A 72,089-nucleotide genomic window follows, 5' to 3' on the forward strand; every position below is an offset into this window, starting at 1 on the left:
TTTGCATTATATGGAGATAAATTATTTGTTGAATTTTATCAAACTTGTTGGTTTTCTCTCTTTTCTGTTACCTAGTTTAAACCAGAGTGGAAACAATGCAACAGAGCTTTGTGCAACAGCAGCACAAATATCAGGACTCCTTTGTGGGCCAAGCAGGCGGAAATTGCCCATATAACAGAGGAAGACAAAACCACTGATGCATCATAACAGTTACTATTGCCACTGAAGTTGCTGCATAAGTTCACCAACAAAAAGATCCAGAATTTACGTTGCTCTCAAAATTACTGGGCAATTATCTGAAGCACGTATAAGCCAAACAGAGATGCTGTAAAACGTCTATGAAATATGCATCTGGAAATTGTATCAACTTTACAGCATGTGTTTGAGATAGCACTGCTGTCAGGCCTCAAGGTTGACATTGTTCTTGTGGAATTTACCATGCCTAGCCATGTAACCACAGACAGCTTTGTGCCTTCTATAACTTCTCAGCCATGAAGTGTTGCCTATGTAATACTGAACATCTTGAAGTATAAAGACACCCAGACAATCAATAATGAAATTGATATAAGTTACACAAAGATCCTCAAGAAGTTTGAAAGATAGTCCAGAGGAGGTTCAGGATGTTTACTTTTCACATGTTTGGGGGTTCAGATTAATATTTCCCAGTACAAACATTGATTCAGATCAAGTTACATTCCAGATTCCTATTTCCCAGTACAAACCTTGACACAGATCGAGTTACATTCCAACACTTGTGTGTATTCCACCACAGTCAGTAATCAGTGAGAAAAATTCTAACAACCTTGAATGGGATCTATTTCTGCACTACACCCAAGTGATAATAAAAATCAACCTAAAATATATAAACAATACCTGAACTAACATATGTTTGATAACATTGAATTCCCCATATAAGTTATTGACATCAGTAAATTTTTTACTAATCAACCCTAGAATGTCTGTCGATATGTTTGTTGGAATAAAGACCTGCAGTCAATATGACTATCCATCATGAAATGCATGCTGTACAATACTGATTTGCAACTATCATGTGACATGGATGATTCTGTGATGAGATGTCATTATGTGTAGACAAAAGATTTTCTCCAAAAGATTTTTACTGACAGAATGGTACAAAGTTTCCATGCAGATTTTGCATTCATGTTTTTAAATTTTGAAATTTATAGCTGTGCATCATCTATGTAGATTTTCAATGCTTGAATGTTTGCATCTTGATGCCACGTCCGAGGTTTAATCAAATATGAAAATCGCTGACCAAGTCCCTGAAGATACAGAGCTACCCATGTTGTACCAGTAAATTTAAGCTACTCAACACTGGAATGGCTGTTAATGTGTTTGTTTGTCAATATGACTATCCATGGTGAAATGCTTACAGTGCAATACTGATTTGCAATTGTCATGTGACATTGATGATTCTCTGATGAGATATCATTATGTGTAGACAAAAGATTTTTCCTGACACAGAATGGTACAAAGTTTCCATGCAGATGTTGCATGCACATTTAATGCACCTAACAGCTGCTCACTGACCATGAGTTTTACTACAGCGGAATCAGTGAGAGACCACATCAGACAATGCCAGGATATGGCAAAAACAATTTGAAATTTACAGCTGTGCAACAAAATATGAAGGTACAATAAGTACATCATTTATGTGGATTCTGAATGCTTGAATGTTTACATCCAATGCCACCTCCAAGGTTCAATGAAATATGAAAATCGCTGACCAAGTCCCATGTGGCTTTGTGACAATGTAGTCCTATGTGATAAAGATACAGAGCCACCCATGTTGTACCAGGACTCGGTTGAGGTATTTCTTAAATAGGTCAAGGTTACAGCAAAATGGATCCAACAGCTGCTTTTCTTGCCCACAGACATGATTATGGGTAATGACACAAGTATGTTATGAATGGCCACTCATTGCCAGATCTCTGTCACTTTGAGCTCCACTGATGAAAATGTGCATGAACACTTACATGATTGGTGAGGTGCTGCACAAAGCACAAGCAATCTACAGCAAAAAATTTATTCAAACAAAACAAATTCCTGTTGTGCTTCATAAACTGTATGGCCATTTAATAATGCAAGCAATCATCAAACTCACCAATAAGCACAATCCCGAACAACAAGGAAAATGCACAATGTTTAGGCTTGGGAAACTCCAGTTTATCAACTGTAGTTTCTCAATTTCAGCCTGGACAAAATCACAAGCAACCTTGCAGCCAATGGCAATGATCATTTTACAATCACTTGTTAATGGTAATGCTTCCCCTACTAAACTGGAGCAATTCAACCTGTTCACTCATACCAAGAGTACAAGATGGACTGGGAAAAGTTTACTGAGACTCAATAGGCATTCCATTTATTTTTTTCTCATGAAGTTATTTCTGCCAACGACTGTACACATGCAAACAATGTTTTGTCCATGTTTGGTTGTAGCAATCTTTGGTGATTTATTTGAAAAGACATCAGACTCCGCTCATTTATGTCTTCTAAATTTTTCATTTTGTATTATATGGAAATAAAATACATTCTACACTTTTCATTATACTGCAAGACCAACTTGACCCAGAACACTACTGATCTGTGATTCACAGAAACAACGGTAGAGTTGGAACTACTGACCAACATCTGTTTATCCACAGTGGGATTTCTTTGGCAAGCCACCAATGTGCTAGTGGACAGATATGACCCCCCCCCCCCCGTCCTAAACAGTTACATCATGTATCTTTACACAAACAACCTCTATGGATGGGAGAGAATGAACTGTATTAGACAAAACATAAAGTTGACGCACAAATTTTCATTTGGTAGAACTGACTCATGCCCTCATGGTCCCCTGTTCTGGGCATGACAGAACCACTGATATTTTGGAATTCAATAAGAAGACAAGAATGACAAGGATTTTATCATGTATTGTTTATTTGTCTCTCTTATTTCCATACACACATTTATTCCAAAATTAGCCAATGAAATTCAAGTACAGTAAACTGGATAAAATGAAGTCCATAGAACAACAAAAAAAATCTTATTTTAAATCCAAGTTTTGTTCCAAGGAGTTTAAGCTTTATAATATCCAATAATAAACTACATCTGTTATAAAATGAGTTTATTTAAGTGTACTTGTATCAATATTACACTTTGGTCTTTTATCTTAGCATGTTAAAAAAAGGAAAGATACAATTACATTTGTTGTGTACACGCTACTCATTTCACTTCCTGGCAGTCAATTACAATCTGTCTTTACATTACTGAATATCCTGTTTCTTTGTTTTGGTGTAGAACATACCACATCCTTCCATATAAGTTTCCCTCAATAACATGATACACTTGTATGACTCCCCATGAACATCATTATAATGAGAACAATGTATCACTTTCATGATTCCTACAAATATCATTATAATGAGGGAACTACATATAATTTGTATGATTCACACAAACAGCATTATGAGGTAACAATGTATGATCTGTATGAATTCCACAGACAGCATTATAATGAGGGAACTATGTATCTTTTGTATGACTCCCACAGACATCATGATAACCAGGGAACTAAGTATAATTTGTATGACTTCCATGAACAGCATTATAATGAGGGAAAATTTATCATTTGCATGACTCCTGTGAAGAGAATCATAATGAGGGAACAATATATCACTAACATGTTTTTAAAACCAATGAACACATCTATCACCACTTTTAACTAATCATGGAAGTTCTAGTATACCTTTACATCTGAAACGCATCTGTTAAAAAAAAGCTCTGAAATTTCTAAATGTATAATACTAATAGAAAAATTACTAATTTCACATTTGGAATATGAAGCATAATTAAAAAAATTCATCCCTAAAACATGTATACAAACCTGTCTTGAGAGACCATTACTATAAGACAACATGTCTTCATAGACAGATTTATTCACTATATAGTATCATGACTTGTTATTAGAGACCACCTGTCTTGACAGACCAATAACTTTTGGCAGAATTTCAAGACAGGCTATGCTGTACTATGAATACAGACCTCTATGAATCAATCTTTTTCTTTCATAAAACTCAAATCACATTTTCTTTAAATATTTTAGTAAAAAGGATATCTTAATAGTCATCATATTTAAATCATATATGACATTATCATATTTAAATGATACATGGTTCAACAAAATTAAACATTTTAAATATTTACACTCATGATTTGTACTTTCTTAACCTACTAAATAATACTAATAAGTGGAGTCCAACTGCAAAGCAGCACATCCTCAGATCTGCCATCACACAAGGCACCAAAGATCTGGGTCTACACAGTTTGTAAGGAGTAATGATTAGAACAAAAAACACCGACCCCGACAGGCTGGTGCATTATGCAACAAAAGCAGGTATTCAATAATCTATTAAAATCAAAAAATGCAATAGAATTATGCAAAAACAACAAAAACTGAATATGTACAGAAAATGTTCACAATAATCATCTCTTATACACAAATTAGTTTGGTAGGTAAAAAGAAAGATAAAAATTTACACTAGAACTACTTCCAAGATTCACCATGGCAATCCTTAACCCCACCATAATGCCGTTTTTTCTTGTCTCTGTATACAGGACCCTGAGAACCCTCTGGATCAAGGGGTTGTAACCCAAAATCTGGAATTAGGGGTTGTAACCCAAATTCTGGACCTAGGGTTTGTAACTCAAAATCTGAACCTATGGGTAGTAATCCAAAGTCTGAACCTAGGTGCTGTAACCCAAAATCTGGACCTAGGATTTGTAACCTAGAACCAAGATACCCTTCTGGGCCTTGTGACTGTGACCCAAAAATCAATTATATACATTATGTGTCTTCCTATACATGTATAAATTTTTTAGTCAAAATAATATCTACAAATATCACTGTATTTGTCCTCTGGCCCATTCCTAGGGACCCCACTATAGGGTCCAAAAATCATGCACTCTCACAAATGGTCAACATCTGATCAACTAATGTACAAAGATTGATGAATTTTCACCCAGCAGTTTTGGAAATGCAGTTACAGACTGATGTACAGAAAATCTCCTCACTACATGGGAATAACAATACACAGGGTAAAATTAAAGTTATGGCATGAATTATAAAGAAGAACCTGACTCTGTTTTAAGACACCAAACTCCCACTTGTGCTCAAAGACTACGATTTTTAGCTCATGTACTTGTACACAGAATGATATAAGTACTGACATTTAAGAATTTTCTTTGGTTCGTTTAGTTGCGCCATAAATTTCTGCAGTAATGATGTACTCAACATACCATATCAATGTTTTGAGATGGGGCTGAGCTTTTATGCAAGACAAATTTCAAGAATAAGGAGCCAAGTCACAAAGGGAATTTATTCAATCCACTATGGACTTAACCACACTGAAATTTTAAATAAAACCAACAAGATTATAGATTACAAAGAGTCACAACTGTATAGAATTAAAAAACCAAAAAAACCAGCAAGGTGAATTTTGTAGATAAAAATTAAGTACCAAACCTATGGTCTTCAAACTTTTGTATATTCGCAAATATATGCTGTTCATAAAAATATATGAATATTGCACAAGTTATAAAAATCACTGATTTACAAAGTAATGCAATTTGGCAGGAGACAAATAATGACAGAAAGATGGACAGATGGAATGTATTTCAAACTGAGCATTTCATGAAACAAAATAAACCTACATCATGACGTAAGATAGGTCATCAAGGAAAAGCAGACTATGTGCAGACAGAACTCGAGAAAGGGGAAAAATCAAAAATTATTTTTTTAATGAAATTATCTAAGCCATTGTAATGTCTGAAATATTTTTAAAAAAGTTGTGAGCAGTAACTGAAGGTTGCAGCTGTGGTACAATTAAAACTGCAGGCAAAAATCATTTCCAATTAACAACATCAACATTATCAAAAGTGAACACAAGGGTTCCCTAGAATGTAGTACTTCTCCCTTAAAAGAGTTAAAAAAACATGAATTGTGGCATGAAAATGTTTTAAACTTTAGCTTACACTGCAGACAAACAAGATGGATGACGTCAAGCTCACTATGTCTCACATTTTTCTCTGACAAAGGATGAGCCAATAAATGGCATGTAATCCCTTCACTGTACTAAACCAACTTTGCACTGGTATTCGCCACTGCTAATCTCTACACTTTACTTTTGTTGCAACAAGTGTTGATTGCCAGTACAAAATTATTGCACTGTTGAAAACTGATTTGACAAATATTATCACAGTTGAAGAAAATACATACCCTTTTCTTGTAAAGCTGACTGTAACCATGACACAGAAAACCCCCCATTTGTTAGCTATATTATTGTATCAGTTGAATTGCCGACTCCCAGCCATGTTTTTTTAAAAAAGTTATAAGAATTTTATATGGCAGGAGGTCTCAAAAATAGAGGCTTGGGATTTTACAGTGGGGTAAAAAAAAAAAACACAGAAATATTGACTTGCTAATATTACTAACAGAGAACAATATTTAAACTACTTAAACAAACAAATAAACCAATTTAAGAACATAATTTGAAATATCCATTTAAACATCTATCATGTATCACCAGGTACTCATCAGTACACACGAAATGAGGTAAATCCATCTTCATCAATCATTCCTTTTAATCCATTCTCTGTAAAATGACTTGCATGACAAATTGGTATCTCCCATGGAAAGAACAAGGATAGCACAAGATTTTTCTATTGATTTGTATAAAATATACAGATGGCCAGGAGGCCTATTATAGAGCTGGCCAGAAGGCCTAAGTAGTGTCTGGAGAGGGTAGTGGTAGTACTCCCAAGGTATTATGATTGGGTAGTGGCAGTACTCCTAAGGTATTATAATTGGGTAGTGGCAGTACTCCTATGGTATTATAATTGGGTAGTGGCAGTACTCCTATGGTATTATGATTGGGCAGTGGCAGTACTCCTAAGGTATTATGATTGGGTAGTGGCAGTACTCCTAAGGTATTATAATTGGGTAGTGGCAGTACTCCTATGGTATTATAATTGGGTAGTGGCAGTACTCCTATGGTATTATGATTGGGTAGTGGCAGTACTCCTAAGGTATTATGATTGGGTTCGAAGAAGAAACCCTTAAGTCGCACAATTTGTATTCTGCTTGATTGAGTTTTGCAAAGAAGAATAGTGTAACCTTTCAACAAGGCTTTCTTTGTGCAAGTCCGGACCCAAACAAAGATTCATTTAGCATGAGAATCTAATTTATTTAGCTGACCAACACATGAATACATTTATTGCACATTACTTAGAAATAAGTCATGTATTAGCAGGTTGGAGGACATTTAAGGTGATTTTCTGACATAAACTTAAGTGTCAATAGTATTACTACAGCAGAGACATTAAAAAAGGATATTTACATGGTAAAACCGTCATGACTGTGTGGCATTACCATCCTGACTGTGTGGTAAAACCATCATGACTGTGGCATTACCATCTTGACTGTGGTAAAACCATCATGACTGTGGCATTACTATCTTGACTGTGTGGTAAAACCATCATGACTGTGTGGCTTTACCATCATGACTGTGTGGTAAAACCATCACGATTGCCCTAAAAGAACTTCAAATTCTATAGTTATATTCATCCTTAAACATTGTTAAAAAAATCTGTTGCATAATTACAACTTTACCACACAGAGCTTTGTGACATCATGATGAATGTGTAAGTATATCTAAAGATTATCATGGACAATTTGCATAAAATCTGATGTTTGATCAATCAGAAAGTGTATTAGATTAAAATATAATTTAGTATCTAACATTAAAAATTGAGTCAATCTAACAATTTTTGACAGTTTTTCATCAGATGAGTAATTTCTTGGATCAATCAGAATGGAGGTGCCTCTACAAAAACTGAGCTTTGGAAATAAAATTGTCCACTATTTTATAAAAATATATATAAATATGAAGATAAATTGCACATTGCACACTTTTGGTCCATAACAGAAAATAATTCTATTGAATATATCACCAGTGCATTTAAAACAACAATTCCATGGAATGTCTCACCTGTTCTCCTTTGGTATAATCCAAAAACCATGCCAAGTTGACAGGGCAAGAAAAGAAGGCAGTGTTGTGTTCTGATTCTGCTTCAGAGGATAAAATGGCCTATGACTCTTCAAAATGTTGCCTATTGCCCATGACTCTTCAAAATGTTGCCTATTGCCCATGACTCTTCAAAATGTTGCCTATTGCCTACGACTCTTCAAAATGTTGCCTACTGCCTATGATTTTTCAAAAGGTGGACAATTTTTAGGTCAGCATAGTAGAGATGGGAAACCGTACAAGCAATGAATGCTACATGAAACAGATGTACCTGAAAATAAAATTTACCAATGTGGAGCAGAGGATTGTTATTAATACTTTTTCACTATCTCAATCCAGGGACTCATTGCCTGAGATCTCATTTAATATTTGGACAAAGCTGCATTTTTATACATTTCGAACTGTCACTCACTAACAAACTACAAGTCAGACCTACATGAACCTATGAGATCAGCACTTCCTTTACATCATTTTCATAAAGTGACCAAGGTCACAAGTCCATAGTATAACAGCAAGTTCTGAAGGAAACTGATAACAAATAAATCACACAAGTCCATAATGGTTAATTCTAAAGGAAACTGATTAATGTTTGCACCAACTAAGGATACTTTATGCCACAAATGGCCCTAAGAATTAAAGTTTGTGTCTCGCAGTCATAAACACTAGTTAATTATAGAAAAATGCACTCAAGATGCAATGCACCCTGAGTAGATTGCAGTGACCATTTTTAGTATGTGGTGATTAGTATCCTTCTTGAGGAAAAGACACTGAACTGAAGTAAAATCTATGATTGCTACCTACAACAAGAACAACAATGATGCCATCTGAGAAGAGATCCATATGTCTCAAGATGCCATCTGAGAAGAGATCCATATGTTTCAAGATGCCATCTGAGAAGAGATCCATATGTCTCAAGATGCCATCTGAGAACAGATCCATGTTTCAAGATGCCATCTGAGAAGAGATCCATATGTTTCAAGATGCCATCTGAGAAGAGATCCATATGTCTCAAGATGCCATCTGACAAGAGATCCATGTCTCACCCAATTTTTGACAAGACAAAACTGGACAACCATTTAACTAATCGAAAGTATGGGTAAAGGTAAAACCATCAAAATAAATGCAATACATTTTCAATGGCAATTTCATATTACAACTGAAATATATTCTATGACAAAGCAAATTAACTGCAAACTTACATTATCCATTAATACATTAATTATCTCAGAGAACGTTACAAACGATCAGACAAAATATAACGCATCTTTTATCTCATCTATGTATTACATAACAAGAAAATATCTCAAGAAATTTAAACTACAATGAATCTTGAACAGATGGACACTCATGGGACAACAAAACTGTTGCTTTATTGAGAGTTGTCCTTTAAATAAATGTGAATTAATGTCAACTTCAGAAAAAGGCCCAAAAAATGTTGCCCTTTACAAGTAAATTCCTTTATATTAAGGTGTCCATTAAGGCAAAGATTTTAAGGATTAATGAAATATTGTAAACACCTAAAGATCCAAGCAATTCAAAGTCACAAAAAATTTGTTGGTGTGCATTTTCTAAGTCAAATATCTATCCCTAAGCAAGAGTCATTGCACAAAACTATATATAGTAAGACATACCCAATTACTAACTGTCCATCTTTGCTAGCCAATGTTCCAATACGTTAACCCTATCTACACTTTAGCTGATCGAACAGATATTTTAGTGATTTGTCCTAGCAACATCTATTGGATTTCATGAGTTGCCTCTGTAAGTATGTAATGCAAACTAACCAATAGCGTGTAAACGCTGCATTGTACATCGTTCTAAAATAGTGGTGGTAATTGACTTCAAGAGGATAGTCTTAAAGTTTAACACTGAAAGTATGATTATGTACCAAAGAGAAGCCATTACAGGTGTATTTGAGTGAAAGATATTTGTAAAAACACAGACTGGCAGTGGAAAATTGCTTATTCAAGTCATGTGCTCCCCTTGTCTTGATCATGTAGGAACAGTGTTCAAATTTATACAACTTAATTTTGATTGGATGTGGTGGCTTGCCACTGCATCCTATGAAATTTACTGACCCAAAGCATAGAAAGCTCTTCAATCTGCCAAGGTGTAAAGAGGGTTAGCATACTGAAACCTAGACTAGTGATGATGCTAACTGCCCATTAAATAATATCTAAATGAATTTACAATTTCATCAGGTTGAAGTTCACATAATCCTTTTATACAATTCACAAAGAAATGATCATTCTGGTAAGTGAATTTTGACAAAATTGTTGACATCACATTGGTTTTCTGTGTGAACAATACAAGACATACTGTAAGCTGATAACGATTTTTTTCATATACTAGTCAACCACTTAGCATTTTCATTGACCAGTTTATTTTAATTATTAAATTGAAAAAATTTCCATTTTCAGTATTTACTAATGCATCATTTTGCATCCAATATTTCCCAGACAGGCACAGTGACTCAGTGGTTAGCATGCAGAACTCAAGACCAGAAGGGTATAGGTTCATATCCAACCATAAAATCAGTCTGGGTCAGCTACCATGGTGTGTCCTTGGGCAATGCCTTTTTCACCAATTGGCATGACCCTAAACAACCTACCTGTTCTGATGTGCCATAAAACACCAAATCAACAAAGATTTCCCATAGTTCATGGCACCACCATACACAATGGCAAGATGTGATATCATATTAAGGATATCATAATGTAACGTTCTCATTATACTGTGCTGTACAGCAAACAATTATTTTACAAAAGCAGATTTCTTTGTCTAAATCTCTTTTCAACAAGAGTACCATGAACAGTCCTAAATGAAATACCAGTTCAGAAACCATTTTTATTCTTTCAGTCAGAATGACCTTGATCTTTGACCTTATGGACCAAAACTCAACAGGGTTCTTCATTATCCTAAAAGCAAACCAACTACAAAGTCTGGGCAAATTCTGAAAAGATGAACCAATGTTACTGTGCAGAAACAATTTTCATTCTTTCAATCAGTGACCTTGAAATATAACCGTTTCACCTCCAAATCAAAAGCCTTCATCACTTACCCCAAGTGTTAGCCATTTACAAAGTTTGATTGACCTTCATCATACAGAACTAACATTATTGTGCAGAAATCATTTTTAAATTCTGAGTTTGAGTTATTATGCAGAAACCGTTTTTCTTCTATTAGTCATAGTGACCTTCCCCATTGACCTTTTAACCCTGAAATTTATAGTAGTTTTCATTATACCATGTTCAAGCTAAACATTTAGTTTGGGTATGGTACTGTAGATGGTGGACATCTCAAGTTACTGTGCATAAATCATTAAGGTATGTCTGGTAGAACTTGTGTAGAAACCATTTTTTATTCTTTCATTCATAGTGACCTTGAGTTATGACCTTTCTGACTACAAAATTGATAGGGTTCTTCATAAAGCCGAGTGCAAGCCATCCAAAAACTTTGGTAACTAGATGGTGGAGATCTAAAGTTTGTGTGGAAACCAAATTCGTAATAGATGGAAAGTCAGAAAGTCAGGAATCATGAAGTAATACACTGTGCCTTAAGACAGCCACATACAAAGCATGTTGTACTCTGAGATAATTGAATTTTCTTTGTAAAGCACTTGTCACAGATTTAGTACTTAAAAGGAAAATCTTTCCCATTTCAAATGGAGTTGGATTTTAATGAATCGGTAAGACATTACTTTATACTGCATATAAAAAGTTTTGTTCATTTTCGTCAAAAGTTTCCAACCATCTATATCCATGTCCAAAATTGTCACATATTAATGTAGCTGGCAAGCAACAGTGTATATGCTGATTACATGTAAATACAAACAACTTAAAAGAATTTGGAAAAAAACATGTAACAGCATGGAAAAGATTTCTATAAAAAATAATTATACCTATCCCACATACTGACACATATTGCAACACACAACCTATGATATGAACACATAAATATAGACTAAAGTCATATGATATAGCAAAGAATAATTATTCATGACCAGAGAAGATGAAAAGTAACTTTTGGAAAGGATATATTATCATTCTTCATTTATAGTATTAATGTGTATATCATAAACGTATGATTAATGTGTGTATCTTAACTGTACGATTAATGTGTGCATCGTAACTGTACGATTAATGTATCTGAACTGTACAATTAATGTGTGTATTGTAACTGTATGATTAATGTGTGTATCATAACTGTACGATTAATGTATGTATCGTAACTGTATGATTAATGTGTGTATCGTAACTGTACGATTAATGTGTACAATAACTTTAAAATTAATGTCTGTATCATTACCATACAATTAATCTGTTTTGTAATCGTACAATTAATGTGTGTTTCATAACTTTACAATTTTGAATGCACTGGTGAATCATTTCGTCCCTAACTTTTGGTGAAACTTTTATGTGACAAAGTTATGAAAATTATCACAATTTTACATTTCAAAACATGATTAAATTTATTTAATGCTGCAATTTCAGTATTTGTAATAAACAATAAACAATTTTTAATTATAAAACACACTAATCACAAGCAAAACTTAAGTCCATAATCAGAGTAATATTTAAAATCTGGCAATTTCACTTCAATTTAATTCTGACTTAAATATTCCAATCCAAACGCCTTAGATTGAATTTTAAACTTCAGCCTTGCTGGTGAAACTGAGGTCAAATTAAAAATCTTAAGTGACATTAAAATTTACCAGGAATAAAATGTCTTTATAGGCATTTTAAAAACAGTTGTTATCATCTAGAAGTTGACGTTCGTGTTCTAGTCGAATACTGAATCAAGAGAACTTATCAATGAGTTTGTTGACATGAGAAATCAGCCATTTGTCTTTCTTAAATCACGAAGAGCAGCCATTTAGTCTTTCTAAAATTATGAGCCACAGCACCCCCATCCTGAGCTAACGGAACGGCTATTTAATCTTATGCTCCCTGATGTTCCACCACCTGCGTCTACTTCACCGCCATACCTCTGTATCAACTCCTGTGAAAAATAGAGACACACACATCAAGTAGATAAAACAGTAAAATCTTTCACAGTGACAGTGTGTACATGAAGACTGCCTGGGTATAATGATCAGGTAAATAGATCTGATTTAGACATGTGTTAATATGAATTTACCTAAATATATGAGCCAACTTTTCATCAGATGCTTTCCTAAGTGTTTATTATGTAAAATTTTGACTGTAACAAACCTTGAACCAGAATATCTCACCATTAGTGTTACATAGTAAAGCCATGTCTTTAAAATTAGGTTTAAAAAATCTAAAACTGTAAATTTTCTGCAATCAAATAAATGCAACAATCATCTCTCTTTTACAACTAATTAACATCATCTTGTGTGTCCTATACACCAATATTAATTCCTACTTTTTTTATCAACTAGAATTTCTGGTTTGCCAATTGGCAAATACTAAAATCTGAAAAGAGAGATGGATAGCATGGGGGGGGGGAAATTGGTGGGTGCCAAACCTATTAAAGATTCATCAAATATAAAACTGAAACTGATTTATGTGTGTTCATACATGTGAGCATGGCTACAGGTATGGAGTTAGTCCAGTTCCTTGTAATTTGAATAAGAGTACATAAGACTTGTTCATGCACACATGCCCAACACTATTGGCAATGATCAGAGGTACATAACACATTTAAAATTCAAATTTATAATTATTTAAGAATAATTACATAACATTTAAAAAAATAAATTATACTATACATTTCATGATTCATACATCAGTAAATTAAGTAACAAATTTGCCTCATAAGTCACATGCACAATTAAAAACTAGAAATATGTCCATATGCCATGGATGTCCCTGCCAGTATGATGTAATTACAGGCAAAGATCTAAGCTGAACAATGGCCATAATTCTATAACGCTTTGCAAGAAAACATCAAACATTAACAAGTTACTTGACCTGTGTACTCTTAAAATAAAGCCACATATAATATTTGATTTCAATCCATTAAGTCCTTCAAAAATTATTGCATGAAAATTGAAGGGCAAAATGTGACTTATCTTTGGGTCAAACAGGGGACATAAATCTGTAAAATATTGACATAAAAAGGTATAAAAAAATTGACTTAATTTTGGTTTTCTTCATGTACAGCCTCATACTATATTTCATTTCCATCCATGAAGTCTTTTAAATAAAATTTGCGAAGAAACAAAAGAGGCCAAGCTCCAAGTCAACAAAAAGCTAAATTTCAAATAAATTATGTGTAAAACAGTGAAAGGTGAACTTGAATAAGGTATACGCAATGCAGAACCTCAAAAATGTAAACTTTTGTCTGAAAAAGATGTAAACTGGACTTTACCAATGTACAGTCTCATACTAAATCTGATTTCCAGCCATGAAGTTTTTCAAAGTTTCTGAGTGAAAACAAAAGTGATGGCAAAGTTCTGACAGGACCACAACTCCGTTATATTTTGCTGCGAAAAGGTGAAGATCAAACTTAAAATAGGATTTCTCAATGTAAAGCATCATACCAGTTTTCATGTTTTTTCTTTAAATCCTTCAAAGTTATGGAATGCAGACATAATTTTTGACTGTCTTGATGGGATGTGGTATAAGGTAAGGAGACAGAAGGACATGGGTAACACTGTAAGCCACCTCAGGTGATATTAGGGGAGGGGTATTTGAATGAATTAGATAACCTGTAGTGATCAATTTGCAGTTATCATTTACATATAAGATGATTATCTGTCAAGCTAATACAAATATTTAAGTTGCACCATTTTTAAATAGCTGTGTAGCAGTAGTAGTAACAGTAGTATAGTAAATTCACTAATTATATATGCTCAATGCTTAAGTGCACTCCAAGTTTACGATGGTACTCTTCCAGTGTTTTTAACTGAAATGAATAGGTACAAGTTAATCTGTAAAAGTAAAACTCTGCAACACTCTCAGCTTCATTTAGAAACCCAAAGTTCAGCATAGCCCCAACAGATGAACATCAAGTCAAGATGTGAGAGTCTCTAGTACCATTCATTCCTATGATGTTCAACACAGCCCCAACAGATGAACATCAAGTCAAGATGTGAGAGTCTCTAGTAACATTCATTCCTCTGTGATGTTTGAAATTTATACACATTTCTCTCATTCTTAAATATGCACTATCCCACAATGACTCATCAGTGCATATTGTGACCTGAAATTTACATCTTGCCATTAACAGAAGATGTCAATTTCAATCGCAGAATATGATTACTATTCGTTTCAAAAGGCATCATATATTTCAGGCACTGCTGCAGTTAAGAATGTATTTCTGTAAACATTCTGAAAAATGAATAAAGATCTCTCTTTTTAGAAAGCCTTTAATCATGTTATACTCTTCTTTATCCCATATTGTAGACACAAAGCATTCTATTAGGCCAAGATTTCCTAATTTAAATTTCTGCACCCCAAATTAGTGACCAAATATTTATATAACACTACTGGGGTATCTTCCCTTTTATAATCATTTGAAAGTGTTGTCTGTATCACAGTTTGTGATCATAAATGTAACTATAATAATCAGTGTTTCCCTCTGCCCTGATTTGTGCTTCAGAGACCCCCAAATTTTTTATTTGACCCCGAGTTTTCATACCAAGGTTTGCATTTTACTCAGTCTGACCCCCAGTTGTGATACCAAGGGGATTTTTTACTCTCAATCTTGCACCCTTCAGGGATACACTGATAATAAAATATCCTTCACAAGAAAAGAAACTTTTTAGTTTTATAAAACTAAAACAAATTATTGTAACAAATCGTTGACATAGTTATTGACTGGAAATAAGCTGGGTGGTTGGAACCAGCGCAACCCTGAATGGAAAAACCATTCAACAACACGTCGGCATTTTTAACATTGCATGGGCCTTGACCATTTGATGGTGAGTGTAAAAGATACTGTCTCCAATACTGGGGAAAAGAATAGTATGAAATTAATATTAAAGCTCATGTGAAAATGAACTCTTGTTATCCATAAGTGAAGCCATTTGAATTAATATACTTCAAAACACAGCATCTATCTCGCTTTAATATTATGGCCCTCAAGATAATTTCCCCTTACCAACACCAGAACACATGACAGGTTCTATTAGCCTCAATATCTGATGATATGGCCAAGACAATAATACCTTTGCTAACTTCAGGAAGACTTCATCAATGTTAATATTTTCTCTGGCACTTGTTTCTAATACGTCAATCATACCATGATGCTGAGCGTAGGACTTTGCCTCTGTAAATGGTACTTCTCTCATATCCTCCAAATCTCGCTTATTTCCTGGAAGAAAAAAAACACAAAATTCATTAAAATAATAATCAATTAAATGATTTTCATCATCTATATAAAAGATTAATTAACTAATTAATTAATTAATAAATACTAATTAAATACTGGTTGCTAAAAGGAATAGGATTAAGAAATTAATGTCTGATTTAAAATTGCAATAAATTTTACATGGGGATAAAATTCTGATTTCAGTTCAGACTCGGGTTGCATTGTTTTTTTTTCAGTGGGACAAGTAGATTTTCATCAGGTTTAATTTACATAACATTTGAAAGTCTACATTTTGGAGAAGAAAACATTGAACATCTATATTTTTTTTACAAAAATAAAAATGGCATTGACTCATCTGGATGTTAACAAAGATCAATAAAATGTCTGACAAATGAAACATTAAAGTCCATCATCATTTCTACTTATCTCATCAACTAGAGTAGATGACAAAAAATTAGGAAACAAATGTTGTGGGTTTAATGCCATTTTTCTGCTCATGATATGCTATACATAGCAGCTGGTATAACTGGTGGAGGAAGAACCCAGGAAAACCCTGGGAAGAACCACTGACCCATGGGAAGCAAATGGCCTACTTTCTCACATTGGCCTCAGACTCTAACACACACAGGGAGAGGTTCGCTGGTAGTGATCGGCAAAAGCAAACGCTTTACCGGTTGACTACTCTGCCACCCAGGGCAATTCTGCTTATATGCCACATTCTTCTTTCTTCTACATCTCCTTCTTTCCTGTCATCTTCTTTTCATATTAAGTTTTTATATCCCATAATATGACAATTTGGCAGTCTGAAATTGACAGGAAAATATGCCATACCACATGAAATATTGGTCTTTTCATCTGTATTTCAATACAAATTTTTTTGACTAAGTATAATGAAACCTCTTTTTTTTTTACCATAACACTGCCTCACCTATTAAAACCTGCACTATATTTGGACCAGCATAGCGTTTGACATCATCGAGCCACTGGCTTACATTGTCAAAGGATGCCTTCTTGGTGATATCATAAGCCATAATAACTCCATTAGCACTTCTGTAATAGCTCTGTGTGATGGTCCTGAACCTTTCTTGGCCTGCAGTATCCCATATCTGAAGCTATAACATAAACAACTCTGTCAAAGACTGGGCAAAATGAATGCATATGAAATAAGTCAAATTTTTTTTTCACAATGTCCCTTCGAGAAGAAGACATGTTCATTCTCATTAGGAAAGTAAAGAAATCATTTAAAAACAAACCTTTGTTAATGTATGGAAGAACACTGCCTCACTATATCACCCTTCATTATAACACCATTCCTGTTAGGTCAAACAAAAATAATAGTGTTTTCCAGTCAGCCAACTGTCCCTGTTTCTCAATAATGACCCCAGCATTTTTTTCTCTCATGGAAAAACAAAACAAAAACATTTCATACAAAAAAACCCATTAAATATATATAGTAGAACCTGTCTTGAAAGACCACCCCTTCTGCCATAAAATAATGGTCTTTCAAGGCAGGTTATCTCTCATAACAGATTATAACACTATATAATCATTAAACTTGTTTATTGAGAATATGGTCTCTCAAGACAGGTGGTCTCACATCTCACTCACATAACAGTGGTCTTTCAAGACAGGTTTTATTGTATGTAGTGTTTAAAAAAACACAACCTGGCCTGCTTACCCTAATTTTAAAACCAGTGCAACAGGAAAACATTTTTTCATTGTGTTGTAAGTTGAATATAATTGTGGATCCCATTTCATTAAGTGTCAATAAAATCAGACCTCATTACAACGCAGTCTCACTATAATGCAGTCTATTCTGGCTCCTATGGACACTTGCATTACGATGCAGTCTCACTATAACGCAGTCTATTCTGGCTCCTAATGACACTTGCATTACAATGCAGCCTCACTATAGCGCAGTCTATTCTGGCTCCTATGGACACTTGTATTACAATGCAGTCTCACTATAACGCAGTCTATTCTGGCTCCTATGGACACTTGCATTACAATGCAGTCTCACTATAACGCAGTCTATTCTGGCTCCTATGGACACTTGCATTACAATGCAGTCTCACTATAATGCAGTCTATTCTGGCTCCAATGGACACTTGCATTATAAGGTGGTCTCACTACAAGGCAGAATATTCTATAACTCCCAGAGATAGTTTTTAATGAGGGTATACTGTATCAAGTAGTTCATTATAAGTTAGTTTCACTATAAGGTGGTAGTGTGAGAAAGGGAAAACTCAATTACACAGGTAATAGCTGGGAAAAACCACAATACTTAAAAGCAGGCCAAGGGTCAGGTGGGCTGCTTAGCCCCCTTTGTGGGTCCAGAACAAAGCCCTAGTAAAGAGTCAGGGGGGCCTGGTAGAGGGGGAGAAAGTCCCATGAAGCTAAAAGGAGTAATTCTGATACTATATTTTTGCATGAAAATTGTAACTAAACAATCTAAAATTCTGATTCTTTATTATGATGTATACATGCATCAAATCAATAATCCATAAATTACTCACTGTAAATTTTGAAGAAAAAAAGTGCTTTATTTATCTCAACACATAATTTACAAGATGATGAGCTAGATAATTGCCGCTAATAAAATCCGATACATGCATTTCAGAAATTCTCTAACACTAACAGTAAGCATCAAAATGGAAACATGTACCCACAATGGATAACTAAAAAATATATGATCAGACATTCTTAACTTTTGACAAGCTAATTAAATATTGAAAAAATTATGGTGTTTGCTGTTTTATTTATTTAGTACCAATCTGTTAGGATTCAACTGTTATTTCTTTCTTTTCTAACTTAGTGTGCATCTGGAGTGTTCTCATCATAAAAGTAGGTCAGCATATATACATGGCATAAAGCTGCTGAAATAGACAAGACGTTTTACTCCATTCAGGACCAGCAGTCCAGAGAAGTAGTCAGCTACACTTTAAAGTTTCAATGAAATGTCATGTGCTTTTGTTTTAGACACTAATACATTCATAACCCTACTTAATTGGAGAGAAAAAAATACTAAATGCAGTTACTGTCTGTGAATTTAGCATGGGCATAATTCCAATTGTCCTGACCAATGACTACCAAGCCAAGATCATGAAACAAATTATTTATGAAAAAAAATCTTTCTATGAAGGTAGGAGGTGGGGGGGGGTAGTAGAGAATATAATGGCAGAATGATATACATGGAGGTTTATAATCGGTTGAGGTGTCTTACACAAATAATTTAGTGCCCTCTATCAACTATCACTCCTATGAGGCAAATGTAGGAATTAAATAGCAGTGGAATAAAATGACTTTGTTTGGGTTTCCATAGAGGATACATGTACTAAATTATGGAGTGAATTATGAACTTGTGATTCAGCAAAACACATCCAAGGAGCCTTGAGTGAACTGAATAACACATAAAAACTTCCGTTTTCTTGCTCAACAGTTAATCACAAGTTTAAAATTTACTATCCCAAAGCATTGCTTTTTTCCCCTACTACATGCTTTCCAACTGCTTTAACCCCCTACCCAACCCTAAAGAAAACCTCAATAGATTTGCACAATTTGGAACATCAATCTGTGGGGACATTCTTTAGGTGGAATTTTCATGACATGAGGGAGAACTTTCACCCATGCAATTGTTTAATACTTTAATTTGAAATGTTTTTGAACAATGTAATTGTAATTTAACAAGACAAAAAAAAAAAAAAAAAACTTGCTCAAGTGTTTTTGCCTAAAACATTTTTTGGTCTTTCTTTCCTTTTAATCTCACATCTGCCAAAGGAAGACCGATTTTTAATCAAATACTCAAAAGCCATCATGGACCACATTTGATCATTTTATAGCTTATAATACCTCCAAAACAAATCCTGCATTTGACCTTAACTTTCCAGATTGCAACAATAAGGTATTCAATTAACAGTCTGTTATGCACACATGTTAGCCTTAATCCCTTTATTCATCAGCCATGCATCCATGTACTGTTGCAATGACTGCTAAACAGTTTTGGTACACAGGAGACTGGTTCTGGATGGTCTCTGTAATGTATGGAAAGAACACATAAATAAACCGTTTCTTTCAATATAACTTTGTTTTAAAATCTGATGATTTTCAAAACCAGCAGATTTCAACCATAAAAAAGAATGTGCGGTAGACAGACTTCAAATGACATTTCTCCTACCGCCAGCAGAATCACATGTATGTTAAAGCCAAGTGAACACTTATAGCTAACCCATGAAATCTATTCCTCCTTCATGTGTAACATGCTTTACTTCGTACACAAAGTTCACAGCTATGACAAGTAAATGATCTTCATACGAGCAAGGTATTATTAATTTACTAGTCTTTCGACAACCTGAAAAATATAACGCTCTTCATCAGTGGTCTAACGCGCTCTCCGTTACGGATCACTGCCATCTCACCTCTGTCTGCATGGGTTCGAGTCTCGGATTCAGCCAATGTGGGTATGTGAGAAAGCTTGCCAGTAGCTTCTCATGGGTCGGTGGTTCTTTCCGGGGTTTTCCCGGGTTCTTCCTCCACCATTAATACTGGCTGCCATGTATAGCCTATCGTGTGCTGAAAAATGGCGTTAAACCCAACAACAACAACAACATCATCAGTGTGATTAAAGTTTTCTTAGGTAAATTACATTTTTTTCACAAACCCAATGGGCACTTCACTTAAAATGGAGAAAATGGAGTGCCCCAGGTGTTGGGCTGTAGTGCATTTTTTTTATTATTTACAAACCAAAAAATTCTTTAACCCAAATAAAAATACTTATTTGTTTTGATGTGTGTGTGTGTGAGTATGTGAGTTTGATTTTTAACTTAGCTTTAAAAAAAATCCAGTCATATCACTATGATGTCTGCAGTGTGGCAGTTTATAGTGATATCTAGCACTGCCGCAGACATGTATCAATACGTCCCACTCAGTCACATTATCCTGACACCAGGCCAACCAGTCCTAACACTAAGTGCATAGTGATGAAGCTGTAAGTACCATTTTTGTAAGACTTTGGTATGACCTGGCCAGGGTTCAAACCCACAACCTCCCGCATCTGAAGCAGTGTCTTGATGTATTGTTGTGAACATAATCATACATAAACAGCAAAGGCAGATAATCTGAGTTTGGTAATCTTGAATTTTGCTAACAAAGATGAGACAATGTGGGTATGTGAGAAAGCTTGCCATTAACTTCTCATGGGTTGGTGGTTCTTCCCGGGTTCTTCCTCCACCATTAATACCGACCGCCATGCATAGCCGATTGTGTGCTGAAAAATAGCGTTAAACCCCACAACAAAAACAACGAAGATGAGAATTCAAGATTGTGCAAACAATTTATAGATTTGTAAATAAAGACATACTACACTGTTTGTTATTTTCTTTTAAAACATTAAGGATTGAAATATTCACCAACTATACGGTATGCAGTGTATACCAAACCTTGACTTTGGAAATAGAATCATTCTGAATTTGGTGCTGTTATTTCAATAGTTATTTCTTCTGCATTACTTTGAAACTACTGCCCTTACAGTACTACATCAGTCAGTCACTTGTGCTCATTTTTGGTTTTTCTCACTTCATAATATGCACATTTCTGTATGTAAATTGCAACCAGGGATGACACTAGTCGCTGACTGCGATCCACATTTAGATTTTCTCTCAATATCAACCTCATTACCTCTGGTACTTTCTCCGCTTTCCTATGTGAAAAAGATAACATTATTATATCTGAATGTATTCATGGTTTAAAGATCAACTGTCTAAATTTAGCATATATGACATTGGGCCTTTTGTTAATTCTAAAGAGGCAACTGCTGTCCACTAAATTGTGATTTCAGATCTAAACATACATGTACAAAGAATATTGCAATCATTACCCGGGATGGCGCTGGCTTAAAAAAAGTTGTCACCCCAAAAAAAATTTCCAACCTCAATATGTTGTCAGCAATTTAAAAAATATGCCATCATTTTCATAATACAGCAATATCCATTTACCTCAACATCCTTGGGATCAAGGTAATATTGTTGACATAAGCAGATGTTTAGATACGTGGGGGGAGGGGCTAAAAATAAACTGAAATTTTGCATTTAAGTGAAATTTTTAAGAGATGACCTGTCATCAGTGATTTTGATACAAGGAATGAAAAAAGGAGAAATTATGATTAAATTAAGACAACTTATCTGAAATACACTTGTATATTGACAACTTACATTTGTGTAGTACACTCTACAATGTGTTAAATAATATACATGCTTATGAAAAATCCATAAATTCGAGTATTTGATCATATGTTACAAAATTCATGTATCAGTCAAATCCCATTAGAAAACACAACTAAAATGTATATATATAAAATGGCAGTCCTTGTTTGAACTATATCCCACTGTCAACAAACACATTTCCCAAAACAATCCACTCTGATATTTTTTATCCTAGTAGCACATGGCTGTATAGTTGTATATATGCTACATGTACATGTACTTAAAATGGCCTAGATTTAGGTCAGCCAGAGACAACTACAATGATGCCAAGGCTACCATGGGGATGAGGCTATTCATAAGAAAATGAAAACGTGAACAAAAAATAAAAAAGTTTCACATTCTTGCAAGATGTCCCACCTTCATTTAACTCGACAGGAAAGATTATTTATTGAATCAAAATATTGGAACTTTAATTTGGGTTTTTAAACCACCATTGGTAGTGATTGTAAGCATTAATGTTCTCGTTGCAAACAGGAAACTCATGGCACAATAAATATGTTCCAATCACTATGAAAAATGATACAATGCTTTTATGACAGTCCATGTGTTATTGAAGGAGCTGCTAAAGGTGCTCTTTGAAGAATCAAACAAATGCCCATTTGTTATTGCTGTGACAACATCAAATAATTGTAAAACACATGGAGACGGCATTTTGTTTTTTTTGCTTAGTATATCTACAGAGTGATTGATACTTCAAAGGTAATCGGTTTTCTTCAAGTTTCAGCAAATTTATTTTTCTGGTACATTTTTCAAAAATGAAAAAAAAATTCATCGTCTGGTAGATTGTATTCATTCAGTTCACGTCTTCAAAATTGGTCGATTGTAGCAAGTGAGGTAGCATGACTATTTGGGCTATATTACAGCATAGAGTACATAGGCCAGACATCAGTATAAGTGGATTATGATATAACAATGCTGTTTTATGGTGGTTTGTCAATATGAACAAAGGATTTGTTTATGTAACAATAGATTCCAGTGCAATTTTATATTGAAGTTTGCAGCCTCCTGTCATGGTGCCTTGAATTTCCAACTCCAAACCCAAGACTGTACATACAATTTTTAACAGCCAAAAAGATCACCAGATAGTATAGTTTGTCAACAAAAAGTAAAAATATCACATTGCAACAATGGTGAAGCCCAGCACAATCTTTGATTATGCACTATTTTAAGAGTATGATATAATTTCAACTTATGCATGACTTGTCATGATGGTATTTTGTGAACAATTGATTGGGTGAGGATGCTTAAACAAGGCACAAAAAGGCTTCAGAAGTGCCCAAAACAATGAAAAAGAAAATTTATTATTAAAGACGAATGTTCACAAAACATTTCTATATTACCATACATAGGAAATATGCAAATTTCAGCTTTAAATAACCATGAGGTCAAGATTTTTTAAAAAGTGACCAATGATTTAAAATGGTGGATGGTGCATGTGTTTGCATGCATTCTGTGAATGTATTTGAAACAATATCATACAGATGAGTTCAATTTTCAATTCTGCACAACAAATTATGCATCAAACATTATATTTTAAGAGCAACATGTAATTTCAACATGTGTATGACTCAAGAGTTGAGTATTTCATACAAACATGTGGGGGGGGGGGGCACTTGATAAAAAGGCATATAAAGGCTTCCAATGTACCTGGAACAAAGGAAAAGTCTATTTATTCTTATAGCTGAATATTCACCAAACATTTATATATACTCATATATAATAAATATGCTAAGCTCATCTTGAAATAACGTGAAGTCAAGATTTTGCAAAAACTGACAAAGACTAACATTAAAAATGGTGGACTGTGCATATATTTGAATGCCTCCTGTGAATTTATCTGAAAAGATATCATGAAGATGATTTCATTTTTTGATTCAGCTCTCTCGAATTATGCAGAAAACATTTCATTTTTATTTATTATAAAATTCTGAAAAATTCATCCCTGTTGCTAATGAAGACTTATTTTTTTTATTTCACAATGTGCGCATATGTAGACTTTACTTTGTTTCTTTGTGTCATATAATGCACATTTTTGTATGCAGACTTATTTCCTTATTTCACAATGTGCACATTTTTGTATGTAGACCTTTCCTTATTTCATAGCATACACATTTTTGATTGTCGACTTCTAGATGCTTACCTTTACCAACTTTCCGTCAATTTGCAATGTTTTCATTGTAAAATCGACTCCGATTGTGCTTGCATGTTTCTCAACGTAGGTCCCAGATTTAAACCTCTGAACAACACATGTTTTCCCAACATCTGCATCCCCGATTAGCACAATTTTGAAGAGATAATCAAATGATTCGTCTGCGTCCGGATTATGATGAAAAGCCATTATCACTTAAAAATATAAATGACGTTTCCAGATAACAGCAAGGAAGCACTTTACTAATTCTATCTGACTATTATAGTGTTAGTGGCGAGCCGAACACAACTAAAACAAGACTCTAAATTATATGAATCCGGAATGATGTTGTTCGGCTTCAGAGTTGGACACTTGTACCGTATACATTTGTTTTTCTTTTGGAGGGTGTTGGGGTGGGTGGGGGTGGGTGGGTTGTTTGTTTGTTTTGTGTTGTTACTGATTTTATTATTATTATTATTATTATTATTATTATTATGGGGGGGGGGGTTGGGGGATGTGCCCCCTAAGACTCGAGAACTGACGAATCCCCAAGCTCCACCTACCTAACCCTAGTCCGATAAATCAACCCCACAAATCTGTGTTGATACTGATGGACGAAAATCAATAACATCACGGGTGAATTGATGATTTATCGGTCTAACCTAACCCCAGCAGTCAGATAAGTGTTGTTCGTTCAACCTTCCAACTTACCTCTCCCTACCCCACGTCATAAGCCAGGCGTTGTGTAATGTTTTACATAATAACATTTATTTAAGTAGGTCAGGTTCATGGCTGTCTGACACTTTGACCTATATATTTTTATAACATGTTCAGATTTAGCCTGACATAGATTTTCTTACTTTCTGGTCAGCCTTAGATCTCTTAAGTATATGTAACGAATAACTGTTACATTGAATTTACAATGACTGTACTATAATTCTTCCACGACCGTGCATATTCTATATGCAAAATACTTACATCCTGAAAAGATACATTACCAGTCTTGTTGGTATATATTATCAGTCTTGTTGGTAATGTATCCAGTACATGGAAAGCAGTCACTCTATCAAGAAATCTTATACAACTTGAATATTTACTATTTTGCAGAAGAAATGTGTTAATATTGAAGATAAGGACCTAATTCCGCAATACATTTACACAGCTTTGATTACTGTTTTAAAGTTACTTTAACCGTGTTACTATAGATGTTGATTAAACCATTTTCACTACTGTATTATATCTACATTATCTGTCATATAGAAAGTTATATTTTGATACGTATATTTGATTTAATTATATCTGATTTAATATATATTTATTTCAATTTAATTGTTTGTCAGTTTTTTAAAAAAAAAAATTTTTTATTATTACATGATATTGTAATGTAAATTTATTCTCTAGAGATGATATATTTTCAGAAAATAGTTTGACCTTGACTGTTCGTTTTTATAAACACCGGGTGTTGCTATAGATCCTGACCTTGATTCAAAATTTATAGCAACCACGTTAACAAGTTCTATTAATGATTGGATGTTGTCGAGGTCATGACGGGACTATGTGTTTAAGATGAAAACAATTGTTTTATTTTTATTTATTAGAGTAAAATGATTGGTTTTCGTCTGGGCTACATCGGGTGTACGTGTATCTTAACAAGTACCTAATTTCTATAAGCTTCTAGTACACGATCGCGTGACCCCTTGTTTACGTTTTAGGAAACGATATAACCTCTGTTTTGGAGAGCTATTCTCAGTTGCAGCTGGGCGTCCTCTTATACTGGAAGTTGTATGTTGTGCTGTTTGGAGTTATTTCAAATTACTTGGATTCAAAAGGATTAATTCCGTTTTTTTTTTCTTCTGAAAAATACGTGTGCTCATGTGAAATTGTTGAACAAGGACGGTTTTTTATATAAAAATTTATTCAAATATCCGAAACCGGAGTGATAATTCTTGTTTGTACAAGGAACTGTAGACTTCAACGCTACAGATTGCAGAATACGTTATCGTCTTCCATCTTGGATTCTTCGTCAGGATTCGAACTTGAAATCGGTAGAGCATTTTGTTATGAGGACTTCAAAAAATGTATTCGTGGATTAGTTTTGGATTTGATTCTTAAAACCGTCAGTTCATATCTTTTCTTCTTCATTTTTACAGAATTCTCCAAGGAAATAAATTTGTATTTTACTTTTCAAAGCTTGTTGGTTTCACTCTTTGTTATGTTCCTTTTTTATAGGAGCATAAACACGTGACATGAGATATTTATAGAAATGGTATTTGTCATATATAAATTTATATTTATAGAAATGGTATTTAGAAATTTCACGATCGATACAAGATACTTTGTTCCACCAGCCTTGCTTTTGATGTGTTCAAAGTCTTCAATGAACTCGTTTTCAATGTACATCTTAACGGCAATGCTGTTATGTATGTCAACAGTTATACGTATTTGGGTCATATTTTGAAATCCAATCGGTCATATAATGAAGATATGATAAGACATTACCACTATTTGTGTACTCGAACAAACATGCTTCTACGTAAATTTCAGAATTTTTCATTGAATATCAAAATTAGATTATTCAAATCTTATTGCTGCACTATGTATTGTGCTCCTCTGTGGACAAACTTGAATGAATGTATGAAAGGAAAACTAGTTAATGGTTATAATAATTGTCTTCGTTTTCTATTAGTTATTCCTAGATGGAACAGTGCCTCCAACATGTTTGTAAATTGTATAATGTATTCAGTTTTGATGAGGTAATGAGAAAGTATGTATTCTCAATGATGACAAGAATATCTAGTAATAACAACTGTATATTGTAATCTCTTTGGAACTATGACGTTCATTTAAATTCTGACATTATTAGCAGATGGAATAAATTACTCTTTAAATGTGCCACTTAATTTCATTCTTAACAATGCATGGTGCAGTTAATTGTTGTTGATGTATCTGTATAATTTGTACGTATGACATGTATGTTCTTTTATGTTCACAATGTTTTTACTTAATATTTTAATTTAGATGTATGGACTATGTTCTTACTTTATATTTTAATTTAGATGTATGGACTATGTTTTTACTCTATATTTTAATTTAGATGTATGGACTGTTTTTCTTTATATTTTAATTTAGATGTATGGACTATGTTCTTACTTTATATTTTAATTTAGATGTATGGGCTATGTTTTTACTTTATATTTTAATTTAGATGTATGGACTATGTTTTTACTTTATCTTTTAATTTAGATGTATGGACTATGTTTTTACTTTATATTTTAATTTAGATGTATGGACTATGTTTTTACTCTATATTTTAATTTAGATGTATGGACTATGTTTTTCTTTATATTTTAATTTAGATGTATGGACTATGTTTTTACTTTATATTTTAATTTAGATGTATGGACTATGTTTTTACTTTATATTTTAATTTAGGTGTATGGACTATGTTGTTACTTTATATTTTAATTTAGATGTATGGACTATGTTTTTACTTTATATTTTAATTTAGATGTATGGACTATGTTTTTACTTTATATTTTAATTTAGATGTATGGACTATGTTTTTACTTTATATTTTAATTTAGATGTATGGACTATGTTTTTACTTTATATTTTAATTTAGATGCATGGACTATGTTTTTATTTTATATTTTAATTTAGATGTATGGGCTATGTTTTTACTTTATATTTTAATTTAGATGTATGGGCTATGTTGTTTGAAATAAAGAATTCTTTATTTTTATTAAATGACACGAACGAAGCTGTCATTTTGGTATCCAACACAATAATGAATATCAAAAAGAACGCTTAGAGGGACTATTAGAGCGAATAGAAGTGCTTGAATGCGCATGCCTGGTAGTTTTCCTAACTCCTAAATGTGCCAGATCACGCCTCACGCTTTCTTTTATCGGGCAGTTTAATTATTCCTTAAGTCAGAACCGAGAACACCAGTCAGTTTTGAAATACAATCGATTACCTATCAATACACACGAAGTGCCATGTTGGGTACCACAAACTGTAATAGCGATTTCCAGCAAACACATAAATCCTGGAAGTTGTGGCAAAATGAGAAAGCTGCAATGACAATGCAAACACCTAAACACATTCCATCAGGCTTTTATTTGACCTTGTTAAAGTTAGTGAGGATTAATTCATGTTCATAAGGATAACATTTGTCCCCTATTTTATTCACAGCGTGTCTGGGTGTGATGAAAGTACTATAACTTGATGAAGAGGTAAAAATATTACCGAATAATGACCTGAACTCTATTTAGTTCAGTAAGGATTTTATAGTTGATAGGTTCATGAGGAACAATCAGATTTGAAATTAGCTTTCGATTCGTGTGCCAATCTCTAGATCACAATGCAACATTTTGGTGCAATGAAAACTAAATTTCTGAAAAAGAACATATGTCTGCATATTTGATGTAATGTGTGTGCCACCCATAGAAAATCTTTGTATTCAGCTCTAAAAAAACATATCCAATGACGATGCCAGGTATGTACATGGTGTGATGTTATACGGCCACCTTAACACGTGACCAGTAGGTGAAAAATTATATTTTAATGTTGTCTTTGATAAATTTAATAAAACTTCTGCATGAAATATTACAAAATTGATCTAGCTCATGATTACTGTGTATGTAGCTCAAAATATTAGGTATTGCATCTGAGCTTTTTATACCATGAAATGGTTCTAATGATCGAGAGCGGATTCAGTGTGAAATTAGCATATATATACGCAGAAGCAAATAACAAATTCTACGCAAGTTGGAGATATAAAAGATGATGGCAACGTCAAAGTTCAAGGTCAAAGTCATTTATGTTGTACCTATATCACACTAATTTATATGATCCGACCATGACACACACTATTTGCCATATAGAATTGCATGATGGATATAATACAATCTCTACAAAATGCACGATGTCACCGATAATGGTTACGTATCAGAAATTGATTTGGCGATTCCACTAATTTCAAGGACTATCTACTTCCTCCAACGAAAATGATTCTGTATGAATATTACTGATTGCCCCTTGCAAAGGAATTGATAAATGACAACCAAATATACCAAAACTATTATGAAAAAACATAACAAGTATAACCCATAAAGTTTAAAGCTGAAAAGATACACAGAGTAGTCCTGTTTGACCTTGGCTATAATCCTGCATAAAACTGAGTGTGAATTTGTGATGAAAAGCAAGAAATTAATTAGAGAAAGACGTCTTCAAATTAAAGTTCAGCAGTGAAATTTTGTTTTCGTTTCTTAATTCTTTTTGTTTTGGGTTTTTTGGGGTTTGGGGGTGTGGAAATTCTCATTAAAATAATAACTAAAAATATTTACATATCAAAATAAATGTTTAAAATGTCACATATTATTTTCCAGAAGAACAATTAACAACTTTGTGCTAATCAATAGGTCAGAAAAAACGAGAAAATCAAATTAAACGAACTAATTGTTTTTTATATACAGTATTATAATTATCTAAGGGGCGCTTTATATGTATCATGAACTTATGAGAGAGTGCCAGGTGTAAGGTAAAGATTTTCACATTTGCAACATGCACAGTGGAGAGAATTTTGGCATATTTCTATGGCACTTTCATTTTGTGGTTGAAATTTCTTTGGACATTGTACTTGTAGAAATTTTTATGATCCAAGCACATGGCTAACTAAAATAACCGCTCCCATGTGCTCAAAAGTCAGCCTGAAATAGTCTAAAGTATTCTATGTTAGAAGTTATTAAAATAGGGAAAACTAATTTTGCCAGACTAGACAATACCAACTTCTGAAAGTGCAATGATTAACTTAAAAAATATATTAAATGTATTTAAAAAAATGTTATCGGTTCTTTTTTTGTTGACAATTTACCTCTGAAGTCCAGGAAGTGAAAATGACCAAGCGGAGATAAAAAAATTTTAAGAGATGCACATCTGAAGTAAGGCTATGCTGTATACTCTATAACTCATATTATACCCATCAATCATAGACTAAAATAAAGGGAATTATAAGTTCTTTTAATAAGACCTAAGCTATGCAATGTCTTTTTTAAATAGCCAATATAATCCATGAGGAAAACCGGGGAAATTTAATTTCTTTAACAATCTAACAGTATGCAAAATACGAAACTGTAAAGCGCCCCCTTAAAACAAATATGTAATCTATTCTCAACAAAATGGCACATATATGCTTATTTTGCTTTTCCTTGCACAATATGCATTCAGTCAGTTTTTTGTGTGTAATGACCATAATTATCGTGGTATCTGAAGTCTTTGAACACAGGAGTGAAATTAACTTAAATTTAAAACTGTTGCATTAAGTGAAACAAATATATTCTGAAAATATTTATTTTTATTTATTTATAATTAAATTAAGAAATAACGTATAACAAAGCAACATTGCTCTCTGCTATATTCGCGTGTTATATCAATAAGTAAACATTTTAACTTTTTACCTTCATTAGCCTCATACGTTCCACCCCTTTTCAAACTGAAAAAATTGATTAGTGACAACTCAGGAATAACTGTGGCAAGTTTCATGTTCCTGTCTTTCAGCATAGCATTGATTGCTATGTTGAGCAAATGCAATGTGCCATTTTTAAAATAGCTCACTTTTCATGATGGGGGGCAGGGGTTTTTGGGGGACTTTGATACTAATAAATACTGTTCTGAGGGGAAAAACATGAAAATTATTTAGAATCACTGTTTTGATACTTGCGACTTAAATGTTTCAGCTATAAACCAAAAATAAATCAAACAATAATAATACCTATGTGGTCTTTATGGGGGTGCTCTACAGTTATTATGAACATCTGAGAGAGTGACAGGTGTAAGGTGAAGATGCTTGCACATTGGAGAAAATTTTGGCATACGTTTATGTTATGTTCATGTACTGTCGCTGAAAATTGTTTGGATATTGTACTTGTGGAAATTGTACATGACTGAAGCACACGGCTAACCAAAAAGACTACTCCAACGATCTCAAAAAGTCAGCCTGAATTAGTCTAAAATATACTATCTTTAGCATTTATTAAAATAGGGAAAACGAATTTTGCCAGACTAGACAATACCATCGTCTGAAAGAGCAGTGGATGAATTACCAAATATAGTATAGGTTTTTGCAAGTGTTATTTTAAATCTAAAATCCTCAAGAATTGCATAACTATACAGCACACAATGATGCACCAGTTTTTGTGTGTCAAGTGATGTTGTAAGGTCTTGTCCATAACAAACTTTACAGGTTATGTGCCATCATTGTATGCATTAGCTGCCCCATATCTCAACTTTCTCAATTCAATAGTTTTATTTGTTATCATGTTTGTTCTAGAATGTTGTAGTCATTTAACATGAAAATGTCTGTGCTTCCAAATTGTATGGTGATGTGATTCAAAGGCATTGTACCCAAACTGTTTACCAGAGTTGCTAGTATCTCCTTTTACCTTCAAATCAGACTTCCTGAAGAAACTCCCATGTTTAATAGTATTCGTAGAGTTATTCTCTGCAATGTGTGTTAGATGTTAATGACACTATCCGTTTGTGTGTGTGCCTCTGTGTGTGTGTGTGTGTGAGAGAGAGAGAGTGTGCCTTTGTGTGTGTGTGTGTGTGTGTGTGTGTGTGTCTGTGTGATACAATCGACATCTTTACTATTTATATATCCAACAAAAATGCAGCCTTGTCAAGGAGCGCCATCGTTGATGCCTTTAGCCGCTGAAGGCATGGTCCAGCTATGTACTATCACAGATATCTGCAGGGAACATACACCCATCACATGTGCAATGAATATGTATCTGTAATTTACTCTGTGTGTGTGTGTGTGTGTGTGATCTGGATTTGTAACGTAGCTTTAACAATTTTTCAGTCGTACGATGTCTGCAGTGTGACAGTTTCTAGTGATGTCTATCACTGGGGTATCATGCCGAAGACATGTTGCATGATGCCCACCCAGTCACATTATCCTTACACCAGGCCTACCAGTTTTAACACTAACCTCGTAATGCTGAGTGCCAAGCGAGGCAGCTGTCAGTTGCATTTTTTACAAGTCTTTGGTATGACTCGGCCGGGGATCGAACCCACGACTCACACATGTAAAAATATGCTCAATCAAAATAAAATATATAGTTGATCCGACGCTCTCTACTTAGAACAACATACAAATATTTCACAATCATCTGGTAACTATCCTGTTTTGAGCAACAAAAGGATTAAGAAAACAATCAACAATTTATGTTATTTTGAAAAGAACCGAAATGATTTTTACCATGCAATCCTTGTGCGGGAATCTTGGAGTCACTGTGTCTTATGATGCTTCCCGGGCATGCGCCAATCAGCACAGTGATTTAGTTTGCTTCATGTTAATGCTCTTCGTGAAGACACATGTTCAACTCTAAGCCCAGTAGTCTTTATTCCAGAACTACCTGAACACTTGCCTTGCGAGACAGGTGGGAGTCCATAAGAAAAGATGTGACAATTTCTACAGAACGTTCCGGAGCTACCGAGATCCCTAACATAAGCGGACAACCTCATCTCCGTGAAGAACTCCATGAACACAAAGACACAGAACTACAGTATGTATTGTTCGTTAGAGTTAGCCTCATCAAAGCGATCATCTTGTATAATAAATCAGCCATAATTTAGCTTCTCTCTTAATGTTTCTTACTCTACAGCCAAAGCTGGAATAAATAAAGGGCCCAAATCATTCGATTATGTACATATCAATTCGAATTATATTGACTGAATAAACTCAGCTTCTCATTGTTAGATACAAGACTAGTAGTATAAATCTATTCCAGATAATCCATTAATCTGACTTACATTTAGGAACAGCTTAAAAACTCTTTTCTGGTGGCCATTTAACGATAGACAAAAATCGTGGAATTCACTCTGACCAAAAATATTAAAATGTCTTTCCGTCTTTACTATCCTTTGTTTAAATCTAAATAGAACCGTTTGGTACATTTTATTGTTATAAAGTTGTTTTAAAACGATGAGACAATCGAACCACAGCCGTTTTAGCTGTTGCAGAAATGAGTACTTTACTTTTGTTTTCCTCGGGACCAAGCCATGTGTATAAGTGCTGGCGTGCAAGAATCATTAAAGTTACTGAAGCATGAACTGTCTTTAGGGTTAAGTTGTATTTTGGACTTGTACTGGATATAAATTTCATTATATCTTTACTAGATTTGCTAATTTTGAACGCTAATTATTATCAGGTTCTAGATAGGTCAGACTGGCTGCCCTTTCAAATCAGCCTCCCGCACGTTCTGCTGTTAATTTTCAGAGTTTTTTTTTCATTATAAATTTGGAACTCTGAGTCCATACAAGGTTTAAGAAAAATCGCCTCACGATCCCATCAATAATAGCTATCATCTTTCTAAATCATATGCAATACAAGGGAAATATTTTGATAGTTGTCTCAGTTATGTCTAGTTGACATAGAACTTTGATCGGTAGGAATTTTTCCCATGTACTTTAAAGATATGATCGGTTATGACTAAAAACTTGTCATTTGACAATTCAAGTTTGATCACTGCTACCCATTTGTACACATCAGGAGCTATTCCAATTTCAAATTACAAGTAATCTTGAGCAATATGATCGGTCCCTGAATACGTTCTTACATTTATCAACGAATCATTAACAGCAGACTTCGTACAAGCCCATTAATATAATAAATTCTTAAGTAACACAAGAGCAAATAGTTCGATAGTCTGGCTGGCTCTAGTAAGCCCGATACTCAAACAACCGTAGATCCCAGAAGACTAATTGACACGTCTACACTAAGTTACTCGTATATGCAAAGTTTTCTTATGGTACCGTATGATATGCCCCACTGGTCGGACAGGATCAGATATTAGGTTTTGTAACTGATTGCTCATGCCCGCCCAAACACCTGCCTCTTCAATTGCTCTTTTCAGAGAATTACATAAGTAAGGAAACTCCTTTCTAGTACAGGAAATGAAGTGCTGCCCTCTGATGACAAGAGTTTACGGCATTTTCTTTTTCTTTTTTCTTTTTCTCTTTTTTTTCGACATCACTTTTTTTCCTCCTAACGCAGCACTAGGAAGGGTTGTATGCAAATGGTCCAATTTAGTTCCGTTATCCATTGCCATCTTCCTGAATAAAACCAATCTATCAGGTTTCATAGGGGTTCGTTAAAAAGAAAATTTGAAGTATCCGTCCATAAATCAAGGGATGGGGCCTTCTAACTTGTAACAATATAACACAAGGGAAGACACTAATCCGCACCCCTCGGTAGTTCAAACACTGCTGGTTTATCCTAACTGCGCCTTCTAAGTTCCAACTTAAGCCAGTCGTAATTAAGAATAGTTCAATTTTCAAAACAGCTCGACAGACTTAGTTCACTTTGTGACATATTGGAGAAAATGCAGCAATTGTTTGCCGATTTTGACGTCTGGATAAATGCCGTCTAGAAGTGCCGTTTTGCGTTCGGATAGTCTTGGATTTCACCATTGACCGAAAGGTAAGATCCGAACAATCTCGAGTCTACGAAAGACCAGTTCTTAACCTTTTGAGATTCCCTGGTCTGGCCCTTTCCTGTTCGGTGAACTAAGACCAAATGTGCTTGCTCCGGCTGGGTGGTTGTACTGTTTCACGTAAAAGGACGTCTTTTCTTTACACAGCATCATACCACACCACCATTTTATACCTAGCAGGCGGAATCACGTGACCAAAACTAAGAAGCTAGTTGGTGCTACAGAGCCCGCTAACATTTAAAAACAAATATAAACGTATACGAAACGAAAATTACTGTTCGTGTGTTTTCTCGTTCCAGTACTTTTATTTGTAATCTTTGAACAACAATAGGTTCGTACATATATAGAGGTTCCGTCTCGACAATGTGTATCACCATGTTATGACCAACCTAATGTGAGCAACAACTTTTTCCCAGTCTGGTCTGCTGCACAGGGGTTCCTTACAAAGAAAATTAGGAGTATCCGTCCATGAATCAAGGGGCGCGGGGGGTCTAACACGTAACAATGTTATATTGTTACAGGTTAGAACCCCCATCCCTTGATTCATGGACAGATACTCCAAATTTTCTTTGTAACGAACCCTTGTGTCAGGTTTACACCCTTCATCATCCGGGTCCCCCGAGCTACCAGAAATTATTTAAGTTCAGTAATAACACACAGGAAATGACGTTGACACAGGTTGACACTGCCAACTGTTCTGAATGTAAAGTCCAGCGAGTAATCGACATGAAGCGATGTCAACATAGAGTTGAACATATGAATAATTCCAAATTTATTACATTATTATTAACTAATGCACGTCTTGTGACCGAATGTTTATTGGTTCTTTTTATCCCACAGATGAGAAAGATCATCTGATGTGAAACGCCCGTTTAACCCAGACTGCATCGTACCATCCTATAGATTAAAGTTTAGTCTCCTCCTCTATCGTGTACGAGAATTGCCTGAAATTAGTCAATGGAACTGTTTAAATGCGACAGGGATACAAATACAGAGGCCTTTAATGTGCAGCTTACACTGGGTTACCTCCCTTATAACACGTATTAGTAAATATGTAACGTGTTTGACTTGGACACTAATTAGTGTTTTCCAGAACGTGTTTACCATGTCTATGATGTATAATTACCAATTATCATTAATCTGATAAAAAGTAATAACAACAGGTCTGGTAGAAGTATGCTGCTACTATAAATTCCGATATAGCACAAAAACAAATGGTCGGATCATCTGGTCATGGCACGAGGAAACCCAATAGTTTAAAAACCGTACATCGTAGGAGTCAAACTGAAACGCATTCACTAACGTAACCAATCATGCCAGGGTACCTTAGGCAAAACATGACTAGTCCTTCTAGGTCCCATGAGTTTAACATGATTAAATATTAGATTATACAACTGTTTTGCTCATCCCTGTCCAAACACCTGTCGTCGGGTATTCTTTCTTGCGACTTTAAAAGTAGATGAACAAATTCCCCAATGATACCAGAGGGACAGTGCACCATTCTTGTGACAAGAGTAGATCCTTTGTTTTCAGGCCATTCCTTCTCTCCTAATTCGTTATGCACGCTAGGTAGGGGGTATGTAAACATAAACCATGATACGTATCCATTGTTCAAACCAGTCCAGTGGGTTTACACCATGTATTATCTACCAATTAATTAGGCAATGCGTTGTACTTTAATTCTTAATTTATACATTATCAAGGTACTGGACAAACCGGTTTCAAGCATACACATGAATACTTCTTAATTTTTTACGACTCTAAGGTCTTAAACTATGTGATAAAAAAAAAAAAAAAAAGAAAACCAACAGGTTTTGTAAAATTCAACAAATAATTTATTTCTCTAGAATACAAAGTGAAAATTTTAAAAGAATTTACATTATTGCGAATTATTTCCCAAATAGTCCAAAAAGTTATTTCACTGGTCCTAATGAATAAAGTTCTAATTGAAGTCCAGTGGTGTTCAAAATAATATCAACCGCTTATGGTATTTATGTACCTGTAGCCTTGACGGTACTAGAGTACCAGCGGCCTAAAGTGTGATGATATGCCAAGGGTCTTTTGATGAATCACAGTAATATAATCCAAGATATCATTGTCTAAATTCACTATAATTTCAAGCATATACATGAAAACTTCTTAAATTTTTACGACTCAAAGGTCTTAAACTATGTGATAGATAAAAAAAAGAAAACCAATAAGTTTTGTAAAATTCAACAAATAATTTATTTCTCTAGAATACAAAGAGAAAATTTCAAAAGAATTTACAATATTGCGAATTATTTCCCAAATAGTCCAAAAAGTTCTTTCACTGGTCCTAATTAATAAAGTTCTAATTAAAGTCCGACCGCTCCGGTGGCCTAGTGGTTAGAGCGTCCGCCTCGGATGCGGGAGGTCGCGGGTTCGATCCCTGGTCGAGTCATACCAAAGACTTACAAAAATGGTGCTAACAGCTGCCTCGCTTGGCGCTCAGCATTAAGAGGTTAGTGTTAGGACTGCTCTGCCTGGTGTCAGGATAATGTGACTGGGTGGGATATCATGCTACATGTCTGCGGCATGATGCTCCAGTGCTAGATATCACAATAAAACTGTCACACTGCAGACATCGTAGCGATATGACTGGAAAATTGTTAAAGCTACGTTAAAAATCCAAATCACACACACACACACACACACACACACACACATTAAAGTCCAGTGGTGTTCAAAATAAGATCAAACGCTTATGGTGTTTATGTACCTGTAGTCTTGACGGTACTAGTGCACCAGCGGCCTAAAGTGTGATGATGTGCCACGAGTCTTTTGATGAATCACAGTAATATAATCCAAGATATCGTTGTCTAAATTCACTATAATTCCCAGTTAATGTCTCTGTCTAAGAATATTAGCTCTTTGTATTTCCAGTGAATAAATAATCTAAATAATCAATTCTACCCAAACCAAATACGAACACAATAATACAACTGATTCTGCATCAAGATCTTACAAAAAGAATGGGTAATTTCAAGATAAGCCTGATTATAAAGTCCTCTACTTTACCTAGGTCACAATTAAAATTTTCTGAAAATAATATTTCTGCTTAGGAGAATTTTCATTCTAGAACATTCCAAGTTGTTTACAGGATAAAATCTGTTACTAAAATTATAATAGAGAGTGTGGTAATATCTTTGACTCAGACTAAGATAATGATTTTAATATTTAACCGAGACCCCTTGGAAAATATTAACTATGTCTTATTTGTTTTCAAAATTAAAACATTAGTGTCGTTAGCCAGGTAAAACGTGAACATGATTTTGGACAATGTCAAGTCCAAAATATACTTAAACATAATACTTCATGAAAGAGAAATAAAAAATACCAAATACTAATTAAATATACAACAATATATATTTTCACTTTGTATTCTAGAGAAATATATATATATATGCATGCCTCTGTTTGCTGTATATCCGGTAGTATCCCGTATATAATAAATGCAGCTGCTGCCAGCATGGAAGTTTCAAATTCTTCGGGGTCGTCTGCCAACATTGCCTGGATTTGGCTGAGTATGTTAGTAGAAGCAGAGAGGGCGAACAGACCATATTATTCCGACAAACAAATAAAACAAACAAAATAAAATCTCGTAGAAAGGTCCAGATTTTCACAAATAAACGTTTCCTGGGAGGTTTTTATTTTTTGTTGAAACCAACCCCATCAATAAAATCCTAGCTTGAAAAGGTAGCTGAAAAAATAAAGTACTCTACGTGTTTATTTATTTTTTTGTTTAATTACTGGACGACCAACGTTGGTAGGCGCCCTCTCTGCTGCTATATTAATTAAAAAATTGTTATGTTAAAAATAATGGTACATCCAGAATCTCATACTGCAAGAATAGCACGAGAACGATTAGAAGCAATTAAAAAATTTCTTCCCGTGCGAGATTCATTTAGAAAAAATCTACAAGCGCGGCAAGAAGCACGAGTTGAGTACGAAGAGGACACTAAAAAACTGTTTAAGCCCATCACTGCAGCTACTGAGAAAGTTACAACAGTCATCAAAGAGATCTTCTTCCGGTATCAAAACAAACAGCGGAACAAACCGCAAAAATAGCAAGAAGAACTAAACAAACAAAGAAGATTTTACGAGATCTTCCACCTGGCATAGCCAGGAAAATAGCTGTGGCTCAACCTTCACCTGTTGGTGAGGAAATACTTGAAGAAATTGGAAAACTTCGTACTGAAGTCGCCGACGTGCAGAAAGAGCATGCACGTAAACCCGAACCAGTAGAAGTAAACGTGGAATTGATTGCAAAATTTAGGGAAGGAGTTATTGAAGAAATTAGAAATACTAAAGAAGAACAATTACCCGAGGCAATATTAAATATCATATTTAATAAATCTAGTATTTTAAAACCCCGTCATGAAAAAATAAATGATGATAATCTTATTAAATATATATATCGCGTATATTACAACAAAAAACAAGCTAGAGGTCAAAAATATGAAATTATTAAAGAAGAAGTAGAAAAACTTAGAGCGGTACTGAAACAACAAGAACAACTCTCCCAGTATCAGCTTCCTCCACCTTTACAACGTAAAAAAATTTCTGCGCCGGCAATGACATATTCACAGGTAGAATCACCACATGGATTTCGAAAAAGTGACCCCCCGGTCACCACTGAAGTACTTTCTCCGGTAATGCAACCACCAGTATTTAAAACAACTCAAGATGAACCTAAAACAGGATCTGGTTTATGTCCTGATAATATCATTAATGATGTGTCACGGTTAGAGGTTCTCATAGGAGGAAAACGTGCCAGAAATAATTCCCCAGAAATAATTAATGAAGCATCTGATATTTGTTGGCGATTATTTCAAGGTGGTATCATGGATATCGGCGTTTACCGAGAACTTATCGATGAACTTGTTGATGACTAGTTGTTAAATAAATGGTAAATAAAAATAAGATGATCATACATAATAATCATTGCAAACCTGTACAGGTCAGAGCAGTAAACTCACGATTACCAATCTACAGAGCTACTTACGGAGATGGACTTGGTGATGTTATTCAGGGATTATTTACAAGGATAGCCCCTAAAGTAGCGCCTGTTGCAAAACAATTATCGATGAAAGCTATCGATATTGTTCGTGATAAAGCTCCTGGAGCAATTGTCAATGTTGCTGGTAAGGCGTTCTCGGCGATCAAAGAAAGACTAGCACGATTATTGCGACGAAAATCACAACCACCGGTGAAACTGGCAAGTACTGAAATTATGCCAGCAGATGTCAGCAGAATAATAAATCAGGCTGCAAATCAAAAACTAGCGGCGTTAGCAGATCAAGGACCCGGTGAATCAGGGAATAATATTTCAAGCATGATATCAGGGAGTGGAATTTCTAAACCCGGTTTTCGTGTTAGACGAAAATAGTTATAATAAAATGTTTAAGCGTGAATCAGTCACAGCATTTGACATGGAAGCACCTGTCCTTAAAGATGAATCGGTACGTGATTATCAGTTTTATTCTTATGAAGCACGAATACCAAATCAACGTGGAAGAATTGAACTACAAGTTCATGATACAAGTAGATACTTTTTACCAGCTGAGGCTTTTCTTGAGGTAGAAGGTACAATTATAAAAACGGATGACACTAATTATGCAGATGCAGTAAAAACTGGTTTTGTCAACAACGGGATCATGGCACTGTTTGATAGCGCCACTTATATGATCGATGGAAAAAATATCGAATCGATTCAGAAAGATGTCGACGTTGCTACAACAATAATAGGATTAGCAAGATATTCTGATGATTATACAAGATCAGCAGGTCCTACAATGATGTTTGTGAAAGATAACTCCAATCACCCTGAAAGCGATCCGTATAATATAAGACGACCAAGAAATTTTGCCGATAACGCTGATGCTGATGTGTGGCCAGTGGTTCATGGTTCTAGCGAAAATTTCAACTTGGGATTTACAGCGCGTAGAAGTATGTTGTCTACTGGCAATAGAAGATTCTCATGTGCAATTCCACTATCGCATATTTTTGGATTTTGTAGAAATTTTAGGAAGGTTATTTTTGGAGCTAGACACACGGTTGTTCTTGTGCGAAAAGGTGATGATAACGATGCTCTGTGGAGACCTGTTGGTGATGCTGGTAAAGTAATATTGTCTAAACTTTCACTGTGGATGCCGGTAATGACTCCAACGATCGCAGTAGAACAAAAATTAATTTCTTTCATGGACACTGGTGGTAAATCCTTGTTGTCATGGTTAACAACAAGCACAGACAGTATGCAAACTAACGTTAACGGTCAGTTTACATGGCATATAGCATCACAACAGGGTGTTTCTGCACCGCGACATATTTTTATTGCTTTTCAGGAAACTAATCGATTAGGTTCACAAGTTCGCTCTCATATGATATTTGATAAATTAGGTGTCACAGATATTTCTTTACGGATAAACGGACAACAAGAACCAACAGAGAATATACAACTAAATTATGAACAAAATCACGTAGCGCGTGCATATCATCGTTTAATGTCATTCATGGGACGTGATCAAAACGTGGATACTGGGTTGCAAATATCACAACATGATTTCAAAACTTTATATCCGATTTATTATTTTTCATTGGAGCATCTTGATCTATCAAAACAATCTGTCGTTGATATACATCTTAAAGCAACATTGAATACAGGTGGTGTTGATTATAGAGCAATCGCGGTCATACTTAGCGATAAAGCCATGTTACTAGAAGGTGGTAGTGGTCGAATGAGAGTCGTTGATGCACCAGTGGAAAATATTTAATCATGTTATTTAGAAAAATATATTTTATATAAAAATGTCGTATGGTCATGTTAATGTTACTTTGACTCCTGGTCAGGTAAAAAAGCTTCAATCAAAAACCGCCAACAAATGCGGAACTAAAATATCACTAAAACGAGATCAGATTAGTGGTGGTCCAAACAAATTATCGTTGACAAATAATCAGATTAAACATTTCAATAAAGCCCTGGAATCAAAAACCGGAGTTCAATTTCATCTTTCCGCGAGCGCCATCAAAGACATGTTTAAAACCGGTGGTATATTTCCACTTCTTGCGGCTATTCCAGCGTTAATAGCTGCTGCTGCTCCAGCCGTAGCAAAAGCAGCCGCTCTAGGTGCTGTTGGAACAGCTGCTGGAATGGCTCTAAAGAAAGCAACAGGAAATGGATATAAAAAAAGGGACGCGGCTTAAGATTGCCAGGATCTCGTTGGGGAAGAGGTCTAAGGCTTCCACGTTAGACGCTCCAGCATCAAATTTTGATTTACTTGATGCCGCTAAAAAATTAAAAATAAAAGCCTTTAGAGGTGTTTTTATGCGAGATCAATTACCGAAACAACCGAATAAACTCGAAACAGGTATTATTAATCTAGACTCGAATTCAGGACCCGGTACTCATTGGGTATCATACGCGGTTGATCCACGTGGAATCGTTTATTTTGATTCATACGGGTTAGCTCCACCTGTTCAATTTATCAAGTATGTCGCACCACTTCACGCAAGAACCTCTGGTTGTAAAGTTTGGTGTTCAACGCTACCCACACAAACAATGACAGATCCGCCAATATGTGGCCGTGAAGTAATTAATGTACTCGACGCTATATCAAAATCATCCAAACCACCGGAGACACAATGACGGGTGAACTCAGCATGAACGGAAATAAAATAGTAGTTTTAAGAAATCCAACATCCGACGAAGACGCAGCTACAAAAAATACGTCGACAACGTGGATGGAAAACTATCCACGCTGCGGGCCGAGTATGATGTTCACGTGGGCGCTTTTGCAAGATTTCGAAGAAACCATCAAAGAACCGCAGAAGAATTCTTCGGCACTCCGTTTGTCGTTGACATGAAACTCGCTGATATCAAAACCAACATTGACACGATCAAACAAACACAGCAAGATATCAAAACTAACCTAGACACGATCGAACAAACACAGCAAAACGTCGTAGCGGGGATTCCTGAGATCGTTAACAAAACCAACTTGATTAAAATTCCAACCGGAATAACTCCCGGACATATCACAAACATCGTATACACAGTATCATCGGGATTTGCAACATGGTCGCAGCAAAATAATACTATCAAATATACCGCAACAGTCACTGGCGTGTACAGGTTGTCCGTGTTCAGTGCTGCGCGATTTGAGATCTTCACAACGTTTCCATGGCGTCATTCCACCGACAGGTTTTCCGGGGTTGTATCTGTTATATTAAATAGCGGAACTGAAGAAATAGTTATCCTGGAAGCAGCTGATAAGAAATTAACCGCAACATCTTACTGGTGGTGTTTGGAATTTGTAGCTGAAACACCTCAATTGGTTACTGCATAAAAATATATGGACGGTGCACAATACAGGTACAATCAAGCGCGTGAATGGCAGGCGGCGCTAAAAGATCAAGTCGAACAATATACCGTAAAAGTAAAAAAATATCGACGACGATTAGTTATCGTGTACTAATCCATCAATCTCAGAATAAATATATAATATTTCAGAATAAATATAATATTTCAGAATATAATATTTCAGAATAAATATAATCTCAGAATAAATATAATCTCAGAATAAATATAATCCCAGAATAAATAAATAATAATTCAGACAGAGTTGCTTTGGTCGTTACCCGCTGACATAATTTTTCTTAAGTATCTTATGCGGGTACTGATTGTCTTTTTCGTTTGATACTCGCTGGATAATCCCGATCTGACCTTTTCTACTGCGACAGAAAGAGGAACAAATTTATTTACTTGATCATCGCTCACCATAGCCAGTGACTGAAACATAGCTGCCTGAATCGGCTTTATGAACTTATATTGAGATGATAGAACGTACTTATTTTCATTCTTAAGTTCTTCTAACGTTTCAAAATCAGATATTATTTTTTCAGGATTAGTTCATCAGATATATTAATTTTGTTTTCTTCTAGTTTTTTGATAGCAGAAATAATGTCTTTGATATTTTCATGGTTCATTATATAATATATAAATCTTTAAAATAAAAAAAAAATTATCCCTACAGAACCCCTATCGAGTCTTTAGCGAGTTCGTCGGGATGTTTCAAGGACAGTACAGCCAAGAACTCGCAGATTGCCATCGCATTCTACCAAGTTCACCAGGCACACAGAACATTTAATGAATGAAGAGCCCCTATCGAGTCTTTAGCGAGCTCAGATTATGCATGGACGGCACAAACATATATTATGAAATGGAACCACTATTCGAGTCTTTTAGCAGGTTTAAGTATGCAATGAATGACGGCACAAACATATATTATGAAATGGAACCTCTATTCGAGTCTTTTAGCAGGTTCATTATGCAATGAGATGTAATGAAATGAAATATATATAATGAAATGAAATATATATAATGAGATGTAATGAGATGTAATGAATGAATGAATGAAATGAGATGTAATGAGGCCATTTTCTCCGCTCAACAGAACACCCACCCACCAAATAATCAACCCGTAGGAAATACAAAAACATGTATCTACCACGTTTGACAGATAGGATGGTGTTCTGAGAGCGGAGAGGGGCTGGCGGAACCCCAATTAATTATAAAAATCGCAATTATGCGTACACCACCGACAAGTTGTCAGCCATGGGGATTCGATCCTGGACCGCGAGCGTCACAGTCCAATACGAGACTGATTGAGCCATCGAATCTTGTTAGAAACATATGTTTCGGAAGTTAATATATAACCAAGGAACTAATTTCAAATATATTTGCTCAAAAGACAATTCTGAATTCAAGAAATACGTTTATACAATATATTCTCACCAAACAAGTTAGATTTATAAAGCTGGATTAAGGAATTTCCTATTTACTATACCACGCCATCTATGATAGAATATCCGGTCCAGATCATCTAATTGCTAGATTTTTCCATCCACGTAATAACTGTTCAATGAAGAAATATATATTACGAAATTTTCCATTCGTAGCCAAAGGGAGTATTACTCGATAAATAAATAATCACACATACGTACACAATCTCGCATTATATTTCTGCACTGAACAAGAAAAATGCAACTAATTTTTAATTCCAAACACTATTATGCACGTATTTCTGTAATCGAGTCAGTATATGCAGGATCCATGTGCTGTACATTAGATCTAAAATTAACCCGCCACGATCGATACAGACTAGACGCTGGATTCTGCACTCAGTAAGCTGGAATATACATGTCGGTTTTCTGTAGGTTAGATAAAATATACATGTATTCTATGTGCTGCGCCGTTCTAAATGTTTCACGAAAAGAACAGAAAAATACACGAACTGTATATTTTTGTAAGTTAGAAATCATAAAGGGGTATGCTCCACCAGGCATCACAGACCTTGGATGTTGTATATGAATATGACCATAAATTACCTCCCTTTCATGAGTCAAAAAATAAGTAGTATAATAATGATAATTTCTGACCCCAAAAAAATAAATCTAATTCGAAGTAGAGATGATAATTATTGATACTGAAAGGTGATTTTCTGCTTATATTTCTTTGAGAAAGCGGTTTTATATATATTTTCTGCCACTTTTTGTACTGAATACGGGTGAATATCAAAGTATTTCGCAGCAGAACATATCGAACGAAATATAATTACTTTGCCATTTTCTGTGTTTGTGGAATTTACCGCCCTTCTAGAAACTGTTTTACATCTTCCAGTATTACCACATGAAGAGTTCACGCTTTGCGTGACAACACGAAGGTTGGATAAACTATTATTTTGAGGATCTCCGTCAACATGATCAATAACAAGATCGTCTTTGATCAATCCGAAGAAACATTCGTACGTAAGTCGATGACAGAGATACCTTTTCTTCCCAACAGAGAATCTAAGATAGCCAGTATTAGAAACAGTACCAACCGGTCTCTTCAACATGCAATTTCTAATCATGCCATTACGATCTGATTCATAGTTTGTTATTGTGGGATGTGGGACAAATATATTTTGCTCCATTATAATAATATTATTTGTTTAAATCATTGTTTGTCTGAAATCTTGATATATAATCCTCTACGGATTTTATAGCGTTTTACCATTATTATTTTTTTTGTCATAATATCTTTTAAGCTCTCTGAACCGTTTTCCACCGCACTTTCCACATAATTCTGTTTTTCCACGCACTCCAATGCCACACCGCAGACACGGTATTGGTCCTAGACTTCCTCGCCGTATACCCTGTAAGTGCATCCAACAAAATTCACCTCTACAGGATTTGTTGCATCGATTTACTGAACCGATCATCAACCATCTGCATTGAGACATTGTATATATAATATTTTTTATTTAAATATTTGTTTCAATTATATGAACGAGTTTGAGAAATTATCCCAAGCTAGGCCTGTTAAATATAAATTCAACCTCGACAGATTATCTTCTGACTTGCCAGTACGAGATCTGGTTGATCCGAAAAATAAAAGTCTGATCTCGAAAATTCACGACGCCAAGAAAGAATTTTACGCAGATGGTGCATCTCATACATGGTCAACGTTCAAGATTATTCGCAATACTGTCAAGGACGCCACAATGAATGACAAGCGAGCAGCAACTATCATTAACTACATCACTGAATACGAGGGTAATCAAAAATATTTCTTCAAAGTAAAATTTATTGTATTAACAGAAACAGGTAGTTGGATTATCCGTGACAAATATGATCCTGTCCTTGGTAATAATAAAACTGTCATATTAAGTAAAAATTCCAGACCGGGTCTATTGACGGGTATTGACAAACCGTATTATGAGCGAGCGTATCCTCTAACAGCGGTTATTTATGGAATCTATGAGATAAATAAAAAACCCAACGTTGATAAACTGGCACCCATGAAATTTTCAAGGTTAAATTGTGTAGCCGAACGAGTAATAGAACACTTTACAAACGCGATGCGTGGAAACGGATTAACTGATTTAAGACGTAAAAAAATAAACTCATGGGCTGATTCAGTTAAGGATACCGGTGCTACAATAAAAGATGTTGCTGAGTTAGGAAAAATATTAAAATTTCCAATAACCGTAGCGACAATAACGGGAGAAGTACTGTACGAATCAAAATATAAATCAAAAGGAGCTCCAATAAATATTATTGATCATAACGCGCATGCATGGACCAGCGCAGTAACAATATTTCCACGTGATCGAACTATTAGATTTTACCCCCCCCCCCATATATGGGGGCAGATATGTTTGATTTTATCAACGAAATAAGTAAAAACGATCCTGTATCGGTATGGTTATTTAAAAGTAATGAGGAAGGTGAATTTGATCAGTTTGTTAGACCAAACGGTGAAATATATCGAACAGAATCTCTCCATGATGAGATGAAAAATCTCGCGGAGAAGTTTTTAGAGTACAAACACGCGGAAAATACTGACAAATTACTAACTAATTGCTTTACCGTTCCATCTGTTACGGCTCATTTCGCTAGAGAAAGAAATTCATGGAAACCAACACGATTTGATTTACTCGAGGATGTACGCGCAAGTTGCGTCGAATACGGACATGGCGGATTGTGGAATACCAAATATAATTACGTTGATGTTATTTCGGTTGATATGGTTGCATGTTATCCAGGAAGTTTTCTAGGATACGGAGATTGTTCTGTATACTTTAAAAGATTCGGTCACCCTACAAACGAGATGACGCGAGTGGCAATTAATGGACCATTACCTGATTTTGATCTGACTGGATTTGCTTGTATTGAATCATTCGAGTTTAACGAAAATCTTCACAAGATTTGTTATGTTTGGTTTGGCAGACATTTTTGTGAAAAACGTTGGGCACCTATAGTTTTATTACGATATATGCTAGATTGTGCGATACTGACATCGTTGGTGGTCAGTGAGGCAATTATATCATATCATGCACAGACCGAAGTTTGGTTGCCCAGGCCAGATTATATCAATCTCGATGAAGTTATTAGCGAGTTTAAGGAAAAATGTCCTGATGTTTCCGAAGATGATATTATCAAAGAAGCTCCTAAAATTATCGAGATTAAACTTAAAACCGCAAAAGATCTCGGTAGAAAAATTATAGGTAAATTTACTCAAGGTGGTGCGTATGATCATAAAAGACATCACGCACGGTTAATTTTAGATGATGCCGAGTACGATTTTATAATCGCTGATACAACAGCGAGAAATATATTTGTAAATCGAGAAAGTGTTTATTTATCCGACGGAACAAAATTGGGCACGATCGTTAGTTACATAAATGACGTCTCCCCACAGTATACTCATCTAAGATCTTCCATGTTGGCTTATGTTTCTATAAATTTATTGTCGATGATTAATAGATTTCCCAAGACCGCAGTCAGAGTCGCAACAGATTCGTTTTATATTTCGAGTAAATATTTAGAGTCTGTTATGAAATTTACAAGTAATGATGAACGATGGGGTTCGTGGAGGATAAAAAAAGAAATATTACACAATTACACAGAATCAGCAGATGTTCCAATGAGAGATTTTTTATCGTAAGGGTAATAAAATATCAGAAATGTCGAAAGCGCCGCCGGTGAGTGATCCAATAACTAGATATAAGACAGTATATCTCAATGGACCTGGTGGATGCGGCAAAACGACTCGAGCAATTAATGTTTTTAGAAATTCAGATATGATCGTGCAGACACCCACACATAGACTTGCACGCGAGATGAAACAACGGCAAGTACAATCGTGCACGTATCATAGTTTCTTTCGGTGGCGCGGGGATACATGGACTCCTGAACGAATGGGAGAAAAATATATACCTAGAATAATTATTTGGGACGAGATACGCACGGTGTCATTGGATACATTAAAAACGTTTCTTGATTGGTTGTTGACGAAAAATACCGCTATAATAATGTGTGGCGATCATGGTCAACCGCCGCCTTTTGTTGGACCATCTCCACATGATTGGTTAAAAAATTTCGTTGATTATTACGAAGAAATAGATGATGATCATAAAGCTCTGATGCAAATTTGAAGGAGTTTAAAAAATTAATCAGATTACAATCAAACAAAATTCAGTGTGAAATAATACGCGGAGTGATCTCAGAGACCTCAGTGGGTGATTTTTTAAATTTATGGAGACCCAACGATTTGATAGTAGCAAGCAGAAAAATAATCAGAGACGCTTTACAGCAGCAGTTATTTCAACTACATAAAGAAAAATATTCAGAATTACCCGTACGGTTGTGTTATAGACCATCAGATACACGAAAACAAAATATTAATGTTGATATTCCAGGACAGACTGAAAAACAGAATCTCGTACTAAATGATATTGTCGCCGTTGATATCAGTGTGGTCGAAGATGCATTACGCGCTGACAAATCTCCATGGGTGTTGGGATACGCTATGACGATCCAGTCGTCTCAGGGATTAACTATTTCTGACACACGAGTCTGGATTGTAGACGATCGTATCGAGTGGTCAAATTTAGTCTATTTAGCGGTATCTAGGGTCAGAAAGATATCTCAATTACGTAGAATTATAATTCCTGAAATCGTTGATAAATTTAACATCATCGATGATGATATAATAAGAAAAAAATTAATCTGATATAAACAATCTGATAAAAAAAATAAACGCGACTTTGATCTTGATGTTGAATTTATTATTGAGTTAAAACAGCAGCAGAATAATCATTGCACAAGTTGCAATTGTATAATGTTATGGCGGTATTCGAGTAATGATTCAAGACAATTTACCGTAGATAGAAGAGATAATAGTCGCGGTCATACACGAGAAAATACCATGCTGACCTGTCTTGAGTGTAATCGGCGTCGCGGCGCTAGTTAAGTGATCGCGGTGGTAGTTGTGTATCCGTGGGGATTATTTGTAGTTGTTCACGTGTAAATCCACGTTGAGGAGCAGCCGAATCTAATCTGTAGATTGCAGGTCTACCTGAGGATCTTGTCACGGTGGATATTTTGTGTGTGGTAACACTCCAAATAGGATCAGTCGCTCTCGCTTTACCACCTTCAAGTTCACCAGGCTCATATAAATATCTGACTGTAACATCACCCAATATTTTCTGTTTTTCAACATCTTTTCGTTGTGTTGGTATATTTTTTTTGTGACTGCGCTAATGGGTTTCATGTTGGTTGTTCGTGTGATCTCGCTATTTAATGCAGCTATCACGCTTGGTAATCTTGCAACCCATTCGCGAGATCTTTTATCCTGAATAAATTCCTTCGCGTATTGATATCCAAATAACCGCTCAGCGAGTGTTCGATTAAATTGCTCAACAATTGCCTGATCAGGGTGAATTGCAGTATGACCTCGTCGTATTTTGGTATTATGTTGTTTCATCAACGATGATACTGGACCAAGAAATTCCTTACCAGGATCAACCTGTAGTAGCTGTGGCCATCGCAGACCACCTCGTTGATAAATTCGTTCAAACGCATCGGCTACTTCAGATGATGTTTTCGTCGATAACGGTTCTGCTTCTTTATATCTACTTGCAACATCAACTACGGTTAACGCGTATTTGTATGTTTTTCCACGCACAGTATCATGTGGTAAAAACAGAATATCTGCTTGATGAACTTCATTAGGAACACTGACATCGAAATACGCGTATTGAATTCGTTTCGGTGGTGGTAGATAAATTTGCCATATTGCTTGTTTAGATTACCACGTTTTAGCAGTAGAATGTTTAACCGCTGCTGCATCAGCAAGTTTACCAATTGCTGCTTTGCCTCTCCAGTATCCTCTTGGTGAATAATAAATTAATTCCATTTATATATTACCAGCCCCAAGCGCTAATTTACTTTTCATCGCGGATCTTACTAACCAATTAGCTAATTTTTTTTTGATATTTTTATTTTTTATAGAATCTAGCGCATGAATTAATTTCACATCCGCAATATGTCTATCTTGTAGATTTTTACTTTTATAAGCTACATCATGAGCGTGACAAGCTCGATCAATAGCGTTTACTGGTTCCTCGCCTGGTTTTGGTTGATCTTGATTATCGAGCCTGATATCAAGTCTGGTACCAGGACCGCAATAATTATATCCTGGTAGATGTTTTTCTCCGCTGTATTTAGCCCATGGAGTACCTGGAAACTTTGACATCAAATTAGCAATATCACCACCGCGCCTATTAGGTAAAAACGAAAATTTCTTCCTACCGCACACAGAACATTTTCCACCATACGCTATTTTTTTATTTTTTGTTGTAACCGTAGCTAAATCAACAGTTGGAGCTTTAACTCTACAGCGTAAGCAATATAAATTCATGATATAATATATATGGATATAATTGATTTCTCAGCGACAAGAAAACGAGAACCTGTTAAGCATCATCCTGCGCTACCGAATTCCATCAGAATGATTATCATAGGACCATCTGGATCGGGTAAGACGCAGTTATTACTTAATTTGATAATGAGATGGTTAAAATGGGATAAATTGTATTTAGTAGCACCATCCGCTGATGATCAACGATGTTATGATGTACTTAAAGATTTCAATGAAAACGCGCGATTACTGGATGAAGGTAATGATGTTATAGAGTTTATAACCGATATTGATGAAGCACCGTCCGTAGATGTTTTAGACGGATTTATTAATAATTTAGTTGTATACGACGATGTGATGCTAGATAAACAATCAAATCCAGCTAGAATATTTTCTCGCGGTAGACATAAAAATACAGATGTGATCTATGTTACTCAACGATATACACAAATTCCGAAGGTGATCAGAGACAACTGCAACATTTTAGTTGTGTTTAATGGCGTAGACACACACACGCTGCGAAATATTCATCAAACTTGGTGCAGCGGTGACATGGATATAATTAAATTCAGAAATTTCTTCTCACGAGCGCAAGCTACTCCGCATGGATTTATAACAATAAATCTACATGATCCAAGAACAAGATATCGTGTGGGTCTTGATAAAATTTTTTAATTAATAGCAGCAGAGAGGGCGCCTACCAACGTTGGTCTTCCAGTAATTAAACAAAAAAAAAAATAAATAAATACGTAGAGTACTTTATTTTTCAGCTACCTTTTCAAGCTAGGGTTTTATTGATGGGGTTGGTTTCAACAAAAAATAAAAACCTCCCAGGAAACGTTTATTTGTAAAAATCTGGACCTTTCTACAGATTTTATTTTTTATTTGTTTTATTTGTTTGTCGGAATTATATGGTCTGTTTGCCCTCTCTGCAGCTTTAGTAGAAATAGTTTGTGAAGCTTGATTTAAAATTTCAGCCAGTTTTTGTTGAGTTACTAACGGATCTTGGTCCGTATTGGTATGGACAATCTTATTCTCAATCCCGGCCCTTTGTGTTGTAGTTGTGTGAGAGGTAGACTGTTGTAGTTTGTTCTCTTCTTGAGTCGCAATACTGGAGTCACGTGGTAACTGGGTCTGCTTTCGCTCCGTGAGCGAGTTCGTAGAGGTGTTAATTTTCATGCCAGATGTTGTTTAAGAGACAAGGAGACGGTTAAGAGTAGATCAGGAAGGCAGTATAGATAAAAAATAAAAAAAATTTTTAAAATTTTTATTTTTGTTTATTTTTTTTATTTTATTTTTTAAATTTTTTTTTCTTTTTTTTTCTTCTTGAATTCCTTATTTATTTTGATTCCTTATCTTATTGGTTTGGAGTGAAAACTTGCTTTATGGTTGTTTGTATGTTATTATGTAGTCCTGTTTTAATTAATTCCTATTTTCCTATTTTAATTTTTTGTGTCCTTAATTGGTTTTTATTATTCAGGCTATGAACGGCTGTGTCAGTCTGTGAACCCACGAGACCTAGCAGGCCGTCATAATTCCCAAACAGAGATTTTGTAATATTCGTCCTTAACTGGATTTTATTATTCGGGCTATGGACGTCTGTGTCAGTCTGTGAACCCACGAGACCTAGCAGGCCGTCATAATTCCCAAACAGTGATTTTGTAAAAAAAAAAAATTGTTTTTTTTGATTAGATTCGTCCTTAACTGGTTTTTATTATTCGGGCTATGAACGGCTGTGTCAGTCTGTGAACCCACGAGACCTAGCAGGCCGTCATAATTCCCAAACAGTGATTTGTAATATTTTTGACTGGTCTTTGATTTACTTTCTTAGATTTTTTTTGATTAGATTGGATTCGTGAATAAAACTTATGATATTTTCGAATGTTAGATTAATATTGGAGTTTGTGTTCATCAAGAATTCTGGGTATGTTGCAGGGGATCCAATAGTATGCTGATTAACTCTAAACTTAGCCCTTTCTTTTTCAAGTGTGTGGCAGTTGTTAAAATTACGCTATAGGTCTTCTGGGACCCTGCAGTAGTAGCAGTTAGGGTTATGTGGTTGTGGTCCTATGTACTGTCTGAAGCTGTTAGCCAGCTTGGTTTTGCCCGTGAGTATTCTATTTATGAATTTTTGTTCATTGCTTTTTGTTTTGGGTGGTTTCCTATTTCTACATACTTCTTTAATGATGGTTTTTAGTTTCCTGCCTTGAGTGCTTGTGTTCCGTAATTCCTGCCATTTATTGTCAATGAGGGTTTTAGATATGCTATTGAGTTCGCATATGCTATAATCTAGGTTGATGTGAGTGGTTTCGTTTAGTTTTTGTTTAGCTGTTATATCTGCCATATCGTTACCTGGTATGTTAATATGGATGATATCCACATAAATTCTACTTGTAAGTTATTATTGTTCAGTATTTTTAACAATAAATTGGTTTGCCTAAGATAGTTTTCTCTTGATTTGGTGTTGTTATTAAGTATTGAGTTTATGACGCTTAGCGAGTCACTTATTATTACTGCTTGGGGTATTTTGTTCTCTTTGATCCATTTGAGTGCTTCAAGTATGGCCCAGAATTCAGCTGTGTATATGGAGCAGAGGTTAGGTAGTCTTCGTCCTACTTTAAGTTCGGGGATTACATAAGCTGCTGCTGTTCTGGGTGGTTCTGTTATTTTGGATCCATCAGTGTAAATCTTAATGTACTTGCAATATTTTGAGTTGATTTCTTCTGTACAGATTGTGTTTAGTTTGAGTTCCTGTTCGTTTTTATTGCCATATTTCGTAATGAGGGTGTTAACTGAGCGGTTGATATTTATCCATGGTTCTTTGTCATAGTGATTTGCAATTTCTGCTTGGAGGTTGTCTATAGGAAGTTGTTCAACTAATTGATGGACTAATTTCCCTGCTGGTATGTTTTGTGTTAATTTAGTTCTAAAAGGTATGTTGCATTTATTTATAGCTAGCCGGGTGGGGTGTGTGTCGGGGTGTGTTGTTAGCCTGGCTGCATATCTGAGGGTGAGTTCTTGTCTTCTAAGGTGGAGCGGCAGTTCTCCAGTTAAGATTTGAAGCTCCACTAGTGATGTGGATGGTAGTGCTCCAGTGCAAATAATTAGGGCCTTTCTTTGTATGCTATCTAGTTTCTTGAGGTTATTTTGGGGTGCCGAATTGTAAATTTGGCATCCGTAATTATGTTTAGATCTAATTAACGATTTATATAATGCTAGTAAAGTTTCTTGATTGGATCCCCAGGTGGTTCCTTTAAGGTTTGTAAGGAGGTTAAGGTCTTTATTGCACCTTTTGACTAGTTCGTTTATGTGGTGTCGCCACTTTAGCTTGGAGTCATAATGCATTCCTAAAAATCGTGCTACTTTTACGAATTTAATTTCTTGATTTTGGATGGTGAGTTTTGGAAACTGATTTTGTAATTTACGTTTGGTGGTGAATAATACTGCTATGGTTTTTTCATGGGATAATTTGAAACCCCATTTATCAGCCCATTTCCCTATTTTGTTTAAGCTTGTTTGAATATTGCTGATTACTTTGTGGTTGGAGGGGTTTCCTGCTCTCCATAATCCACTATCATCAGCAAATTGTGAGAGTTCAATCAGTTTTGATATTAAGTTGGTGTCCAAGTCATTAATCATGATGTTGAAAAGGGCTGGGCTGAGTACGCTCCCTTGTGATGTACCATTTTCAAGTGTGTGTGGTTCAGAGTAGGTGTCGCCGACTCTGGTTGACATTTTACGGCCAGCGAGGAAGTTTTCAATGAATTTCAACATTCGACCTGTAATGGCGTAGTGGTTGAGTTTGGCTAATAAGCCTTTGGTCCATACAAGGTCGAATGCCTTTTCGAGGTCAATAAATACTGCAATTAAATTCCTATCAGCTTTGCGTTTGGAGTTGAACGCTAATTTGATTGCGGTTTCCAATCGTATTAGTTGATCCGTGGTGGATCTTTTGTTTCTAAATCCGCATTGATTATCGGAGATTAAATTATTGCTCTCTAGGTGGTGTTTGAGTCGGTTGGTGACTGTGGTTTCCATGATCTTACACATGTTGTTTGTTAGGAAAATGGGTCTGTAGGAGCTAATATCGTTATGGTCTTTTCCTTGCTTGGGTATTGGAATTACTATTGCGTGCTTCCATTTATCGGGCAGTTTGCCTGAGGTCCATATTTGGTTTAGTAATTTAATAATTGTTTGTTTAATGTTATTTGGGATATTTTTATATATTGTGTATCCTATTTGATCTTCCCCTGGGCTAGTTTCGTTTTTGGTTTTCAATGCTAGGTCCCATTCGTAAGTTGTAATGTCTTTATTTAGGTTCGAGACTTTGGGACCGAGGTCTTTAAAGAGATTACTATGGGTTCTTTCTACTTTGTCCCTATGTAATTGAAATGCTGGGGTGTGGTTGGTGCTGCTACTCATATCTGAGAAATGCTGAGCTAGTCGGTCAGCTTTTTCTTTATTAGTAATGGCTCCAGCTATTTTTGGGGTGGTGTTAGTTGTCTTCCCTCTAATTGATCTAATCTTATCCCAGACTTGTTTGTTACTAGTTGTGATATTGATATTCGTGTAGTAATTATGAACAGTTGATTTCTTTGCCTGTTTATTTATGTTTTTAAGGTTTTATCTCCTTTTGTTTATATATAGTGAAATCAATAGAGATTTTAGTGCGTTTGAATTTATTGAGGGCTTTTTTCTTATCAGTGATAGCTTGTTTGCATTCATCATTCCACCATGGGACTGCTTGTTTATTTGGGTTACAACTAGTTTTGGGTATGTTGACGGTGGCTGCCTTTAATATGGTATCAATCAGGTTTTCGTAATGTTTATTAATATTATCATTTTCTAGGTTTTTGTTGTCTACTTTGCTTAGTGTTCCATTAAATGTGGTCCAATCTGCTTTTGAATATATCCATCTAGGGGTTCTTTTTAGCGAGTTGTATTGGACCGTCATCTGCAGGGTGACTATTACTGGAAAGTGGTCACTGCCCAAGGGGTCGGTTTGATCCACTCTCCAGTCCGCCACTTGGGTTATTGATGGCGAGCAAATGGTGAGGTCGATGGCGGACATGAGACCGTTTTCTGGGCTGAGGCGTGTTTTTGTACCGTCATTTAAAATGGTTAAGTTAGATTCTGCGGTCCATTCTTCAGTCAATTTGCCTCTTTTGTCCGTCACACCGCCCCCCCCCCCCCCCAGCTCGTTATGGGCATTGAAATCTCCACAGATGACGATCTGATCTACACGTTTGTGATCATTTATTTGTTTGTAAGTAATTAAATTGGCTGTGCCTGATGTTCCCCCTGGGTCATAAATGTTGAATAGTTGTATTTGACCCTTGCCTATATGAATTATGAGGGACTGAATTTCGAATGCTTCGTTGCTACCTGGGGTTGGTGTTATGGTTATTGTTGTTACATTCGGGATGTTATCTGCTACATAGATGGCTAAACTCCCACCTCCTTGTCCCGTGGTTCGATTTTTGAAGTGACCTGGGGCGTATCCTGGGAGTTTGGGTATTTGTTTGGTTCTGCTTGTTATTTTTGTTTCTTGAATGCATATAATATCTGGTTTGTGTTCTAAGTTTTGTAATTTGGCTTTGAGTTCACTGATATTACTTATTAGCCATCTAGCATTCCATTGCCATATTATAATGTTGCGGTTTGTTGTCTAATCCATTATTGGGGTGGTCCTTTATTGATTGTTTTGTGTTGAGGGTTATGATGTTAACTTTAAATTTGATTCGATTTTGCTTATTATCTGTGTCATTTTATCCACGATGGAGTGGTGGTTGTTGATAAGTTCGGCTTTGAGCTATATGAGTAACTTTTCTATTGTCGGGTTTGACTGTGATTTGTTTTTGGTGTTAGTGTTATCTGATTCTTCGGGGTGGAGTTGTGAGTCTTTGTGGGATTTGATTAAGAATGTATCTTGTTTATTTAATCTTATTTGATCTTGGTTGACCTTGTTTGGCCTTGGCTGGTTGGGTGTTTGGGCTGTGGTTGCTTCAGTTGCTGGTTTGTTTGGGGTCTTGATATGGTGGTGATTTTTAATACTGGGGGTTAGTTTTTTCGCCGCATGATACGGGATTTGCTTGTTGTTCATGATATCTATGGTTTGATATTCCTTGATAGTGTTGGGACATTCGTGGGATTTAGGTAGGTGGCGGCCCCTGCAGTTGGTACATTTGGGTGTGGTTCTACGACATACACCTTTGTGGTTTCCCCTTCATTTGTAGCATAGTTGGGTATATCTACATCTGTTAGAGAAATGTCCCCAGTGTTGGCAGTTGCTGCAGAACCTGGGTTTGTTTATATAGGTCTCAAGGCGGTGGCGTGCCCCAGAGTGACCTAGTCTTATCATGGTTGAGAGTGGAGAGTTTGATTCTAGTATCGCTGTATTGGTTTCCAGTCCTAAATGACTTTTTAGTTTATACGCCCTATTTATGGGGGTACCACTGTCTTTGAGTTTGGCAGTGAGGGTTTCATTGTTTATCCCTTTATTTTGTCCTGTAAGTTTTAGAACTGCTTTAAATGTGGGGTTGTTCGTGCGGGGTGTGTGTGTGTGTGTGTGTGTGTGTGTGTGTGGCTAAGTCATGTGTTCGTGTGTTATTGTTTATTGCTATGAGGGTCTGGTTGCTATTGTGTGTTTTGGTTATTATGTTCTTTATCCCTATTTGTTTGTGTCTTTCGACTTTAACCCTAATGTTGTTAATAATTTCAGTTTCTAGGAATTTGGCCATTTGACTGCGAGTGCTGCAGTGTACTATTATGTATCTTGTGTTTGGCCTAAATATTTGGAATTGTCCTTGATAAACCCTAAGGAGGGCCTGTGTGAGACTGTTAACAGTTAAGTTTATCAGTTTATTGGAGTTGCTGCTAATATAAAGTGTGTGTTCTATGGGGTGGTGTGAAAATTTGGCCTGTTTCTTTGGTTCTTTGGGGGTGGGTGAGTTTGAATTATTTTGGGGGGCAGGTTTGTTCTTGGTAAACACGAGTCCCTTCCCTTTACCCTTGCCATCCCACCCGTTAGGTTTTGATTTAGTGGTTGGGGTGGTTGGGTTAGCTTGTGTTTTGTTTTGGCTGCTAAGTAATTGCTCTTCAGTTAAGGGTTTTGATGGTCCAGGGGTCTGACTGTTATGATATTTCGGTTTGTTGTTACTGATATGAATGGGTGGGAGTGGAGTTATCGTCCCCTTGGGCGCCGTTTTGGGTGTAGTTTTTCTTTGTTACATGAGCCGGGCCCTATTTTCGGTGGGTTTCCTATTATCATGGCTATAGGTTTTTTTTCCGGGGATTGTGCAATGGTCATGTATTTGGGGGTGGGTGGCTGGTCTTGTTTTTGGAGTGGCGATATTGGTGTTTCTATAGGTATTGTATCGTCCAGTTCATTGTTTGCCGATGGATCTAGTCAGTTTTTGAAACTTACAGTTGAGTTGATACTTAAGTCGGCTGCTGATATTTGAATTCATTTCTCTCAGGGGTGGTTAGACGCGGTGTTGTTAAATCATTCCTTTCAGGAGTGGATGAGAAGTTGAGTTTCTTCTCGCAAAGTTCAAGGTGCTTGGAGTTTGCACTGAGATCCAATTTCCCCATGATTATTTGCGGGTTTGGTGTGATAGGGGTGGGGTTTTTATGTGATTTCATTTCCTTTTCAAGCCTATTGTTTCTCAGAATTTGTTTTCTAGTGTTAAAGTTAAGTTTGTTTGTGATTGATTGAGACATTCCTACTTTGGTTTTGAATAAGGTTTAGGTTAGTTATTGTTCTTAATAGCGGTTGTGGTTAGGAAGAAACAAGGAGAGAGGAGATTCTGTTACGTTCCGTGAATCAGAAAATCTCACAGCGGTTGGCTTGTTCTTGTAACTTGTGAGGATTCTGACCAGGCGTGGTACTAGTGTGTTTCCTAGTGCCTGTTTTCGGGAACAGTGCTAACAGCTAGAGTTGTTATTATGAGAAAAAGGTAGTGGTTAGTTGTGTAATTTGTCATATTTATTCTCTGTGATTGAAAATCACACAATGATATTTGGTGCTTTTATCATGTGTGGATTCAATCCAGTCGGTTCTAGTATGGTTCCTAGAGACTGTTTAAGAGAATAGGCGGCAAATTGAGTAGATACGGAATTTAGTATAAGTAAGGTAAAATATATTATAGTGAGATGTAAACAGTACAGAGTTTTAATTGCCCGCAGGCTTAGTAATTTTCTACCTTGTACTAAAGTACTTAGTTATTATACGAGGTGGTATGATCCAAAATGGCTGCGTGGCGGGCTGCTTGGCTGGATTTTCTTTGTCTGAGGTAGCCAGACTGCCAAGCGTTCCGTATATATCACCCAAGCACGGACGAGAAGGAAAACATCCCCTGACACCAAAAACTTACATTGCCCATATTATCACCAAAAAAGCGCGGACCGAAAAGAAACACTCACTCACATTTTTACTGACAATCACTCATGTAAAATTTTTGACAAGCGCCGGAAACGAAGGGCTTAGAGTCACACTTTCTAACTAAGATAAAGAAACAATGTGCTTCTATTTTTACTAACTGACTAACATACCATTGGCAATTGAATGAATATTTCTTTTCTAGAGTATTAGGTAGCCCTGAAAAGGTCTGTTTTTTGTGGACGAGGAGTGATGGGAATCTTTTATGATCTAAGATTGCGACCTCGTCTGGCGTCAGACTTTCTCACAGGATAAGGTCTGCTTCTTCGGAAAGAGAAGGAGAACTCTTTCGTGTCGACACGGCAGACGATAAAACCTCTTTCAGGTTCCTGCTGATGTTGCTGCTGCTGCTCTCTCTGCTGTTTATGAAGTCTGTAATTCTCTGTCCATTCTTCTTTGTCCCTGTTAATTTCCTCTCTGAAGAGCTCTTCTATCAGGTATTCAGTGACTTGTAACATTCTGACATGTATTGATATTCAGTGACTTGTAACAATCTGACATTATCTATCTCTTCAGGCTTCGGTATCATGCTTTGTCTGACACGATGTAAATTAACGTAAGCTTCGTTCAGCTTGGCTAATCTTGAGCACATCGTCGTAGAAGGATGAGTCGACAGTGGTAGGTCAGACTTAACTTAACTTAATTGAATTATAGTGATTTTCGTTCATTAAGAACATGTGTCACTGTTTTATTCACGCACTGCGTGATTTTTAATTACTCCTAGGGGAAGGAAAAAGAGCCTCATCCCCCAGGCTTTTATATACTCACAGAGTACTTATTAATTGAGCCTTCAGGTTGTAGGACTAATTAGTCCTGAACAACCTGACTGAATGTATATCACATGAGAGGGAATAGAACGATACAGCTCATGTTATCAAATGTTTTAGTTGCGATTAAACGTACGAGGTGTCGACCCAAGCAGTATGTGACGCCCGCTGCTATTGGTCGGCAGCGATAACGTCACATTAGGACACCTGGTCTTGTGGCAGGTGGAAATCATTCCACATTCTGCCACGTGTACGATGTCCGAGCGAGGCAAAGGAGGAAAAGGTACACTGAAAGCCAGCCATGGACGTTTTGCATTCCCCAAAACGCCAGCCCGTACTTATTTCAAATCGAGTCCAGTTTTACTAATGGACAATAAAAAGTACCAATAGTGTGTTAGCCACCTGTGCAATTGGTTCAAATCGTACAAGCCGAATATTTTTCTACTTCCTAAATATTCTATCTAATACTAGTACATAGTGTACATAACAAGTCCCTAATAGTCCTATTTAACTAATATGTCTAAGCGACATATAAAAGTTGTGTCACTGTTAGGTTTCAAAAAGTTGTACGTTTTGTTGCGGTGGTTCAATGGATCAAGTTTGTGTCAAAAAATAGTTTACCGAGGAGGGAGACCAAGCCAATGTGGCTCCCTATTAAATAAGAGGCAATTTTTAAGCCCTTAAAAGGGCTGTTAGGTCGGCAGTCGGAAGGTATTACGGAGGTTTTCATAATCCCACGTTTGCGCTGCCGTATGTCTCTCTTCATAGGTTTCATCAGGGGAGCCTCAAACCCCATCCTGTCTGCAAGTATGCCTGCCGTATTCGCAAGGACAGTGAGGGGATATTCTTGGTAAGCCTTGGAGTAGTGGGTAGAGAGGATACGTTGAGCATACAACCATTGCTGCTCAGACGGTTTCTTCTTCGTCCTCAGTGACCTCCATGCAATGAACCTTATAGAACTAATGTATTTCCTAGCTTTTTTAGGGTCAATGAGGGTTTCCTGTATTCCTAGCGTTTCAAAATTTGGCTCGTACGGTTCTCTCTCTAGGTCTTCCAGTTCGTTGTTTCCTTCCGCCGCTTCTGATTCTTCTTACAAAGGCTGAGTTAATGGTTCCTCGGTCATAGTGGTAGCTTCCCTTGTGGATATGTCCATCTGTGTTACTGCGTCCTTCCTTTCTTCGACTGCCGATCCTTAGTCTGGGTTGATTTAGATGTAGTTCTAATCATTTGGGGCGCCTTTACCGGTTTTTTGTGGCTTTGTATACCGCCTACGTTAGAAGCTGAAGTAACGGAGTGGCTAGCCGCCTCATTTTGGGCAGGTTTCCTTCTCTGGTTACTGTTTTTGCTTTTCTTTCTTTTGGATATACTAAAGCCTCCCTCTCCGATATTAAGGTCCACTCCCTCAGTGTTAGAGTCCCATACTAGCAGTAGTGTAGTTCTTCTTGCTTCAGCTCTTAGGCTCCAATTTGAAGCTAGAGATAATCCAATAGTTTTAATGGCCCTTAGTGCTGGTGCGGATATTACTGCGTTTACCGGTAGCCATCTTGGAGCCACGCTTGGCATGTTTTGTACTGCAGTGTTAATTTCCATCACTGTTGCTTCTTGCTCGGTCTCAACGTGAATAATGATGGTCAGAGATGGTCAGACTGGTGACTCCCCAGCTTTTATGGTTAAAGCGCGGACGCGATCGAAAACATCCCTACACGGTTTCGAGTCGGAACGCTAAAAAGGTTTGATTTGAGGGATAGAGCGAAGTCAAAGAGCATGGTTCATGAAACCTTAAGCAATCAAACGACAAAAACGCATTTTTTTTTAAAAACACAACATTTTTATTTAAATAACTCACAACAAACAATTAACAAATTTTTAAAAAATTAACAATTCAATTAACTAACATACATTTTTTTCAATAACTATCTATTTAGGACAAGGATGACAACGTTGTGAATTAAATTCAGATTTCCACTGTTGGAAGTCATTGGGCCATTTATGTACACTACGTTTTCTAGCTAAAGACGAAAGATAACCATAATGGTCACAAAACCATCGATCTACTTTCTCGTCGTTTCTAGAAGAATGACGATCAAAATGTCACTAAATGTTCTAAAGAATAGCCAAGACTGTGTTGATGCAGAAAATACACACAATGTTGTCCACACACCAATGAATATGTGCCTTGTAATTTCACATTATTGAATCGTGTTGTCTGAGCATTTCTTCTCACAAAGTCAATGATATCGTCTTCCAAAGGGGGCAATCCGTACGAATCGAAATATCCACACATCCTTCTTGAGAAAAGTAGACGGCTACCCAGTGGGTTCCTGGGAGATGGCTGTCGTCCGTGTTGATCACATAAGCTTGATGGTCTTGAGGTTTGCGATGAGGCAGTTCATCTTTAGAGCACACGACAGGATTCCAAGAAGCAGTGTACGAACTGTGGTTCAAAAGGTAATAAAGTTCCCAGGTATCCATTTTTTTGTGTGTTTTTCTTCTTCACAGGTGATGATAAGTGATCAATCCGATCCTGACTTTCTCTTTGAATTTGTTTGACAAGTATCCGTTTCTTCGTTTTGTCTCTGCACTCTGAGCCAAGAGAGCTTCGATGTGATAGATCTCTAGAGTCGTTAATGGTGGGCAAGAATGTTCACGCAAGTCTTTATACCACTGATGCAACACGGCTTCTTCCGAGATGTCACTCCAAGCTTCTTCCAGATACTCGTCCAATTTTTCTTCTTGACTCAGCATCATACATTTATCGTGTTGAATTTGACTGGGATGATCGTTTTGACATCCATAGCAATCTTCCTTGATCAATTCCGTAATCTTTTTGGCCAAGTGTTTGGAAAAACAGCAGACTAAATGCTGTTCTTGATCTGGCCATCTCCACTTTATCACTGTGTCCTTTTCGTCTCTGTCTTTGGGTTCTCCTTCCACGATCTCCTCACATTCCATGTCCGAAGATTCTCCACTATATAAAGAGGGATAACAGTCTTCCATGGCTTCTAATAGTCTAGAATGACTTCTCTCAAACTGTTAATTTCTATGGTATTATCGAATTCTGCATACAGGATGACGTTCACCGTCTCAGGTAGAGGTCTAGCAAACTGAAGTTCCACTCGAATCTGACCTGATTTTATAGGGTGGAAATGTCCCTCGTCGCTCCCTTTGTCTGGAGTGAAATCAATAGCCCACAAAGCCTAGCCTCCTGCTTAATCCTCGTACGTAATACCATGACTGGTGTTGGTCCCTAACTGTCCCGTAGCTTCGTACAGGGATAAGTGCGAACTCAAATAATTCATCTTGGCACTAAAGTCAGGTTCGAAAGGTCTGGTACACAAGGTCTTGCCATCTCGACTGACTTCGATCTTGGACATGTCGTAGTGCTTAAATTGGAAAGGATTTTGATTGTGGACTCCGTTGAAGGCTGCATTGCTCACGATACCAATGATTAATCGCTTGGGTAACTGTCCTTGGAACAGAAGATCTTCGATTTTGGATCGTAGTCCAGTGGCAATGGTGAAAGTTTTCACTTCCAGGCGTCGTATCGGATACTTAGCGGTCGTTCTGCTCAAAGTGTGACTAATGTCGTTTCCCACTTTAGGTAACACTTCCATACGTCGCACGTAGAGTCTGGCTTCCTCGGTGTAGATTTTGTATTCGTTTGCACCAGCCATCAAATGGAAAGTGGTACTGCTGAGATTCAGTCTGAGGCGAATATCTACACCGTTCAGCAAATACTTCTCTCGTAACCACATGTCCAAATGCAAGTGATCCATCAGTTCTACACTTCGGCTTCCAGCAATTTTCTTTTGACCTTTTGACATGCGTCAAATCCCTTATTGATACAATCTTTATCTGTCACCTCATCGAACTTGCCCGCTGTGTCATGTTTCCATACCACACAAGCATCCAGATGAGTGTTTTTGGCTTCTTTTCCGTACATCAAGAGGTTTTACAGGTACGCTTGATAAGGGTAAGTATCCATGCTGCTGCTGACCAGTTTGTTATTCAAGTACAAGTCCACTTCGCTGAACAAGGAATGCATGAAATTGTTGACAGGAGCTACTGGCTCATCGGCGTCTAGATCGCTACCATCCGTATCATTCACTCTGACTTTCAAATACAAGTAACTACTGTTCAGATCAATGCAATCTTCGGGCTGTCCTTTGATTTCAAACTCGATGAGAGCTGAAGTTGTCAAAGAGGAGATGGGATGAAATTCGACCCATTGGGATTATTGCATTGTCATCATGGTGGGTGGCATGGCAAACAGATCTAGTTCCGACTTGGAACAGGCGCAAGACTCGGTGCATCATTTATGTTTCTAATAATCGAAAACGTCTATGTCTCGATCAGTTCTTCTTTTCTTAGTCTTTCTAGCTTTAGAAGTGTGAAGGCTTGTGAAGGGGTGTTTTCTTCGTCGTCTCTTTCTGCCTTGTCCTAGCTGTTTCGTCAGTGAAGCAGGAATGCCTAACTCAGTAGCGTTCAGGGCATTTATATAAGTTTCTCGTCGGCCCAAAATGTCTTTATCCGTTTGCAGCAAGACATTTTTGCTTGCTCTCAAGAAAGCTTCTTTAGGGTTTTGTTTGTCAATAATGACATTTTGGAGAAATTCTTTGCCGTGTGTGGCGTGCAATCCTCGTGTCACCATCGGTTTCAACACCGGAGCCACCGAACGAAAGGCCGATTTTAGCATATCTCCTAAACCGTGTCCTCGCTGTCGAGCAACGCCTCGGTACACTGGATACATGACTAACAATTCGTTAGATAAGCGTTTTCGAAAATGGAGTTTCACCGTGACTTTCCCTTTGGAGAATGGAATATTTTGTCTCAGATCTCCTTTTATAGCAATGTTGACAGTGTCAAAATACGACTTACTGACGGGCAAATAGTGAGGATGTACAAATTCACGGTGTACGTGACAGGTGTTTGCACCTTCCTGGTCATTGGTCGTGGTACTATCCACTTTGAAAGGAATGACACTTAGTAACGGCACGGAGTTGTGTCCCACCACGTCATACTCCACCACATCGGAGTACACAAAGATCAAATTCAGTCCTTCGTTCAGTTCTACCGGGCTTCCAAAAGCCGTGTAAAAATCCATATTACTTTTGATCTTGGGGCTCAAATTTTGTGCTACCATCTGTGGATGCCCACCCAAAATTTCAAACAAACTACTACTAAACCTGAGGGATAATGTGTCCGTATCCTGAAATTTGATCATGAGGCGATGAGCCACTTTATGATACTCAATCTTCACACTTCTTTTGGCTCTGTTCAGGGCTTTGCCAAAGGCTAAGTCGAACCTCTCCTCAATAGTGTCCACCAAGTGTTCACCACTAAAATAATAACCTGAAGGAATTTTCAATGTGTAGATACTGAAGGATGGATTGCCTGCTGGTCTTGTGTCCCCTGAAAACCCGACTTTATTTATTTCTTCTTGCAATTGGGCATTCAGGATTTCAACCTGGAAAGTGTTTTGCTTTTCGGTGATGTTTTTGATTTGTGATGGGTGAATGATTTCCACCAAAGCCACTTCCCTATGGGCTTCGTGACCTAATTGGATGGCCTGAGGTAATTTAGCCGTGTAACAGCACAAAGTGTTGTTAGGAAACACCTCCATGGAACTGTCACTGGGTAAGGTTAAGTAAAATTGGTTATGGTTGTTCATAATTCCAGAGTTCTGTGACTGTCCGAGGGGTTACTGGAAGTCAGAGGAGTGTCTCCGCCCAAAAATTGGGTTGTTGTTGTTGGAATGGTGACTGCCACTGGACGCAAGATTCCCGTTGTTGCCGTTCGAGGAGAATTTGAGGGATGGATTGGGAAGAAGGTATCTGATGCAACTGCTCAATAAAATGGTCCACAATTGTTTGTCTCCTTGTTGCAAACTCAAATTGGCGATGGCTGCACCGATGACACAATACACTACAAAGATTTAGCAGAAAAAGACGATTTGCATTTTAGGCACACGTTCTACGCACCACACCAACAAGGGTTGTTTCTGTAGATCTTGCAGAGAAGAACTGGGTGAAGGAGTGGTCACTGCACTGGAAGCAGTAGCTAAGTCTGTGTGAAAGGGCATGATGGTCACTTCTGTTTATAGTCGATGACTTGTGAAGCGTCGATCCAAAACTCAAAACTGGGAGGATATCCTTTCCAACGCACTTTGACTTCTTTGACGCGTCTTTTCGCCACTTTACGGTTTCTTCGTTCGAGAATGCTTTCGATGTCGTACACGTCGTTTTCTTTTTTGGTGACACGTTATAACTCGGGTAAGTAAAACGTTCCTTTTAACACTTCTCCGTTGATGTCTTCCAATTTATAGACGGCAGGATGACGACCATGCACTCGTCCAGTGACACGATACAATTCGGTGGTCCAGTTGGGTAAGTAACCTTCGTCGAAAGTGCGTTTGGTTTTGCCAATGCGCACCCAATCTCCTACGGCCAACACTTCACCTTTCTTGGGGACAGCCACCGCCGGGGACGTACCAAACAGGCGATCAGAAACGAGCACTTCGTTGTCGTGAGTCACATCTTTGGGGGCAAGTTTCTGTACAACATGTTTTGGGTAACCAAGATGTCCTAGGGACAATGTGTAATGTTCTTACAGGCTCTACATGGGGTAATATCACACAAGTGTCCTCCCGAAATAGTCTTTCGGGAATGTCCATGACAGTCATGTCCTGATGGAAGTGGTTGTCCTCGGTGACGGTTTCTTCTGGCACTGTCACTAACACAGGTTGAAAAGTGACTTTTTTTCCTAGGACGTTGAAATGGGGGATCCCAACTCTCGAGCATAATGGGCTACTTCTTGAGTTCAAGCCTCAAAACCCTAATTTTTCCAGTCATATGCATCTGTCCAATGAGGGTGTAAGTCACAAGCTACACGTACATCGTCATACACATCTGCGGACGAATCTTTTATTCCCGTAGAGGTCGAGAAGTATGTAGATGAAAACGCAAAGCTTTGAGCAAAATGAGTCTCTCGTGGCCATTTAAAGGAGCCACTTTCATGTTTGATTGAGTGGCAAGTATTGTTGGTAAAGAGTCCACAAGGAATCGGCTGGTAAACGAAATCCCAGAAAACAAGTCACTAAGACACACACCACACGTCGACCCCAATTGAATAGATAAACTTGTCGTAATAAGTGTTGGCAATCTTCCACTGTTTGAATAGTGTCATTGATTTCCTTCCACGGAATCTGTTGAATCACTTCTGATCAAGGCCGTTGCATGGCAACCTGTTTTTACACCCTCTTTTATTCGGAGGCAATAAATGTACTTTCTGCCCAGAGATAATCGTTCTGTAGTAGGAAATCTAAATACTCCAAGCACTAACCTACAGTTCAGAGTTCGTTCAGAAGCTTCCTCTTCCACTAAGTTGACGTTGCATAAAAGATTTTGGTAATCCTCCTACTCTTCTTCTGGAATTCGTTGCAGTATGTGTATCTCGAAGTAACGAAAATCATTCACATACCGATCCTTCTCGAACAGTTTAACAAGGTCTGACTACTTGAAGACTTTCTCATGAATCAGTCCTCTTTTAGCATTCAGGTACCAGTGGTTTAAACACCGGTGACGTAACGGATGCAATTGTTCTTTACGTTTCACTTGTATTTTGACCAGTTCTCGGTAAATCCGTTCTCTCAATTCTACAGGCAAGCCACGAATGTTCTCTTGTAAACCATCCATGATCATATCAGTCAGTATTATTGAATTTACAGTCTTCTCCTAGAGCGAAAGTAACGAACATAGTGAGCAATTTCTGGCCACTGCCATTCAGGGTAACGCTCAATAATGCCGCTGAAATTTTCTGATGTAAACGGTCTAAAGTAGAATAATAGGGCGAACGCACACTTGATCCAGAGAAATCTAACACATTTGTTGACTTTTTTCACTTTCCTCTTGTGAATTTCTCGACACAAAAATTCTACAGTCACCCCTTGAGATTTCGCTCTGGCAAAGTCCCTGTCAAACTTCCTTGTAGATCTTCTCTTGCAGTTCGTTTGGTAATGCTTGAATATCATTTTTTAAATGGGTTTTAAATACTGATCTCGGTGGTGTCGAACGTTTGACTCCTAGCTAATCTGGTTTCTTAAACGACATGGTAGGTCACTTGAATGACTCGGTCCCACTAAAGGTAAGTATTGACAATTCGGAGACCATCGAGCATGTTCCAGGCATGCTGAATCTTATTGTTCCCACCGGTGTAGTGACACACCGCAACTGAAGCACTTGACTTTATACCCTTCGCCCAAGTAGAAAAATCCGGCTCTGGCTAATTCTTCAGGGGTCGGTCCTCACCAGATATTTAGGCCATTTTCCTTTGAACGATTGAAAACGATTTTCAAAGTTGAAGTATTCAGGCAAACGCACAGGAAACGAATATTCGTCTTTCACAGGTTCGTTTCGATGACGGTAGGGTGACATCGACAGAAGTTTGCTCAGGGCTGGATGACATCTATAGGGTGGTAGACGTGAAGGTTGACATCCACAATGAAAACCAGTAAAGAGTGCACGATGACGAGCGGCATCGTTTTCGCATCCGTCAGGTTTGTCACGTACAGCATCACTTTCCATGATAGATGTAGTGGTAGTAGTAGTAGTGAGAAAAAAGTTCCCATGGTGCTTTACTGCATCGCTGAGGTCACAGCGTACGGCATCGCTCTCATCGCAAGGCACAGCATCGCACTCCACTTGAGAATCACCGAACTTGAATTGTGCCTGTCTGAACTTGTTTTGTGTTTCTCTGAAGGTATTCGTCTTGTTCGCTTGGTCTTGGTAGTCACAATGAGCTATCAATCTTGCATATTGTCCCTTTTTATATGCTGACCAATATCGTTGTGACCGTACGGCAAAGTGAAGTGGTTGGGAAGTCGCACTCGCTTCTGGTACACGATTTGTTAGACTTTTTCCAAGGGTCGACTGACGATTTGGTGAGTGGGTTAACGTACAATCTTGTTCGGTTGGTAGGTGGTCACTTTAAAGTTTCCATCGTCTCCAGACTGCGAGGCTTCTTTCAATACCCCAAAGTTCACCACTCGACTTGTGCGATAATTGAGAGTAAATCCTTTCACTTTACACTCGGTGTGCACTTCTCCTTGTTTGTCTCGGTATTCGTAGCCGTAATTTTTGGGACCGCCACTAGCGAAACTTAAAATCTTTTCGTCTGGGTGTTCGTTTGTCCAGGCTCCTAAACGGTCTCCTTCGATGTCAGAGTGACGTTGAACCGTGCGATCGATGTAAACGCAACTGTCCGTGTCAAAGTACAGGACGCGATCCCCTAACAGTCCTAAAGCTTCGTACAATTTTAAGCGAGCATGGGCTGTCAGGTAAGTCGCAATGATGACATTTTAAATTCGTCGGACTAAGATCAAATCATCGCGAACGACGTCCACGTGTTTCATGTGAATCATCTGGAAGTAACGGGAAGGTTCTGTCAAATAGTCCGTCTTGGGTAAACACGGTCGTTGTGCCATTTTACCCCACAAACAATTTAACATCACTTTGGCAAACGATCGCCTACCTTCGTTTTTCTCAATGTGGTCTAAAGTGATGCCTTCCTGCTCCCATTATTTCCCTTTGAATGTCTTTTGATCTTCAGGAGTGTGACACCAAGAAGGATAGCCACTGGCTTCTTGTTTCAGTTTCATAGTAGTCTGCGAAAATGCCTTTCTGAGTCTTGTCACCCTTGTGGTATTTCTGTGTCTTGGGAAAGTGGTAAATTTCGTACACTTCTAACAGTTGGTATCCCATGTCCATAGCCTTGAACAATTCCACGCTGACCCGCGTTCCCGTCAAGGCGCGTTCTTCCTGGGTGTGCTGACAAGACTGGTCTTGGTTACAGGTTTCGGCACAAGGGAAACATCAGTTTTCCTTGGCAATTGTGAGGTAACACGGGATGGTACAAGTGGGAGGCAAAACTTTGCGTTTGATCAAGCCTTCGTATTGTCGAATGTGGTCCAGGTCGATGTGCTCCGTCAACAATTGCGGGTGCCCTGCAGGAAAGTGACAATATTTGTACACGTAGGGATAGAGTGAAAACACGTCCAAGTATTTGATTTCTTCTCCTTTCTCTTCGTCAGCGTGGTACAGCAAACAGTTGGCATTTGTCCGTCCTCCGTACAAACTGTCCCTCGTGTTCAGTGGGTCCGTCAACTTGTAACTTTCCACGATGCGTTTAAACTCTTGATCGGTTTTCAAACGGTTTCCACATTTCCACCACTTGGTATTCTTGCTGTTCTAACTTCAAGCGTCGCTGACAAGTGGCCTGGTACAAGTCTTCCATGGTTCGTTGCAAAAACCGATTTTTAGTGCCACGTCCAGGATAACAGACGGGACATCTGTGAAATAAGCAACCGTTAAACTCGTACACGATCTTGGGGTTTTCTAAGTCGCAGCCATCTACCGAATACGTTCCGATGGTATTTTCGCCCCCTCCGTTGCGGGCGTGCTGAATCCATTTGTCTTCCTTGTCGCACAAGTAATGTAACCAGCGTAGGGCTTTAACCGAGTATTGACGTTTGACAAAGTTGGTCGTTTGAGGGCTGATGACAGCCACGGTGTTTTCAGGCATGAATCTTTGGCGGTACACTAAGGAACACGCTTTGGCAATGGTGCAGAATTCTTTCAAAAGATCGACCCCTCTCTGTTCCATGAACAGTTCTCGAACTTTTCCACAGCAACGTCGTAAAATGTCCACATAGGAACGACAATACTTTAACATTTCTTCCTGAAAGTCGAAGGGGTCCGAGGCGTGGGCCTGGTACCAAGCGTAGGAAGCTTCTCGTTGTTCGGTACGCTTGTTGTCGGGGTCGTAGTCTTTAGCCTCAGGCAAATGGGGTAGAACGGAATGTTGATTGGCTTCCGTATTGAAAAAGTGCGGAAAATAACCTTTGGCCATTTCTGTCATTCCACACGTTTTAGGCATTCGACTCAAAGGCATGGCCAAGTAACTCATTGAATCGTTAAACTGTACTTGTCCCACTTGCATGGAAATGATTTTGGCTCCGTTCAAAGTGACTTTAGGACGTCCGGTGCCTTGTTCCGTATAGTATCTCAAAAAAAACTGTCCATCGTATCAGGAGAAATTGTGAGCCATCACCGTGGCATGGCGATGACAATCTCCATAACGTTCGATGTCCTCTTGGTTCCACGTCTCTTCGATGGGGTATAAGATAAATTGGGCAAAAGTGACCAGCGTGTTCGGTCCCTGAAAGATTTTTTCACGCCCTCCAGGAATCTTGCTGCAGTGAGGGCAATGACTAAATATAGGCTTTTGGATTCACTTTTCGCACGCTCGATGAGCCACGCAGAAATTAGGAATGTGAATGCCGGTCTCTTGCATGCATTCGAAATCGATAAA

The 72,089-nt window shown here is 36.9% G+C and overlaps 1 protein-coding gene across 1 annotated transcript; it reads right to left on the bottom strand.

The window, feature by feature from the left end:
- Positions 1 to 2,925: 2,925 nt before the first annotated feature.
- On the bottom strand, positions 2,926 to 25,024 carry LOC149804011 (ras-related protein Rab-43-like). The gene is made up of 4 exons (XM_089953891.1): positions 24,765 to 25,024; positions 17,296 to 17,479; positions 16,225 to 16,370; positions 2,926 to 13,088 (listed from the first exon to the last, which is right to left on the bottom strand). Exons 1-4 carry the CDS (start codon positions 24,960 to 24,962, stop codon positions 12,978 to 12,980), a joined length of 639 nt encoding a protein of 212 aa, XP_089810017.1. The 5' UTR covers positions 24,963 to 25,024; the 3' UTR covers positions 2,926 to 12,977.
- Between the last annotated feature and the right edge of the window lie 47,065 nt (positions 25,025 to 72,089).

The sequence above is a fragment of the Sinohyriopsis cumingii genome, chromosome 3 (assembly GCF_028554795.1).
Source record: "Sinohyriopsis cumingii isolate HCF-2022 chromosome 3, ASM2855479v2, whole genome shotgun sequence".
Classification (NCBI taxonomy): domain Eukaryota; kingdom Metazoa; phylum Mollusca; class Bivalvia; order Unionida; family Unionidae; genus Sinohyriopsis; species Sinohyriopsis cumingii.

Coding starts and splice junctions, on each gene's coding strand:
- LOC149804011 (XM_089953891.1), bottom strand. CDS start 24,962: ATGGCTTTTCATCATAATCCGGACGCAGACGAATCATTTGATTATCTC. Junction 17,480..24,764: donor TTGACGGAAAGTTGGTAAAG/GTAAGCATCTAG, acceptor TTTATGTTATAG/CTTCAGATATGGGATACTGC. Junction 13,089..16,224: donor TCTTCCTGAAGTTAGCAAAG/GTATTATTGTCT, acceptor TATTTTTCACAG/GAGTTGATACAGAGGTATGG.